The sequence below is a fragment of the Tachypleus tridentatus genome, chromosome 3 (assembly GCF_004210375.1).
Source record: "Tachypleus tridentatus isolate NWPU-2018 chromosome 3, ASM421037v1, whole genome shotgun sequence".
NCBI classification, from domain to species: Eukaryota; Metazoa; Arthropoda; class Merostomata; order Xiphosura; family Limulidae; genus Tachypleus; species Tachypleus tridentatus.
The window spans coordinates 103,126,624-103,198,712 of NC_134827.1; the positions used below are offsets into that span (position 1 = coordinate 103,126,624).

General features: G+C 35.1%; 1 protein-coding gene and 1 long non-coding RNA gene across 2 annotated transcripts; one reads left to right on the forward strand and one right to left on the reverse strand.

Moving 5' to 3' along the window:
• Window positions 1-12,545: 12,545 nt before the first annotated feature.
• On the forward strand, window positions 12,546-28,131 carry LOC143245937 (uncharacterized). The gene is made up of 7 exons (XM_076492189.1): window positions 12,546-12,956; window positions 16,359-16,499; window positions 17,818-18,021; window positions 20,127-20,345; window positions 26,064-26,229; window positions 27,464-27,593; window positions 28,018-28,131. Exons 1-7 carry the CDS (start codon window positions 12,770-12,772, stop codon window positions 28,129-28,131), a joined length of 1,161 nt encoding a protein of 386 aa, XP_076348304.1. The 5' UTR covers window positions 12,546-12,769.
• A 2,639-nt stretch (window positions 28,132-30,770) lies between these two features.
• LOC143247640 (uncharacterized) lies at window positions 30,771-33,933 on the reverse strand. Its single transcript, XR_013026627.1, has 2 exons — window positions 31,990-33,933; window positions 30,771-31,201 (listed from the first exon to the last, which is right to left on the reverse strand). It is a non-coding gene; the product is annotated as an uncharacterized LOC143247640 (long non-coding RNA).
• Window positions 33,934-72,089: the final 38,156 nt, after the last annotated feature.

Below are 72,089 nucleotides of genomic sequence, written 5' to 3' on the forward strand. Positions count from 1 at the left end.
AGAATATATATGTAAAAACGAAAAACCTTTATATTGTATTTATTTAACAGATTGGACATGGATCAAAATCAAACAATGACTAAGGCCTTTTGTTTCGAAATGATGAGGAAATCACTTTTTTTAATTAATGATAATTATAAATAATTATTTTTACTGCATATTTGTTTTCACTCTGACTTAACAATTCTCACTTTAATGTTCACAAATTCACACTCTGATTTAACAAAAATGAAAAGTTTCTCAAATCTCTTTTATTTAAAAAAATCCCACTTTGATGTTAAGAATTTCTCACTTTGAACTTAAAACCCTGTAAGCAAATTATTTACTTATTCCTTAATATTTATTTACATTTAAAAAAAAAAGTAGGCCCGGCATGGCCAAGCGTGTTAAGGCGTGCGACTCATAATCTGAGGGTCGCGGGTTCGCATCCCCGTCGCGCCAAACATGCTCGCCCTTTCAGCCGTGGGGGCGTTATAATGTGACAGTCAATCCCACTATTCGTTGGTTAAAGAGTAGCCCAAGAGTTGGCGGTGGGTGGTGATGACTAGCTGCTTTCCCTCTAGTCTTACACTGCTAAGTTAGGGACGGCTAGCACAGATAGCCCTCGAGTAGCTTTGTGCGAAATTCAAAAACAACCAATATTTTAAAAAAGTTTTCTTGTAGATTTTTTAATTCCAAAGTCTTTGACCTTAAAAGTAATTTCACGTAACAAATCTGCTTCTATACTTAGCAGAGACAAGGCATCCAGATTGTCTTGTCGCATTGTTGTTCTGTTGGGATTTTTAATATGCTTGAGTTGAGAAAATGAACGCTCAGTTGCGCAATTTGTGACCATTAATGTTAAAAATATACGTAGACATTGTCTTCTGAAATTATTTTATAAAGTTCGGCATGAGAGAATCTGTTTTTCACAGTTTTTGTTGCACTGAACTTATGGCGCACATATGAGTGAAACTGCTCAAGCTCGGCAGAGAGATTAGTATCCAAGTCCTCTGGGTAAGCATCAATTAGCTTTTGGGAACACTGAGAGTACCTTTCAGTTTCAGCAGATTAAGTGATGTCATTTGACACATCACTAAGGAAAGAAAACCTGTTTGCTATTTCTTTGTACGTCTTTCCTCTTCTTCTCATTTGGGTTTCTAGTTTGTCAACAATTGTGTAGAAGGTGGTGTTAAGAAATGTATCTCTGGCATTCAGATCTACTTCTTGTACATCTCCGTCATTGAGTACCTTCTTTCTGACAGGTTTGCCAGTTTGAGCTACATTGTAATCAACATTTAGTAGTATTTCCTTGCAACTGCCTCAAATCTTTCAAAGTCATCCCTTAGGGTGCGAAGTTGGTCAGCTAATGACCCGTACAGATCTGCACGTGTTGTTAAGTTCACATCCTCATTTGGTCGAACTTGACTTGCTTTATTAAATTTTTGCAAAATCTCATCCCACGTGATCAACATAAAAACAAATTATAGCTCTTACAATTTATTTGCAATATTGTCTGTTTCTCTTCTAGTGTCTCTCTTCTGTGACTGGTCTTCAACTAGACATTCCAAAGCTTTCAAAATCTTAAAGAAAGACTTCCAAATTGCTGTTGTTGCCATAACATGTGCCTCCCATCTGGTATCTGAGAGGGATTTTAACACACTTTCATTTCCAAGACAAGCTTTAAGAATTTTCCACCGGCTGGTCGAGGCTGAAAAACGAATAGAGCAAACGTATTGTAGCGAAAAAGTTAACTGCCAATTGACAGCAGTCAACAGCACTTCGGTCCACCAGATTTAGTGAATGGGCTGCACAGGGCACATATATGATAAACTTATTTTCTACTAAAATCTTTTGCTGCATCCCTTATAACGCCCAGACATGTTAACAGTATCGTCGTAAGACTGACCCCTACATTTTGAAAACTAAGTTTGCAAACTTCACACAAGTACTGCAATATCTGGTTTGCCATTTCCTCACTGGTATGGCTTTTCTGTTCCAGAAAGGTTAAAAAGGTCTACATTTAGACAAAGATTGTCAGAAAGTTATCCTTGGACCTAGGTTCATCAGTACATAAACATGAATTCATAAATACCTTTATTGGTTTGCTGCATTCAGATTGGTTGAAAACCAGTCGAGGCCAGTCTCGAATCTATTCGAGACTGGCTTCAATCCATTTTAGGATAATTAGTTTCAGTCATTGCAAGAGTTTCATTAATGTTGCTGCTATGGTAGCTGTATGCAAGACGCAATGTCAGTGGTAATATACAAATCCACTGTGAGCCAAAAGGTATTCCGAAAGAATCTATGATCAACAACACATACAACTATATACACAGTGATCATTCTGTACTGGTACACATACATAACATATAATCAACTGTAAACTACTGCACATTGAACTACTAAATACTGAGTTAGGCCTAAGCTAGAGTACTTAATACTAATCAAATATCCGAAGAATGAGTTGTAACCTCAACTTTGAGCTCAGTTTTGACCTGGGGACTTCAGATGAGCCAACAAGCCATACATCAACAAAATAGGCATATGTCTTAAACTTTATCTGTATGCCTGGATGCGAAGGCAAATTCAAAATGACGGCCTTAAATTGGGAATATGCCACTTCATTATTCCAGGATACAGTGGCACTTCCAGTGTACTTACACTAAACTAATTACAGTATTTAGGCCTAACGTTATTGTCAGTCAGTTCTCAGATAACAACACTAACGTTAGGCCTAATGCTAGCACATTGCAACTGAGTCCACTGACGTTAAGCCTAGTACTCAATACGAACTTTGCTCACATGAACTTATTCAATTCACGCACGTTTTCAAACAATCTTAAATTGATTTGTCGGTTCTTTACAGTATCTTTGTATGACTACGGTCCCAGAGTACTGTACTACTACTAGTATAGTGTATACATAACATTAAGAATCATGTTGTCATACCTCATGTTGTCGAAGTCTTACACAATTTGACTTAGGTCGAATTATCTATCGCCTTTAAACTGCTCCGATAAGTCATTTGTTTTCCCAGCTTTTCAGAAATGTAACAGAACACATACTCATCTGAATTTATAGTCGCAAAATAGTTGAATTACACTTAAAAGATTGTCGTCGTTGTCTCTGTGTTTCTGTCTCGGACTGTTCGTTCGTCTCGTAAAAAAATATCACCAGAAGGCCGGGCCAGGTCGAGGCATTATGACGTCAGGATAGGATCAAGGAAGAAGTAACTAGAATATAATTGTGATTTCCATTTTTAAGTCTAAGAAATGGCATATTTAAAAAAAAATTGTTGACTATTTATGAATGGGGATAAAAACAAGGGTGCCCCAGCACTTTTGTATTTATCCCTTAAGTAAATCTCAGCTTCAGATCTGTTAATATAATCAGAAGGGAATACATACATGTCCAAATAGTCTTATAGGTTACATGTAATCTATGACCGGTGGCATTGCTACAGTGGAATTTCTTTCTAAATTTTTTTCTTGGTATGATAAATTTCAAAACAGTACTCACACACAAAGGAGTTTTTTTTTTTAATTATTATTATACAGCAAGTATTTTGAAGTCAAAAAAATTACGGCTCAGAAATGCTTCAGTGTGAACACCTTTATAAAAATATTAAAAAAAACACATTAATAATGCAATACTAACGCAAATAAAACTAAAACAAACGAGATAATAACACAAATATAACGTGCGAAAACAGAAGCCGGAAAAACATAAAACTAGCCATGTCTCTGTACACATCTGTCACCATTTCGTTTGACTTATGTTTGTTTCTGTTGTATTATACTCTTATTTTTCTGTAGATGTGACTAAATAAAGCAGTAAAAGATAAAACAAAACAGTTCCACTGCCTATAATTTCTTATGAATAACCACAACAGAAGGAATGATTGTGAAAATATTTCATCTTCAAGGTCAGACATCATAACATACGATCATCTTTTACCTGAAGTTTTATCAACATTTTGTACTGTTCTTTACAATTATCTTTTCACAAATCAATGACTTCTTAATTCAGATACATAGTTTAGTAGTTTCTCGAAACTTCAGTCACTCACTGATCCAAAGAAAACTTTTTTAACAGTGCAAAGTAAAGTCGAACACGGCAGACAAGGACAATTACAAAAAATCGACTGAAGTTGAGTGTAGCAATGAAAGAGTTATGGGCGTGAAAGCTAGGGGGAAAACTCTGTGGTGCCCTAAGCACGTGCTCATTTTGCTTAATGGTTAATCCAGGGCTGATTGTAACGTCTACATTAAGAGCCAGATACGAGATTTTCGTTTGTTGTATCGTATAATTTATATTAGAGTGTTGGAACTTTGCACTTGGAAAGACATCTTTAGTCAATACCGTCACCTCTTGGGCTTTTTACCAACGAATAGAGGGATTCTAGATGACGAGAAACCCACTTGAAATAAAAATGTATCTCAGAACAGCTGAAGATGACCTAGGAAGGTCGAAACGTTTTTCTCTGATTATCAATAAAAGTGTTAATACCCATAACAGCCGTTCTGAGAATAGTGGGATTGAGCGTAACTTTATGACGCCCAACAGCTGAGAGAACGAGTATGTTCAGAGATACGATTTAAACGTGCGACACAGATTGGAAGTCGAGTGTCCTAATCACTAACCCATGCCAGCTACAGTACGACGTGCCACTTTCCCCACACACAAAGCTTAAGATAATAGCGCCATCTTGTGTTAAACAATTAAGTGAAAACACATATTTGTTCTCCGTCACAAAGCAATAAATTTTGTATATGAATACACTCGCAATAACAGGTTAACATAAATCACGTAAGAAGCTAAACGTTTCCTTTGTAAACAGCTAAAATTAAACACGTACCCCTCTAACATCCGGGGCATTTCCTCACAGTAGATAGAGAACAGATAGTCCGTGTGTAGTTTATGGACGTAAAGGAAAATTCCGGAATTTCTTTACTCACGAAAGACTGGGCGAAAATAGGTTGTACAGATAATAAATCAGAAGTGCACATATAGAACAGTTACAAGAAATGTTTATCCAATCATTTGCTATTAGATTAATCTGTGTTGTATGCTATCTTATAATTAATTATGAAATAAAAAAATTCAAAATTAATAATTTAATATTGGTGATGATGAGAAACCCCCTTGAAGTAAAAATGCATCTCAAGACAGCTGGTATGGATATTAAAACTTTTATTAAAATAAAGTAAAGAACAAGGTTTCGAACTTCTTAGTTCATCTTCGGGTCGAAATGTTGTTCTGTACCTTATTTTAATTAAAGGGCTGATATCATTACCAGCCGTCTTGAGAACACATTTAAAATTCAATGTTTCTATGCACGTATATTGTTGTGGCCTTTTTTTAGTGCAAAAATACACAATGGATTGTCTGCACTTTGTCCACAGTGCGGAATTGAACCACAAATTCTTGCATTGTAAGTTTCTAAAATTTCTGCAGACGTATTAGGAAACAAAACGAAAATACATAAGTGTATGTTATAAGACTATTAACTTTATATTCATTATGTAACTGTCTTATTGTGTTAAGTGTAAGATGGTTATAGGTTAGATGTGGTTATGATGCACATTAGTGGAGTCCTTCGGTGGGTCATTGTGTGAAAATGAACCAGGGCACAGCCACGTGTGTTTATTGTGTGACCTGTTGTCATCCAACCGACTGGAAGGTGCTGTATCAGTATAAAAAGCTTATGAAACTACATATTCTTATACAGTTTAAAGTTGTGCAGCAATTTTTGTAGTTTGAATCAATTCGTGGCTCTCGGGACTTAAATATCGCATGAAACGCGTAAAGAAATGATAGTTTTGATTGGTCAAAGAACTCCAATGCGAAAACTTGTTTTAGTTCGATCGAATCTCTGTCGGTGTTTGGGTAAGAAACGTTCATACCCTGGAAGGTCAGGTTCTCTATGACCTCTTCCTCCTCCCCGTACTTATGTTCTTGACTGATTGGTATTTATAATTGTAGAACTGAATATTATTTTGATCCTTTTCAGGGCAATGTCCATGTATTGTGGATCATATATTGTGATGATTTTATTCTATCAGCAGAATGTCAAGTTTGTTGGTGGCATTTTTTTTATTGTTTAATACATATATATATATATATATTAAACAATATATATATATATATGTATATATTTTTTATCATTTTTTTTTAGTTATTTTTATATTTAAAATATAAATTAACCGAGGAGAGATATTTAGGACTAGCTTCATCATGTATGAGGTACCTATCTAGTTCGCACAGTAATTCGTTTTTCATCCAATTCTTGTTAAAGTACATTATTGTAATATGTAGGAGTCTATCTGGTACGGTTGGTATGTTCGAATATTTGTGTATGAATTGAGATGATATAGTTCTTGGAACTCTGTATGCTGTTGTAAGGAGTGTGTTTTGGATTGTTTGTAGTTTAGTTTTAATTATTTTATTGCTTACAGTTATCGATGCTGGAGCTGCATAATCTATTACAGGTCTAATATATGTTTTATAATTTTTTAGTATGTTATCTGTAGATGCTCCACTGTTTTTACCAGTTAGACTCCCTAGCATAGTTAGTTCTTCGCCAGACTTTAATTTTAATTTCGTTCACATGATTGATCCAAGTTAGTTTTGAATCATAGGTCAGACCTAAAAATTTTGCCGATGGGGCAGTCTGGAGTAGTGTGCCATTCATATATAATTCTAGCTGTTGTTTTTGTGTTTTGTCAATTTCGGAAAGACTACGAGTTGTGTTTTGCTTTTTTTGTTTAGTAGGAGCTTGTTTGTTTGTTTTGAATTTCGCGCAAAGCTACTCGAGGATTATCTGCGCTAGCCGTCCCTATTCTTGCAGTGTAAGACTAGAGAGAATACAGCTGGTCATGGGCTACTCTTTACCAACGAATAGTGAGATTAATCGTCACATTACAACGTCCCCACAGCTAAAAGGGCGAGTATGTTTCATGTGGCGGAGATTCGAACCCGCGACCCTCGGATTACCAGTCGAATGCCCTAACCACCGGGCCTAGAAAGAAGGTGATTTTCTCCTTCTTATTTTAAAACACATGCATTTTATATTTCTACGTTATTGCCCCCCCCCTAGTACAGCGGTATGTCTCCGAATTTACAACGCTAAAATCAGGGGTTCGATTCCTCTCGGTGGGTTCAGCAATAGCCTAATGTGGTTTTGCTATAAGAAAACACACATAAAGGTATTCTACGTTGTTGTTGTTTTTGAAATATAAGTTAATTCATTATCTTAACCAATAGGTAATTAATAGTTCGAAACTCGCTGTCGGTTTTATTTATTAGCTATCACGGATTACAGATATATAGATAGGTTTTATTTGTGTGTGCTTGTATGTTTTCTTATTGCAAAGCTACATCGGGCTATCTGCTGAGCCCACCGAGGGGAATCAAACCCCTAATTTTAGCATTGTAAATCCGTAAACATATCGCTGTACTAGCGGAAGGGGCGGTTTTATTTATTATCTATCACGGTTTACAGCTATATATATATATATATATCATCACAAAATGGAGATGTTGTACGGTAGATACTTCTCTCTCCAAATATGGTATTTTTTCAACGCACGCTTGTTATTACGCCATCCAGTTGGCGAGATAATCACAAAGACTATAAGAATATTGCAACAAATTGATCAAAGTTTTGAACATTGAAACAACGTCTTAGTGGAATTGACCGTCACGTTATAACGTCTCCATGGCTGATAGGATGAACATGTCCGGTGACGTGGATTCGAACTCGTAACTCTCAGATTACGAGTCGAATGCTCAACCAAAACGCCATGTTAGGCTTAAGAACGAAGTAAAATAAACATAGCGACCTACGTAGATTTTATTACTAAAAGTAAAGAAAAACCTAATTTATTTCAATAAATGAAAGGTTAAGACTAAACATATTTCTGCTTTAAGTCCGTTAAACCGAATTATCAGATATCTTTAAGTCCGTTAAACCCAATACTCAGATATATAGTCACTTACCATCAGTTAGTAAAATCAAACAAAATAAAGTTAAAACTTTGAAGTAATTTTTTTCGAGGTGGCGAATGGAAACTTGCAACTCTTTTTATAATACTTTGTGGTTCTTTGTTGTTGTTAAACGCAAAATTACATAATGGGCTATCAGTGCTGTGGCCATCAAGGGTATCGAAACCTGGCTTTCAGGGTAATAGTTCCTCGTTGACTCACCGCTGAACCACTGGGGGCGCTTTGCAGCTACTCGACTGCATTAAAAAAATTTTAACTATGATGGATCTTCTCATTTTAACAGAACGTCATTAGAATTGTCCCCCGGTGGGCCAGGAACAAACTAAGGGACTTCCGACGTTAAAATCCGATGGCAAATTCTCCGCTGTAAATACAACGCAGATAACCCATTGTGTAACTTGGCGCTAAAAAAACCACGCCACTATCATTAGGATAATTGGAGTTTGTTTTTTTTTAACGACCTTTCACACAGCAGTTAACCAAAGTTTTTAAAGCTATGACAGAACTTTCTATCTCATATCAAGTTTGAGATTCTTTCCGAACAAAGGAGTGTGTTTTCTTATAGCAAAGCCACATAATGAAGTATGCATGTAATGAAAGGTTTTGATAAAAATCCCATTTCCAACACGTAGATGTGTTATAATCGTGTACAGCAAAATAAAATATTTTTAGTTATCATCAGAAATCGTGAAAATCTTGCTCAAAAACGGCCAAGGGTAAACAAAAAACAAACGATGTCGCACCGGAAATACGGTGTGCCTAAAGACACATACGGAGATAACGCAAAACGGTGGGTAAAGATGGAACCAAACTTAAGAGTACGAATAAGAAAACAAAACCGTACTTAAAAATATAACCTTCCCAAAAAAGGTCACATTTACATAAAACACAAAACGGTACGTGAAGAAGGGAAGATATATGTAAACCGAAAAGGTTTGGTTTGTTTGGAATTTCGTGCAAAGCTACTCGAGGGCTATCTGCGCTAGCCGTCCCTAATTTAGCAGTGTAAGACTGGAGTGAAGACATCTAGTCATCACCACCTACTGCCAATTCTTGGGCTTCTCTTTTACCAACGAATGGTGGGATTGACCGTAACATTATAACACTCCCACGGCTGAAAGGATGAGCATGTTTGGTGTGACAGGGATTCGAACCCGTGACCCTCGGATTACGAATCGAGTCCCCCTAACCACCTGGCCATGCCAGGCCAAACCGAAAAGGAAACATTACATGAACGCGTGACCTGTATGAAAAAAACAACAGTAACCTGGAAACTAAAAATAAACCAAATATCTGTTTGGTTAATAGAAAAGATGCAAGAACCAGGTACTTGTTTGTTTATTTGTAATTAAGCAGAAACCTACATAATGGGCTATCTATGCTTTGCTCACCACGATTTAAAAAAAAATGAAACAAGTTGGTAGTTTTGGAGGAAAATAATTTTTGGAAACAGTTGAAAACAGTTATTTTAAAGAAAACTAAGCGTCAAACTTTCTGTTGTTCTTGTTTCTCGATAACAACAATTAAAATAAGACAGTGTGACTAATAAAATATACCATATGAGTTACAAAGTTAGAAAGAGAAACGTCTCTTATCCAGAATAGCAACCAAGTTAAGACGGACTAACTGTTAGTAACCGTAATATTATACTGGATTTAAGAATTTTAATAGAAGTTTCCTGTTATTTAATCTGTTTCTTAACAGATAATGGGATTTGTGTCAGGAAATTTCAAGAAATGAGTTCTATATTGGAAAGCATACAAAAGGTGTCAGGACAAAGTCAAAAATTAGATTGTAGGTTGTTTGGAATTTCGCGCAAAGCTACACTGTTACACAACCAAATGTTCCATTCTGGTTGAGTCTTCTCTATACTGTACATCTGGACACTGTTCTGTCATTTGGTACATGGTTGTTTATCTGATGGTTGAGATCAGTGCCAGTCTTCCTTACGTCCTGAAAGCTACATAAACAAAGATACTTAACATCAGTATCATTATGTTTAGGTGTTCTGTCTCTTCATTTTCTATTTTTAAATATACTTGTCTCAGTCTCACAATCTAGGGTGTACTTGACGGTATTTGGGGAGTGTTTCAAGTCTGTAACAACTTGTCGTAGAGTCCAACCACATCACATAAAGCTTTTATGAGAACTCTTTTCTTTAGGGGCAATTCTTTACGTTCTTTAAGTCGTGACATGACAACAAAACTTTTTATATAGTGTTAAACATTGCTTTTACCAAGGTTTATTTGTGGAATGATATTAAACTTATTTCTTCTAACATATACCAGTACCATATGCTAGCTTCTTTCTACATAGTTAAGACATTACATAGGGAACCATGACAGTTATTTCAGACCCTATATTTGGTCAGTATGCTCATTCAAGCAGAACCCTTACAACATACCCTTGGTACAAGTATATGGTAGTTATAAAGAATGACAAGTATTCTAACCCTGACTCATTCATCTGTCAACAGTGATCAGTGAATCATTACCACAATGTTTACATTTACATTCTATAATAACATATAGAATTAGCTCCATAGAAAGATGATAGAATATTCTCTTGTCCTAAATAAATTCAAATGAGGGCACGAGCTGTAGCTATAGCAGGATGCGAATAAAAAGATCCGAGCCATCAATTAGTTTCCGAGCATATTCTGACCATTCAGCTGTGTATGCGTTATAGTAATGGCAGTCATTATTGCTTTTCGGTTAAAATTAACGAGTGTTGTTGACTTGTTGAACTCACATTGAAGAGCAGTTCTCAATTAAGAACGGTCATGTTTTTATCTTATGTTCTCTGATCCAGGCCTTGTGAGGCATAATGTGTTCTTTGGTAACAATAAAAAACAATAAATGTCCTAAGTTATTGTGTGTGACAAGAAGCTATAAAACAGTGTGGTATAGTACTTATGGAAAAACAATATCATATTAAAGTTCTGTAACATACTTACTTGTGAATGAAGATTGCTTTTTGAATTTCGCGCAAAGCTACTCGAGGGCTATCTGCGGTAGCCGTCCCTAATTTAGCAGTGCAAGACTAGAGGGAAGGCAGCTAGTCATCACCCCCCACCGCCAACTCTTGGGCTACTCTTTTACCAACGAATAGTGGGATTGACCGTTACATTACAGCGCCCCCACGGGTGAAAGGGCGAGCATGTTTTGGCGCGACCGGGATTCGAACCCGCAACCCTCGGATTACGAGTCGAATGCCTTAACACGCTTGGCCATGCCGGGCCCTGTAAATGAAGAACTTTCTCAAACGGATAATATTTTTATAAAAACCGGATAAGTTTAAAATAACTTCCTATAGGTGAAAAGGTACATTAATTAAACAACAACAGCAACAAAATTCCATTTATTAAGCATCCCGCCACCACACGTGCTCGCCCCTTCAGACCTGAGGGTATTATAACGTAACGGTTAATCAAATATGTTTTGGTTAATAAATAGTTCAAGAGCTAGAGTTGGATGGTGTTGACCAGCTGCCTTTCCTCTAGTCTGTCACTGGTAAGTTAGGGACAGTTAGTGCATACAGCCCTCGAGCAACATTAATAAAGATATTCTAAGATAAAATATAAACAGCATTGTTCAATATAGTATTTCAGTGATATAATGGAATTTTTTTAAAACTATAGTACGTTGGAAAGTGTCTAAAATAGGGTTAACTAGTTTAAAGTTTATACGTGTTTTTTACAGTACGCCATTATGATTTTTAATCCTTGTATGTTAAGATATACAACCAAACTCTTTGACTTTGTTGTTATTTTTCTAAAACAAAGGCTATCTGTAAAATCTGTATTACTCTTAAACCCTGAAATTCATTATATTGATAAAACAAATTGTGTATTAATAATTTGATTGAAATATTCACTACACGCATCAGGAAACTGGACCAAGAAGAGAGATCAGAATGGATAAAACTTTCGTAATCCTTACCGATGCTCTTCGAAATTTCTGGAGATTTTCAACTATTCAACCAAAACTGATAAGATTTTACTTTTAATTTAGGTTCATGTAAGTAATATCACAAGATAAAGTAAGGATAATTGTTATATCTTTAGTGCGTAAATTATCTAATTTCAAATGATCGATAGTTCGTGAAACGAAGTTGTAACCAATCATTAAGTGTTTGTCTCTTGTAAAGTTGTTGGTGAAAACAATAACTAAATATTGTTAGCACAATACATGTTAGTTTAATCTTTCCTTCTAAACAGTTTGACATCAGTCCACTACGTGTGGTTGGTTGTGTGGTTTTCTTATAGCAAAGCCACATCGGGCTATCTGCTCAGCCCACCGAGGGGAACCGAACTCAGTCCACTACGAGGAAGGAAGTTAATGGTACAAGCAAGTCACTTTACTGATAGAGATGGCTGATTTGGAAAGATTCCCTCTTGAAGTCATTCTAACTAATTGAATACGTTATTTTTTTGATCGCCCCCTGTGAAATCAGTCATCCGTTATCGGCCAGAGTGTAAGCTCATGACGCACCTTGCGTGTGGTTACCATAATCTCTCTCCCCACCTCAGGCAGAATCGCAAACGCTGTGAACGAAGCTATCAAACAATGGTTCCTTTGGGTACTAAACTACTAGCCTTGGGGCTCAGTTCGGTCTCTACTGGCTTCTGTAGAGATTAGAGCCAGTGACTCACGATCCCTGTGTGATGAATAAGTGAAAGAGATAGCAGGTCGAGAGTATAGATACCACATTTTCAAGTGCCACTTCTTGAAAATGAAGTGGCTATTTAGCCGCTCGTGTCGATGATTTTGTTTTTTTCATGCCTAATACTTTGGTCTTAAGCCTAATTTTCCTGTCACACAGAATGTTTAAGGTTCTTTATAGTCGTCTGAAAAATAATACTCCAATAACGATGGTTAAATCGTTCTTGTATCTAATTATTATTATGGTATTTGCGCAACCGATGACATCTGCTGGTGAAAAACAGGAACTTTCTTCAAAACAAGGTAATTTTTGTCTATAAGGTACTGCTAATTTAAACAAACAGAAATAATTTAACATGGTCTTTCATTCTTATAGCTAAGACTTGTCCTAATATATATATCTACAATGTTTTAACTTGCTCTGTTTTAAAAGCATGGTTACGTTAACATACCTAGTGGATACATGCTCGTGAGGATATTTCTTTCACGACAAGCTGTTAGTGTTGCTTACTTTCCGTATTAAGTATTTTTCTACAACCTTTAATATCAATCTCCGCACCAGTTACACGGAGGTAGTCTAGAGCTCATTGTTTGTTGTTGTTTTTTTTTGTTTACATAAAATAAACATTTTGCCTCAAATGGTCGTCCACCACAAGACAAAAGACAGAACGGTTTTACATCTGCCCAGATTCCGATCGTCAAACGATTATTCTGCTAACGATCTCTGAAGAAATATTTGTTTATCTCACCATTAAAATAATGTAAAAAGATGCAGTTACTAAGCAAGGCTTTAAACACCACAGCCTTCAATCTTATACACATATCTTATGTCGAAATCATCTTTGATGTGTTTTTGTTCAAAGTAAATATTCATATGTCAGTGTGACTAGGGCATGCTTAGCGACTAACAAAGCACTAGTTTGTTGGCTATCACTGAACCAAGTCTTCGTAAGAATTACTTTCTTACTTTACTGTTGAAAGAAAGGGCCCCCCGGTGGTTCAACAGTAAGCTAGAATTCGGGATTCGATTCCCGCGACAGATAGCAAATTTGCAGATTCATATTGAATTAAATAACAAATGAACAATACAAATGATAACAGAAAAATAATCTTGTACAATACATTTCTTAGTAAACGATGAATTGTCGATTTAAACAGAAATTCAAAACTAATTCCATTTTAAGGTTAAATTTAAGCAGAAATTCAAAAGTAAGTTTCATTTCAGGGTTATTTTTAAGGAATAATTCAAAACTAGTTCTATTTCGTTTTACAATTTGAGAACTTTGGTTCACTATAAGATTACAAATCCAACTATTCAACTGGTCAAACGTAGTTCGTTAGTTGGCGGTGGGTGCTGTTCACTACTTTTCCTCTAATCTATCAGTTAAAACTTAAGGACGGCTAGTGTAGATAACCCTTATGTAGGTTTAAGAAATTAATTATAAAAAAGAAAAACAAGACCGAAAAGTCGAAATGCATAATAAAGAACGGGGAAGGGAATATTTATCAGCTTCATTTCCCCACAAATATATAGTGACGTCACACAAACCTTAGTTGCTGGTTTCGCTAGTCCGATGCGAAGATGCACAGCGCAAAGTTATTTTAAAACTGGTGGATATGTAATCTAGCGCCCCAACCACCACGACCTTATGAAAACTGATTGTAATCTTATTAGTTGTTTCAAGGGCTAGAAAAAGCCCTTTTGGCGGCGGGTGCTGCTTACTGGCTGCCTTCCCTCTACTTAGTACTTCAGCATTAGAGATGGTTATACTTTGAGATCCCTGATCTGACACTTTTAGTCCAAGTTGGAAACTGCAGTTCTTACTTGAGGAAAGGTTTCTTGTTGAACACTGTTAGTCACGTTACACCTTCAACAGGAAACCTTTATTTATTTTACAGTATCACATAGCTTTAAAAACTTCTTTATAATAAACAGTTGTAGATGTTTACACGCAAAGAAGAGTGTTAAGTGAAGAACCAACAGAAACTATAGCTTTCGCGTGAGGCACAGAAACCAATGAATAATTTACGTCATTACGCATAGTGATCGATTGTGTAGTCAATTTTACAGCGAGTGTTGTTTGTGTTTCATTTTAAATTTCGCGCAAAGCTACACGAGGTCTATCTGCGCTAGCCGTCCATAATTTAGTAGTATAAGACTAGAGGGAAAACAGCTAGTCATCACCACCCACCGCCAACTCCTGGGCTACTCTTTTACCAACGAATAATGGGATTGATCGTACATTATAACGCCCCCACGGCTGAAAAGGCGAGCATGTTTGGTGAGAGGGGGATTCGAACCCGCAACCCTCAGATTAAGAGTCGAGTTGTTTTTTTTTCTCTTTATTCATCTCACCTCAAAGAGGGGGTATAAACAAAGAGGGGTATAAAAAAGAGGGGGTAGAACAAAAATACATGAAATAAAACACTAGTTAAATAATTAACATATGGAGAGAAAACATTACAAGATACCACCTTGTTAAAAAATTACAACAAAAGGTATAAAATGTATTAGAAAATATAAAAGAAGTAATAGTTAGCGGTAAGTATCTAAATCAAATTACACGAAAAACATTAATAAAACAAAGAAAACAATGGAACACTTGTGATAAAAAGAAAACTTGTAGAAAAGAATACACTTCATCTTAACAAAGCACATAACAGGTATCTTTGTTACTACCATTATAGTGATAGAGTAAATAAAACACTAGTTAAGTAATTAGCATATGGAAAAAAAAACACGAAAAAACATTGCAAGATACCTTGCTAAAAAATTACAACAGGTGTAAAATGCGTTAAAAATATAAAAGAAGTGATAATTAGCTGTAATTTTTAAATCCAAATACACTAAAAACCTTAATAGAACAATGAAAAGAATGGAACACTGTGATAATAAAAGAAAACTCAAAAGTAGAAAAGAACACATTTTATCTTAACAAAGCACATAATAGGTATCCGTGTACTCCCTTTGTAACCAACCTACCGTTATAGTGATACAATGAATAAAAGACTTAATGAGTCATGTAACACACATCTGTGATAATGTAAGTGTATATGGTTGCGTAAACGCACTTTATAGAACGAAATTAAATGAAGCTTGCGATTGCGTGCTAACTGAACAGACCTCGCAGATTGGATAACAAGCCGTGCAAAACTAGTTAATAAGCGAAAAATATTTAAACACCGACCAGGTAAGAGAGGATGAGATCCCACTAAACATGCTCGCCCTCCCAGCCGTGGGGTGTATAATGTGACGGTCAATCCCACTATTCGTTGGTAAAAGAGTAGCCCAAGAGTTGGCGGTGGGTGGTGATGACTACCTGCCTTCCCTCTAGTCTTACACTGCTAAATTAGGGACGGCTAGCACAGATAGCCCTTGAGTAGCTTTGTGCCAAATTCAAAAACAAACAAACAAACGTTATTTATAAAGATTGAACACAGAATTAATAATCGCCTTTCTTGCATTGTTGTAATTTCTTCTTGTTAGTTGAATCGCCTATTTATTTATTTTTTGCAGCTAACTGGTTGGAGGATATAATGACAATAACAATATTATAAAAATGTTCCATTTATTATTAAAAGAGATAAAAATGTTTAATAATTATTTCGAGTAATCTTTTATTAAAATTATTTACTTGATGACTTTTAGTTTAAAAAACAATATGCAAAAAAATTAATTTTGTAATTTTTCCGTTTTTATTTCAGCGCCACAGTCCGTCAGAATTGAAAAGGTTAACCAAAGCTCTTTTACCATCGTATGGAAGAGGCCAGTATTGCCGAACAATAAAAACCACAAGCTTTTAGCATTTTCAATCTCTTGTTTTCTCTTAGAAGGGGCTAATCCAGGTAAGGAGGCTAGAATTAAACTGACTGAACTTTCAGTTTGTGCGCATGGTTGTTAATTTCGTTATTAATATGTTTTCCTGTGGTTGTTTTTGACAGTTCCTTCAATTAGCTTTATTGAAATTCTTTCCTAATTACAAATGAACTATATAGAAAGTTTAGTGTTCTATAGGCAAATCAGCAAGACACGTGACAACTACCACCAATAAAAATTCGCGGTGGAAGGATATATTACGTGACGTAAGTAGTGTGATGTCACCAAAAAATTGTTCATTTTTTGGAAGGATATTTTACAGATGCAAAATATTCATGCACTTAAATCATAAATAAATGTTCAGATCAGAAATGTATAATTTCCAAGGTTAGAATGTCCTTTGTATTTAATAGTATTAGAAAACAAAGGAAAAGGGATCAGCTTCAGGTACCAAGACTATCTAAGAAGAGACTTGAAGCAAGTTGAACTCCAACCATGGTAAGTGAAGTGTGACTTTCTTAAACAGGTGAGATATCAAGAACAAAAAAGTCACCGGCAAAAGCCATAACGTGTCCCAGCTTAATGGGTATGGGTTCATCAAGACAACACTTCAAGTCATGCCTCCCGTTCAATCATCGCATACAGGTATTCATGTTAATTCATACAAAGGCATATTGACCAAATCATCAAACGCAGGGCTTATGGACTTCTGTATATTCGAACTCTTGATATAAGCGATGGGTAGTCGTATCATTTCATATTAGATGACTTATGATAAGTTCTCTAGTTGTAGTGTTGTACTTCTGACATGTCAACTTTATAACGAAGCCTTTTTACAATTGAAAATACGCTACAGTATTATTGTCAAAAGCCACGGTCGTTAGAAACAAGATAGTGGGGTACTTAGCGAAATGTACTTCAAAAGGATGTGGTTAAGTTCCAAAATATTTTTGTAACACATTCGACCCCCTATATATGTGTATATATATTATATAAACTCAAACTTTTTATACTTACCATAGAAACGTAATAATATTTAAAACAAGAACGTTTGACAGAACAAATGGTTGTTGATAGAGGGTCAGGTTATTAGTTTTTAAACAAATGAAAGAAATAAGTTGATTAATTAGGTTCTAACAACTGATGCTAATGAAGATTATATTGGATACTTTCATCCAACATTTAATCTGTGGTGGAAAGTGACAGAGAGTAGGATAATTCGGTTAGGACAATTAACTCTTGATGGTTGTATAACTGAAGTATTCGGAGGAAACTGAAGACAAGGTTGTTTCTGAGTGCAATGAATATAGACACAAATTTAGAGTTTGTTTAAAATTTCTATGTCAGAGGAGAGACAAATTGTACTGCCTCCCATTGCGACGTCCAAACAGATTGATGGTCTACGTGAGGGAACGAACTACGAAGTCTCAGTGTGGGCCGTCTACTCAGGAAATCACCGTATAGCAGCGCCATCTATAATAATCGAAACACAGTTTTCTGTTGCCACAGAAAAGCACCTGCCTCCAGAAAACAGTCCATTTTTAGAAAAAGGTAAGTAATTAGGTATCCAGTGAAATGATAGGTGTTTTCGCCCGAATAACTTTACCATAGTTTCTTTGGTCTTACATACACACACGAGCCCTTTTCTATAACAAGTACCTAGAAACAATTTGTTTAAACCCCAACTATATTTTTAATCCAGTTCTCGGTTTTTGTTTTAGAACAAAGCCGCATTGGGCTACCCATTGAGTCCATCGCGGAGAATCTAACCCCGAATCTTAGCACTGTAAGTTCAAAACTTAGTTGTCCCAGAAGGGAACTTCCATTTATCTGGAACGGAATAATTATTTTATTACAGGTACTTTTCTTTATCATAAAACAGATTCTTCCCCTAAATTATTGACTCATTTTTCTACATATTGCATTATGGGTAATTTTAATTGTTACCCCTTAAAACAATTAATATAAATGGTAAAACAACCAAAGAATTTCACATCTAGAATACATAAAGGATCTTGGTATAATTAGCTGGGTTATCTTCGGTATTATTATATTTATTTACATTTTCTGTTTTAAGGTTCCTAAAATAGATGTATTCATAAACCCACAAGCAACTTGGTGTGTAAATACTTTAAAAAAAATCACTTCGATTCATATTAGATAATTCCAGAAGTGATATATTTTCACTAATATTTGTTTCTTGAAATCAGTTCTTTCACAGACACACGGAGTTTTCAAACAATACATGACAAGACGTTCAATATCACACGCGTAAAAACACTATGTCACAGACGACCAACTTCACATCCGTAGAAACATCGGATTTTCAGAAAGTTTATTACGCGTAAAACCAAATTCACAAACGTAGAAACACGGAAATCTGAAACACTATCACACACTCAGAGACATAATTCTTCACACTATATCATAAATAGCGAAATAAGTGAAATTTGATCCATACCTGATGACGCATATTAATGTGAATTATATACGAATGGAATTATCTATTTCAAAACGTTATATTTGTTTCCCAAACCTAGGGGTCGCGAGTGCGGCAAACAATTTTGAACGTTCCGGTTGAGATACATTTTCAAACAAATGGGGTTGGCACTGAAAAAATGTTTAAAGGTTTCAAAATTAAACGGTTACTAGCAACGAATTAAATCACCACGCAAACATTTTCGATCAGTGCTAACGCTGAAGTTTAATGGTGTTATTAGTCATTTTCTTTATATCGATCTGTTATTACTGTGTCGCAAAATTTACGGTTGCTTCAAATTATCATCATAATTAATGAAGATGCTTAGTTTCGCTGTTGTTTGGCCTAATGTGCACTGTTATTCTGTAGAATGTAACTGTACGAAACCTGGAACTGTTGCGTGTACAAGAATTCTGAGCGTAGCAAAGTGCACCTGTTTCCCAGGGTTTAATGGAGACTGGTGCGAGCACTGCGTTCGTGGATACTTCCGCGATAAAAGGGGTGCAAGAAATGTCCTTGCACCAATGCAACTTCATCAGGAGAGTGTATTACAGGTAAGTTATTTCTTTAAAAATCTAATATTAATCAAGTTTAAACAAGCATATTACGTTAAGACTATTTGTTCGAAGTAATTTTATACTTCCCACTTCCGTTTTATCGACAGAATTCGATTTAGAACATTGTTCCATGACTCGCAGCAAGCATATACATTAAACTCTTTGTTTCTACTTCCCGAATTAAAAAAAAATTGTGAAATAACATCATTTAAAAATATGTTTTACTGTATTATTTCAGCTAAGATATCATTAACAATTAAAAATAACAAGAACAATATTTTTAGCCGCGGCATAACGGCTCATACAATGGATTTGAGGTTGTTGTTGGGTTTTTCTTTTTTATTTCAAGTACACACGTTTGGCGCATAGCTCAATCTATTGACCGATTTGAGATCTAGCTACAGCCGTAACCATTGATAGTTCCTTCTTGTCTTATCAGAATAAAGCCATTTCTTGCTTTTTATAGATCAATTTCCCAAGTATTTTAAAACATTGCAATGAAAACGAATGGTTTTCTAAATCACTTCGTCTGCTAATTAATTAATCTATAAATAAAGAAGTTTTCATTTAAAAATTCAGTATATGGTTGTTAAATTTAATAATTATTACATCTTTCTCAGACGACTTCGAAGAGATCAAATGTAAGGTGTGCCTTCCCGGACATCGTGGGCACTTGTGTTCATCATGTACGGCAGGGTATCGTTGGAACAACGATAGATGTATTCCTTCCAAGTGTTTCAGTTTTCCGCTCTGTATAAAGAACAAGAACCATCCAGGGTGTAGTGATTGTGTCTATTTGATGGACATACCACCTTCATCTACAGCCCACAAAACTTCAGGTAAAATGTACATTTTATACAAGTAAAGATTGGAACGTTTCAGCTTGATACGTCCACTAATACCACACGAAAATCCTGGTAAACAGTGTGTTCACCTGACTAGTGAATAACTGAAAACAGACCCGTGTTCACCTAACTAGCCAATAACTGACAACCGACTGTGTTTACTTAACTAGTGAAATAACTGGCACGTGATTCAACTGTTTTCATTTATTAAAGAATAAATGACACGTTAAAATCCATTGACACTTGAGCAGATAAAACGGCTGAATGTTTGGTACTGTTATTTATACTTAGGGTATCTTGTTAAGTGAGGAAACAATATTTTTAAACTATACGTGTACAATATAAAGCAAACCAGAATGAGCCAAACTTGTAGCTATAATGTAAAAATGTTTATATAGGAGAAACTAGAATAAATTTAATACATCGAGAAAGAATGAACCCAGAAGAAGGACAATAAACAATATTCCTATATCAACATTAACAGAGCGTAATGAAACCAAACCCATAATTCAAATTATTCCGATTTCAACATTAACAGAGCATAATGAAACCAAACCCATAATTCAAATTATTCCAATTTCAACATTAACAGAGCATAATGAAACCAAACCCATAATTCAAATTATTCTGATTTCAACATTGACAGAGCGTAATGAAACCAAACCCATAATTCAAATTATTCTGATTTCAACATTGACAGAGCGTAATGAAACCAAACCCATAATTCAAATTATTCTGATTTCAACATTGACAGAGCATAATGAAACCAAACCCATAATTCAATGTATTCCTATTTCAACATTAACAGAGCATAATGAAACCAAACACATAATTCAATGTATTCCTATTTCAACATTAACAGAGCATAATGAAACCAAACACATAATTCAATGTATTCCTATTTCAACATTAACAGAGCATAATGAAACCAAACCCATAATTCAATGTATTCCTATTTCAACATTGACAGAGCATAATGAAACCAAACCCATAATTCAAATTATTCCGATTTCAACATTAACAGAGCATAATGAAACCAAACACATAATTCAATGTATTCCTATTTCAACATTAACAGAGCATAATGAAACCAAACACATAATTCAATGTATTCCTATTTCAACATTAACAGAGCATAATGAAACCAAACACATAATTCAATGTATTCCTATTTCAACATTAACAGAGCATAATGAAACCAAACCCATAATTCAATGTATTCCTATTTCAACATTAACAGAGCATAATGAAACCAAACCCATAATTCAATGTATTCCTATTTCAACATTAACAGAGCATAATGAAACCAAACCCATAATTCAATGTATTCCTATTTCAACATTAACAGAGCATAATGAAACCAAACCCATAATTCAAATTATTCTGATTTCAACATTGACAGAGCATAATGAAACCAAACCCATAATTCAATGTATTCCTATTTCAACATTAACAGAGCATAATGAAACCAAACACATAATTCAATGTATTCCTATTTCAACATTAACAGAGCATAATGAAACCAAACACATAATTCAATGTATTCCTATTTCAACATTAACAGAGCATAATGAAACCAAACCCATAATTCAATGTATTCCTATTTCAACATTGACAGAGCATAATGAAACCAAACCCATAATTCAAATTATTCCGATTTCAACATTAACAGAGCATAATGAAACCAAGCACATAATTCAATGTATTCCTATTTCAACATTAACAGAGCATAATGAAACCAAACACATAATTCAATGTATTCCTATTTCAACATTAACAGAGCATAATGAAACCAAACACATAATTCAATGTATTCCTATTTCAACATTAACAGAGCGTAATGAAACCAAACCCATAATTCAAATTATTCCGATTTCAACATTAACAGAGCATAATGAAACCAAACCCATAATTCAAATTATTCCAATTTCAACATTAACAGAGCATAATGAAACCAAACCCATAATTCAAATTATTCTGATTTCAACATTGACAGAGCGTAATGAAACCAAACCCATAATTCAAATTATTCTGATTTCAACATTGACAGAGCGTAATGAAACCAAACCCATAATTCAAATTATTCTGATTTCAACATTGACAGAGCATAATGAAACCAAACCCATAATTCAATGTATTCCTATTTCAACATTAACAGAGCATAATGAAACCAAACACATAATTCAATGTATTCCTATTTCAACATTAACAGAGCATAATGAAACCAAACACATAATTCAATGTATTCCTATTTCAACATTAACAGAGCATAATGAAACCAAACCCATAATTCAATGTATTCCTATTTCAACATTGACAGAGCATAATGAAACCAAACCCATAATTCAAATTATTCCGATTTCAACATTAACAGAGCATAATGAAACCAAACACATAATTCAATGTATTCCTATTTCAACATTAACAGAGCATAATGAAACCAAACACATAATTCAATGTATTCCTATTTCAACATTAACAGAGCATAATGAAACCAAACACATAATTCAATGTATTCCTATTTCAACATTAACAGAGCATAATGAAACCAAACCCATAATTCAATGTATTCCTATTTCAACATTGACAGAGCATAATGAAACCAAACACATAATTCAATGTATTCCTATTTCAACATTAACAGAGCATAATGAAACCAAACACATAATTCAAATTATTCTGATTTCAACATTGACAGAGCATAATGAAACCAAACCAATAATTCAATGTATTCCTATATCAACATTAACAGAGCATAATGAAACCAAACCCATAATTCAAATTATTCCGATTTCAACATTAACAGAGCATAATGAAACCAAACCCATAATTCAAATTATTCCGATTTCAACATTAACAGAGCATAATGAAACCAAACCCATAATTCAAATTATTCTGATTTCAACATTGACAGAGCATAATGAAACCAAACCCATAATTCAATGTATTCCGATTTCAACATTGACAGAGCATAATGAAACCAAACCCATAATTCAATGTATTCCTATTTCAACATTAACAGAGCATAATGAAACCAAACACATAATTCAATGTATTCCTATTTCAACATTAACAGAGCATAATGAAACCAAACACATAATTCAATGTATTCCTATTTCAACATTAACAGAGCATAATGAAACCAAACCCATAATTCAAATTATTCTGATTTCAACATTAACAGAGCATAATGAAACCAAACCCATAATTCAATGTATTCCTATTTCAACATTAACAGAGCATAATGAAACCAAACACATAATTCAATGTATTCCTATTTCAACATTAACAGAGCATAATGAAACCAAACCCATAATTCAAATTATTCTGATTTCAACATTGACAGAGCATAATGAAACCAAACCCATAATTCAAATTATTCTGATTTCAACATTGACAGAGCATAATGAAACCAAACCAATAATTCAACGTATTCCTATTTCAACATTAACAGAGCATAATGAAACCAAACCCATAATTCAAATTATTCTGATTTCAACATTGACAGAGCATAATGAAACCAAACCCATAATTCAACGTATTCCTATTTCAACATTAACAGAGCATAATGAAACCAAACCCATAATTCAACGTATTCCTATTTCAACATTAACAGAGCATAATGAAACCAAACCAATAATTCAATGTATTCCTATATCAACATTAACAGAGCATAATGAAACCAAACCCATAATTCAATGTATTCCTATATCAACATTGACAGAGCATAATGAAACCAAACCCATAATTCAAATTATTCTGATTTCAACATTGACAGAGCGTAATGAAACCAAACCCATAATTCAAATTATTCTGATTTCAACATTGACAGAGCATAATGAAACCAAACCCATAATTCAATGTATTCCTATTTGAACATTAACAGAGCATAATGAAACCAAACCCATAATTCAATGTATTCCTATTTGAACATTAACAGAGCATAATGAAACCAAACCCATAATTCAATGGAGAAAAAAACCCAAACAAACTGGAAGTTAATTTTCTTGATTCTTCTCAGATAATGAAATATAGAAAAATTATCTTGAAGTATTGAATAAAAATAATGGAAATGTTGTCAGCAGATGGCATGAAATTCTTTAATAATAAATTGTATTTTTTTGTAATGGTATAAATAAGTGATTTTGGCAAAACAACACACACTTGAAGACGATACAGTGAAAACCTGTGAAGTGTACGACACTGTTTCCAATCTCATTGGACTTTTTTTTTCTTTATTCTGTACACAAAGTTATTTCTTCTATTGCACTTTTGAGACTGGGACTAATGTGGTTTTTAAAATTGTTTCCACATATCATCATTTATTACTATGTGTGGTTTTTAAAACTGTCGCACAGATTGACTGTTTTTACCTACTGATGGAGAACAGATACATGACATTTTATACCTGGTAATTTTTGTTTTTGAATTTTGCGCAAAGCTACACGAGGGCCATCTGTGCTAGCCGTGCCTAATTTATGAGTGAAAGACTAAAGGGAAGGCAACTAGTCATCACTACCCAGTGCCAATTCTTAAGCTACTCTTTTATCAACAAATAGTGGGATTGACCATAACATTACAATGTCCCCATGGCTGAAAGGACGAGGATGTTTGGTGCAATGAGGATTCGACCCCATGATCGTCACACGACAAGTCGAATGCCTTAATCCACCTGGCCATGCCAGGCCACCCGGTAATGACTGACACAAACTATTTGATGAAGAGAAACCCAATTGAAATAAAAATGTATCTCAAGACAGCTGATATGGGTATTAACACTTTTATTGGTAAGGAGTGAACAACGTTTTGACCTTCCTAGGTAATCTTCAGGTTTAGACACGAGTACTGATTTCAACTGCTAGTGTGTACATAACTCATATTTTTACCATCTGAAGAACAAATGGTTACACCGATTTATTTTGAAAACAAATGTATTACTTTTCTTTAATATAACCAGTTTGTACAGTATCTTATATTATTAAGATAAATATCTAAGCATGAAAGACTGGGGTTTTAATTCTGACCAAATATACGGTCTGAACAACCTTGGAAGTCTACAACGTTTCTCTCTCTCTCTCTCTTTTAACCTTTGACTGCAGTAATAAAAGCTAGTCAGCAGCATTGACCACCACAAAGTCCTTTAACTGAATAACTACAGCTAATAGAATGATCAGTTACATTAGGTCACAAATGTTATGATCCTTGGTGTATCATTAACCATTGGGTTATGGCAACAATAAAATAAGATGGATAAAACCACTTAGAGATTTGTTAGTTGACAAACAACAACTGTTTGAGATTTGTTAGTTGACAAACAACTGTTTGAGATTTGTTAGTTGACAAACAACAACTGTTTGAGATTTGTTAGTTGACAAACAACAACTGTTTATTGAGATTTGTTAGTTGACAAACAACAACTGTTTATTGTAAACGATCAATACCAAAAACTGCTTCTCTTCACCACCAGATTTGTCTCATTTCTCTTTAACATTTTTATCAAAATTTTTGAATTAAATTATAGAACTTAAATACAAAGTTATTATTCTGTTTCATCTGAATATATTATCTACAGTAATGTAGTGTTCTTGGTCTAGAATAACAACTACACATCTGTTGTACTTGTCACATTTTTGGATTAACACTTAACTCTGTTTAATGTTACAGTGAAATGCATGGTGGATCTCTTTTTTTTTTTTAAATGACTGATTTCAGAAGGAACAGTTGCTGATGGAACATTGCCATTGGTTGGTGTCATAGTGATTCTTGGGATAATCCTATTGATTGCAGTAGGTGCCACAGGTTACCACCTATGGTCACAACCTCACCTTAATATGGGCAAGGAACATGCCAACAACAAGAAGACATTGATAACATTTTCGTAACAAATAACAAACACATAAGCAGTCAGCAAACAGTGTCAACCCACGAAATGTTCAAGAAACCAGGTCTAGTAAGTGTATAACTTTGAGGTAAGAGGAAACATGTCTTAAAGTCTGTAAACAGTAGCAGTTACATATCTGCCCCCACAAAAGCTATTTATTTATCAATAACACTAAGACTACAGTACTATAAGGTTCAACAAAGTAATGTTTTAATAATAAACTTCTTAAACCTCAGTTTCATTGTGCACACAAACATGTATTTTAGTTCCATCTCACTTTGTAGACAGAACAAACAAACAAAAATGAGCACGATTTATGGCTTTACATTAAAAAAAATACTTTTCTTTCTTAATAGTGAGGGAATGGGACATCATATTTTCTAACACTTAAACCACCAGTACAATGCTAACTTATTTTATTCCATGAGTCACCCTAAGCCTTTTGTCAAATTATATTTACGCTATTGCAAAGAAATACAGCAATCTTAAAAATTAAAATTTTCTGTTCAATACAGCCATATAAATATTAAAAAAGATCCAGTGCCACGTAAAAATTCTAATAAACGACAGAGATTTGTTATTGGACACAAAACTACACAAAAAGCCATCTGTACTCTGCCCACCATGGGTATCAAAACCCTGTTTCTTGCAGTATATGACCACAGATATACTACTGTGCCACTATACAGTGCATTGGAGAATAAAGTGGGACTATATACGTGTTCAGTCAAGTTTCTAAATAAGCTGTCATGAGCAAAAAATGAGAGAGAAAAGAAAATGGTCAAAATGGTATTGACGATGGAGAAAGGGGATATATTTTACTTATACTAATGAAATATTAGCACCTCTTCACCAAATAGACTGGTCATCAATGTATATTTCTCATTACTGGAAAATCTGAAGTGTCATTTCTGTACACCCAAACTGTCAATGTTACGTTTCCTCCACCCTTGACTGTTGTAGTTCAAGTCTTCAGAGCACAACTCTCGGCTTGCATGTGGAATCTAATTTACAAGTACGATTTCCTAAAAAAAGATATCCACATAGCTTTTTCTTCTCCCCCCAAAACAATGTGCAACAGGTAGGATCCTCAGCAAGCAGGATAAACGGTTTACGAGGTACAGTAATGAGATAAGTTAAGCAATAACTAAAAGGTATTCATAAGGATATGAAGTGTTGAATTTCTCGTTATGTTTGTAGTCTGTTAATACTATTTCCATGTTCTTTTTAGAACTTATGCAATACCCGAGCTTGGTGTTCGAGTTATAGTGACCCCTAGGGTTCAGACACAAGCATTCCAATTTAGAAATGATGCCCGTGCTAACTATCCAAAAGCATCAAGAATATATTTTAATTGGAAAGTGAGCTATCACAGTTAGCCCATACATATGGGAGTGAACAGCCAGTTAAGTGAATCAAACCTTATACCCTATGATATGCATCCTGGCCTTTAGTGCAGAAAGCTTCAGTTATATGTAAATATATGTAATTTTCTATCCTAATTAAGGAAATAAAAATGGTTATCAATATCCTTCAATCATTTATATCATACTGAAGTGTTCACAGGTTATAAAATGTTTTGCTTCTTTTCAAATATAGAAAAGAAAATATCAAACTTCAGTAAATGATACAGTTACAAAACAAATAGGTTCGAAACCATGTTCACAACTGTTCGACTAATGAAGGTTAAATATTTTAAGATATTTTAAAACTTTAGTTCAACACAACTGACTTTAAAAATACAAAATTTGATAACATCCAATATTTTTTTGTTTGTTTATAAAGCTCAAAGCAGGATATCGGGCTACCTGTGCTGTGTCAACTGTGAGTATTGAAACCAGATTTCAGCACGAGTCCACAGACACACTGACATTCAATGCTGAACAATTTTTGTCATAAGTTTGCAAATGTATGGTAACACTGCTTAAGGTACACACCTAAATATTTAAAGCAAAAACAAAAACACAATCTTACTGTTCCCATTACACATAATTTGAAGATACCATTGGATATTAAAAACGTAAATAGTTTACCTAACAACAAAACTTGCTTCTGTCGATCTAACAAATTCCAAATTATCACATAAATTTGAGAAATGTGATAAAATAAGTAATTTGTTTTGTATAATACTACTGCAGTATCGTTCACCTGTTGTTCATTTGTAAATTGCAACTTTTATACAGATACCAGTGACTAATTAATTAAACTGAATTAATGAATATTAACAAAATTCTTTGTTATTTGAACATTAAATGCAATATAGTAGGAAGAGAAATGTCTTGAAACAGTGCAAAGTTTCATTCTTATTTTAATTGGATTTTACAAGTGTACAGAGTAGGAATATTTCTGTGTTACTACACTTTGTTAAAGGCACATTGATTAGATCCCCAAATAAAATAGTTCTTTACTCATTTTAAGAACTGCACAGTTATTGTAATTTTGTAATTTGAATAAACTAAACATATTTTATGTATCAGTGATTTATAAGTTTTGTGGTTGTTACTCTAAATGCAAATTTAACTTTCCCTCTGACACCCAAAACAAAGAATTTGGTATTTTTATCTGAATGCATCTTATGTGACACAGGGCTAAAGGGTCAGGCCAGAGAATCTTAAGATTCATACCTAATTTAGTACAGTTGACCAGAGGGAGGAATACAGACCACCAGTTCTTGATCAAATTGACCAATATTAACCCCCCCCCCCAGTCTAATATAAGGAGTGTGTACACGAGTGTGACCCTTTTGATACACAGTGCAGCATGCTAGTAAAGAGGCAACAGTTCTTGATCAAATTGACCAATATTAACAACACCCAGTCTAATATAAGGAGTGTGTACACGAGTGTGACCCTTTTGATACACAGTGCAGCATGCTAGTAAAGAGGCAACAGTTCTTGATCAAATTGACCAATATTAACAACCCCAGTCTAATATAAGGAGTGTGTACAGGAGTGTGACCCTTTGATACACAGTGCAGCATGCTAGTAAAGAGGCAACAGTTCTTGATCAAATTGACCAATATTAACAACCCCCCCCAGTCTAATATAAGGAGTGTGTACACGAGTGTGACCCTTTTGATACACAGTGCAGCATGCTAGTAAAGAGGCAACAGTTCTTGATCAAATTGACCAATATTAACAACACCCAGTCTAATATAAGGAGTGTGTACACGAGTGTGACCCTTTTGATACACAGTGCAGCATGCTAGTAAAGAGGCAACAGTTCTTGATCAAATTGACCAATATTAACAACCCCAGTCTAATATAAGGAGTGTGTACAGGAGTGTGACCCTTTGATACACAGTGCAGCATGCTAGTAAAGAGGCAACAGTTCTTGATCAAATTGACCAATATTAACCCCCCCCCTAATATAAGGAGTGTGTACACGAGTGTGACCCTTTGATACACAGTGCAGCATGCTAGTAAAGAGGCAACAGTTCTTGATCAAATTGACCAATATTAACAACCCCCAGTCTAATATAAGGAGTGTGTACAGGAGTGTGACCCTTTTGATACACAGTGCAGCATGCTAGTAAAGAGGCAACAGTTCTTGATCAAATTGACCAATATTAACAACCCCCAGTCTAATATAAGGAGTGTGTACAGGAGTGTGACCCTTTTGATACACAGTGCAGCATGCTAGTAAAGAGGCAACAGTTCTTGATCAAATTGACCAATATTAACAACACCCAGTCTAATATAAGGAGTGTGTACAGGAGTGTGACCCTTTTGATACACAGTGCAGCATGCTAGTAAAGAGGCAACAGTTCTTGATCAAATTGACCAATATTAACACCCCCCAGTCTAATATAAGGAGTGTGTACAGGAGTGTGACCCTTTTGATACACAGTGCAGCATGCTAGTAAAGAGGCAACAGTTCTTGATCAAATTGACCAATATTAACAACCCCCAGTCTAATATAAGGAGTGTGTACAGGAGTGTGACCCTTTTGATACACAGTGCAGCATGCAACACTCAAGGAACAGAAATATCTCGGGACTTACTATTAATACATTGTAATTAGTTATGTAAACTTCAGAACTACACAAACGAATTAGGTTAAAAGGCATACTGTTCAGGAAAACAGCTCCTGCATCAATATTATACAAACTTAAAACAAATTGTAGAAGATAACTTGAAGCTCCTGGAAACTGATTTTTAAAAGGTTCATTAACCTCCAATCACACACTTACATAATTCTACAGAATTAAACTTTTTTTGTTTGATTGACATCTTACACCTTAAAAAGTTTTCAATGGATAAGCTCAGACTGTACATGAAGACCTGCTAGTATTACCAAACTTAAGAACAAAGTTTGTTTGTAACTTTTCCCCTTAGTTTTAACTTTCAAATAATTTCATATTTTAAATCTCAGAGAATGGACAAGTTGTTGTAAGGAAAGATGTTACAAATGGTTGGTTAAGAGTTTTAAATTCTGATGAAAATTTTAAATAATAAGTTGATTTTTTAAAAACTTATAAAACAAGAACAGTAATTGTCTTGTACCCCCAATTTACAAATGATTTAACAGTGACACCATTTAGGAGTATAGTGGTACTATATAAGCGTTGAGCCAAGTTTCTTTATTTAACTGCACACAAATAAAGAACTCTTGTCCTTGTTTAAGGAACAGCTATACAGTTTTATGTAGAAATCCAACAGATTGCATCAAAATCATAAGCAAAAATGTCAGGATAAACTTAAGAAAACCACTGAAGACTTTTGTTTAGATTCAAAGAATTTCCAATAGTAACACCACTGGTACATTAAAAAGAAAAGGTAATTTGTAAAGAACATCACTGTAATTTTTACACAAATTACAAGTTTACAAAAGACAGATATTAAAAGTTGAAGTGAATTAACTCTTTTTTACGTGATAAAATTACAAGTGAAACATTAAAACACCCAGATGTATAATGCTGATGATACAGAAAGAAACAGGGGCCTTCGGTCAGCTTATCATCCTTCAACTATGAAAGTGTTTTATTAACGTGTTTAGTATTCATAGATACCAGAAAACAGTACAAAATCATTATCACACCAAGTCTGCAGTTGAAAAAACACCAACACAAACTGTATTCAAACAGATCTTGGGCACTTTTTAAGGTACTATAATAAAACGGATCATCAACAAAGATCTCTAATTATACGATAATGATTTTGTATGTATTAAATCAGGGATGTAAATACAGATCATGTAATTGAAAAGAACAAATAAACAGACATTGATAACAGTAAACCCTCAATTTGGAAGTATTTCTAGCAGAATCTGATAAACTATTAAAACCACTTCTCTATATCTAAAACAACATAATGCTAAAAACAATTAGTATATATATATTTTTATATATATAAAGCATTTAAAATACATCTTGGCCTTACTGGAATTTATCTTCCAGATAAACATAGACTAGTTTCATGTCAACTTTAACATAACTCTACTTTATTATGATATAATAACTGTTTAAAAAGCACCAAAGTTCAAGAAGACAGCTAATTAAACTTCCAGTAATAAGATTTCTATGTCTTTACTTTCACGTGAAGTTTTGATGGGTTCTTTTACATGTCTGTTTAAGTAAAGAATATTTTCTTATAGTACACAATTACATTAAAACTTTAACTTCATCAACTTAGTTTAATAGTCTAACTAATTTGAGAAATAATCTTGAGGGAAGAGAAACAAATATTTCTGAGTTACCCATCTCGTCACATCAACCCTAATTCCTAAGACAAGATTTTATTCTAAAAGAATACTCACTATATGAAGAAACGTTGAACACGGAGATATTCACATCACATTTATCCTGTACATTATTCGATATCTTGACATCCTCTTCATCAGAAACAAAGGTAACGACCAAATCCTTCATACCAAACCTTCCCGAGCATGCAAACATTTTTTTTTTATTGAATGAAAGAAATAAAGTTTAATAATCGATGTAAACTTCAGTAGAGAATAACATCATGCATCTATAACTTATTTACTGAGTAAATAAATATGTTACAACATGTTATTCAATATTGGGTTACGAATTTGATATCAAAATCAACTTTCCAAGCTACTGTACACTGCTGATTTGCAACAGTTCCCATTAAGAGAGAGAAAATAACAGATACAGTAGTGAAAGGTTGCTGAAAAAACAACTAGATAGGAATTTAGGAGATTCTACAGGTTATTTAAATGTCAACTCTTCAACGGGAAGGAGGGGAGAATGATTTTTATTTACACCTTTGCATTCTGGTTTCTCAAAGACCAAGTCAGACTGACCCTACCGTACCACTTACATATAACATCAGTAACATAGTTTTCTTTAATAAAGCAGACCTTTACTGAAAACTGCTTCGTTTTAGGAAGGTACACTTCATGTATTTAAATTTATAGACATTATTACTTCTTTAGTATGTGGCTGGTCTCACTGGCTAACCCTGTGATCATTCGTTTACTGCATAAAACATCATCAAAATAGTAAATAAATATAAAGTTTTTGTAGAACTCCTGATTTATCTTATTTTTTAATTTATAAAAAAACGTTTTTCAAAAAAATAAAATACTCTTGTGGAGTTTTACAAAGATTAGAAGAAAGATATGTTTTAAAATGGCAAGGCCAAACACAAACATGTTTGTTTGGCTATGTGTTTGAGTTTTTCACTGAAATGTTGTAGGTATGGTAGGTAAATGGTGGTAACTTTATGATCTTTTCTTTCTGTTGTGGTCTTCTTCAAGGTGTTTCTGATGAAGAAGGAGGTGTAACCATTCTGTTTAAAACTCTCTATGATCTTTTGACATTCTGCTTCGATGGATGTCTTATTGCAAATGTTTTCCGCTCTCTTGTTTAGGCATTAGATTATACCACGTTTTGTCAAGGTTGGATGATAGGACTGGAAGTGTAGATATTTGTTCATGTGGGTGGGTTTTTTGTATACAGTTGTGGTTATTTGTCTTGCTTGTTTGCTGATGAGTACTTCAAGAAATAGTAGACTGTTTTGTTCCTCTATTGCCACAGTGGATTCTTTTGTCTATGGAATTGAGATGTTCTAAGAAGCATGGCAAGTTCTCATGACTGTGGGACCAAATAACAAAGGTGTCATCAACATAACGTCTGTAGAAACTTGGTCTACAGAAGACTTTCAAAACGTCATCCCCTATGCTGGTGTCTCCACAAGAAGCAGTTGCCGTCCATTTTGAAACGTTTCATCAGTTCATAATCTGCTCTATCCAATGGCATTTAAACTTTATCTGTAACTATTTTCAAAACTGAACTACAGTTAGTAGTGGTTCCAATCACATGCTTTAAAATCATAAAATCATAAAAACAGATTACTAATAAATTCAAAGAAAGAGAAGAAAATCTGCATGAGAAACAAAACTTCTCAAACGTTGACAGATTCTTAGTAAATATAAACCTCTGCTTTAGGATGGGCACATTTACAGGTGAGGCTCTCTCTGAAGTTGTGCAGTAAATGTAACAATTTATCTTTAAATTACACTAAATGTTCCAAAATGACAAAATGTCAATTCTATAAAAATGTTAAATCACATTTATTATTTTTACTTAAATTTTAAATACATCAAATGACTTGGAGGTGTATATCTTACACCTAATAGGTGCTCATTGATTCAGTAAAGCTTAATAACATAATATTTAATTTCACAATCAAACATATACTTGCTTGATTGTTTCCAGTCAGTTAAAACAGTAAATAGTGTACACCATTTCTTGCACTAATTCTAAAACAAGGCAAACTTTATTTACTTTCATCATATAATTATTATTATTATTATTTTTTTAATGAAGTGATGACTAAAAAACCACAATGATAATACAGTTGCTAGATGCTATTTTAGTATCACTAAACTGATAGAACAACAAATTTCTCATCAGAAAAGTCACTAACCAATAACCTTGGTTTTTTATTTTAAATTCCTAACGTACCTGAGCTGCAGTCACATTGATAAATACATTAAAAGTTCTGTTTGACTCGTACATTGAATAAAAATTACCCTCAAACATTTATATTTTCATTTCAAAATACAAAGGAGAATAAAAAAGTAAGCATACTGGTTAGCTGTACTTTGTCTGAACACTTTTAGTAATACATTTTAAATGTATAACACTTTTAGTTTATGGTCAAGAGCTGAAACTTGGTTAAGTCCTATAAAATATGCATTAGGCTTAGATCACTGAAAATACAAGTTTGCCCATAATTAAAATATTTACATACATCCAAAGTGTTGAAAGGAAACTCATTTGAGTAGCATAAAATGTTTTAAATTTCTAGAATGCATGCAACTAATTAATTTACTTTTTAGCCTATGTACTTTTCACATGTTTTATAATTCACTTTACTTGTTATAAGCACTTCTGTTAAACTTGCTAAGAATGATAAACATTTAGAGTATCCTATTTATAAACATACAAATAAAATAAAATATAAGCAAATTTGGTCAAAATCTTTCGAGAAAAATAATTCAGTGGAGTGAAAAAAATACACGTGTGACATTTTTATGTAATGAGAAAACAGCCATACATAATAATACCATTTTTTTCTTTTTTTAAACCAATTTAACCAATGTGTTAAACTAGGAAAACAAATTTACTTTTGAAACATGACACTCTAAGACAACACTTCTCAAACTGGGGGCCTACAAGTCACGTTGGAAATTTCACAAACAAATTAAAGAAAAAAAAATGTAGAATAACAATGTTTTTTCTTTAAAATTAGACTCATATGAAGTAAAACATTAAATTATGGAATACAGTTTTTCATGTACGTGAATTTTTTTAAAAAACAAAAACAATGACAGGACTAGAGGTCTGGGAACAATTTAAATTAAAACGTGTCCTCAGGACACAAAGGTTTGAGAACTACTGCTTTCAAATTTATATATCCATAATCTTCTCTTTGATTGTTTCATGAAACAGTTTTTTATTTGTATTCACTAGCTGAATTGGAAGCTTCAGTGCTAATTTTTTTTATAAACCTTTTACATATGGCAAGGTTTAACCTATTCAGTTCAGAAATAACTCGTCCAAGCCGATTGGTAACACAGTGCCATGGACGAGTTAATTCGTTTTCAGTAATACCTAACTTCAACGCTAGATGTCAGCACCATCATGCATTTGACCTACTTAAAAATTGTTTCACTTTCGATCCAAAATGGCATCACGAAAAAAGTTACAAAATGAAAAAGCATTAGAGTTGTATTTTAAACTTGGTTCAGAGTTGCCATAGCAGCTGAAACATTTGGCATTCAACAGGTTAATTAGAACATTTATATTATGCATACAATTTAATATTTGTTACACTTTAATCTACCTTAGTATTTTAATATGACTTTTAAAACAATCTACTAGCTCCTAAGTTACAAGAAATGTGAGGAAATTGAAAAAAAACTAAATTAACATAAGATTAAAACTGTAGAGGCCTGAGACAAGAATGATATAACCCTCTAGCCAATGCTGTTCTTTTTGTTTCAAGGTAGGCTCTCATTACAATCAGATCCAGCAGGCTTACTGTTCATCAGATGTACCATGTAAGAGCTGCTTAGATTGATGTTCATGATGACCACAGTGACATCCTTCTGCACATGAGAATTTAAGAGGTAAAGAGAACATCACTAAGTGGGCCCATTTCACAAGCAATTACCTGGAATTCAGATACTAATAATGTTTTCCAGTCCTTTCATAAAAAGTCCAATACTGAAACAAGGAACGGATGTTGTTTTGTCCGCTTAACATCACATCTCCAGCAACACACTAAACATATAAAAACACTATCTGGATCCCACTCTCCGCGTTTCATCTTCAAGTGAAAGATTTTCGAAACGTCATCCTCTACACTTGTGTCTCCACAACAGACAGTTGCCGTCCATTCTACAAAGTTTCATAGTGAGATATTATTGGAAATCAGATCAATTTTGTTGTTTACCCAAAACACTTTATTTCATTTTTGTGTGCAATAAGAAATTCATGTTTACCTGTGTAGTCCACACAGACACTGATCATAACTAGCATAATGAAACATACTTTCTTCCTGTGTAGTCCACACAGACACTGATCATAACCAGTATAATGAAACATACTTTCTTCCTGTGTAGTCCACACAGACACTGATCATAACTAGCATAATGAAACATACTTTCTTCCTGTGTAGTCCACACAGACACTGATCATAACTAGCATAATGAAACATACTTTCTTCCTGTGTAGTCCACACAGACACTGATCATAACCAGTATAATGAAACATACTTTCTTCCTGTGTAGTCCACACAGACACTGATCATAACCAGTATAATGAAACATACTTTCTTCCTGTGTAGTCCACACAGACACTGATCATAACCAGTATAATGAAACATACTTTCTTCCTGTGTAGTCCACACAGACACTGATCATAACCAGTATAATGAAACATACTTTCTTCCTGTGTAGTCCACACAGACACTGATCATAACTAGCATAATGAAACATACTTTCTTCCTGTGTAGTCCACACAGACACTGATCATAACTAGTATAATGAAACATACTTTCTTCCTGTGTAGTCCACACAGACACTGATCATAACCAGTATAATGAAACATACTTTCTTCCTGTGTAGTCCACACAGACACTGATCATAACTAGTATAATGAAACATACTTTCTTCCTGTGTAGTCCACACAGACACTGATCATAACTAGTATAATGAAACATACTTTCTTCCTGTGTAGTCCACACAGACACTGATCATAACCAGTATAATGAAACATACTTTCTTCCTGTGTAGTCCACACAGACACTGATCATAACCAGTATAATGAAACATACTTTCTTCCTGTGTAGTCCACACAGACACTGATCATAACCAGTATAATGAAACATACTTTCTTCCTGTGTAGTCCACACAGACACTGATCATAACCAGTATAATGAAACATACTTTCTTCCTGTGTAGTCCACACAGACACTGATCATAACCAGTATAATGAAACATACTTTCTTCCTGTGTAGTCCACACAGACACTGATCATAACTAGTATAATGAAACATACTTTCTTCCTGTGTAGTCCACACAGACACTGATCATAACTAGTATATAATGAAACATACTTTCTTCCTGTGTAGTCCACACAGACACTGATCATAACTAGTATATATAATGAAACATACTTTCTTCCTGTGTAGTCCACACAGACACTGATCATAACTAGTATAATGAAACATACTTTCTTCCTGTGTAGTCCACACAGACACTGATCATAACCAGTATAATGAAACATACTTTCTTCCTGTGTAGTCCACACAGACACTGATCATAACTAGTATAATGAAACATACTTTCTTCCTGTGTAGTCCACACAGACACTGATCATAACCAGTATAATGAAACATACTTTCTTCCTGTGTAGTCCACACAGACACTGATCATAACTAGTATAATGAAACATACTTTCTTCCTGTGTAGTCCACACAGACACTGATCATAACTAGTATAATGAAACATACTTTCTTCCTGTGTAGTCCACACAGACACTGATCATAACCAGTATAATGAAACATACTTTCTTCCTGTGTAGTCCACACAGACACTGATCATAACCAGTATAATGAAACATACTTTCTTCCTGTGTAGTCCACACAGACACTGATCATAACTAGTATAATGAAACATACTTTCTTCCTGTGTAGTCCACACAGACACTGATCATAACCAGTATAATGAAACATACTTTCTTCCTGTGTAGTCCACACAGACACTGATCATAACTAGTATAATGAAACATACTTTCTTCCTGTGTAGTCCACACAGACACTGATCATAACTAGTATAATGAAACATACTTTCTTCCTGTGTAGTCCACACAGACACTGATCATAACTAGTATATATGAAACATACTTTCTTCCTGTGTAGTCCACACAGACACTGATCATAACTAGTATAATGAAACATACTTTCTTCCTGTGTAGTCCACACAGACACTGATCATAACTAGTATAATGAAACATACTTTCTTCCTGTGTAGTCCACACAGACACTGATCATAACCAGTATAATGAAACATACTTTCTTCCTGTGTAGTCCACACAGACACTGATCATAACTAGTATAATGAAACATACTTTCTTCCTGTGTAGTCCACACAGACACTGATCATAACTAGTATAATGAAACATACTTTCTTCCTGTGTAGTCCACACAGACACTGATCATAACTAGTATAATGAAACATACTTTCTTCCTGTGTAGTCCACACAGACACTGATCATAACTAGTATAATGAAACATACTTTCTTCCTGTGTAGTCCACACAGACACTGATCATAACTAGTATAATGAAACATACTTTCTTCCTGTGTAGTCCACACAGACACTGATCATAACTAGTATAATGAAACATACTTTCTTCCTGTGTAGTCCACACAGACACTGATCATAACTAGTATAATGAAACATACTTTCTTCCTGTGTAGTCCACACAGACACTGATCATAACTAGTATAATGAAACATACTTTCTTCCTGTGTAGTCCACACAGACACTGATCATAACTAGTATAATGAAACATACTTTCTTCCTGTGTAGTCCACACAGACACTGATCATAACTAGTATAATGAAACATACTTTCTTCCTGTGTAGTCCACACAGACACTGATCATAACTAGTATAATGAAACATACTTTCTTCCTGTGTAGTCCACACAGACACTGATCATAACTAGTATAATAAACATACTTTCTTCCTGTGTAGTCCACACAGACACTGATCATAACCAGTATAATGAAACATACTTTCTTCCTGTGTAGTCCACACAGACACTGATCATAACTAGTATAATGAAACATACTTTCTTCCTGTGTAGTCCACACAGACACTGATCATAACTAGTATAATGAAACATACTTTCTTCCTGTGTAGTCCACACAGACACTGATCATAACCAGTATAATGAAACATACTTTCTTCCTGTGTAGTCCACACAGACACTGATCATAACTAGTATAATAAACATACTTTCTTCCTGTGTAGTCCACACAGACACTGATCATAACTAGTATAATGAAACATACTTTCTTCCTGTGTAGTCCACACAGACACTGATCATAACTAGTATAATGAAACATACTTTCTTCCTGTGTAGTCCACACAGACACTGATCATAACTAGTATAATGAAACATACTTTCTTCCTGTGTAGTCCACACAGACACTGATCATAACTAGTATAATGAAACATACTTTCTTCCTGTGTAGTCCACACAGACACTGATCATAACTAGTATAATGAAACATACTTTCTTCCTGTGTAGTCCACACAGACACTGATCATAACCAGTATAATGAAACATACTTTCTTCCTGTGTAGTCCACACAGACACTGATCATAACCAGTATAATGAAACATACTTTCTTCCTGTGTAGTCCACACAGACACTGATCATAACCAGTATAATGAAACATACTTTCTTCCTGTGTAGTCCACACAGACACTGATCATAACCAGTATAATGAAACATACTTTCTTCCTGTGTAGTCCACACAGACACTGATCATAACTAGTATAATGAAACATACTTTCTTCCTGTGTAGTCCACACAGACACTGATCATAACTAGTATAATGAAACATACTTTCTTCCTGTGTAGTCCACACAGACACTGATCATAACTAGTATAATGAAACATACTTTCTTCCTGTGTAGTCCACACAGACACTGATCATAACCAGTATAATGAAACATACTTTCTTCCTGTGTAGTCCACACAGACACTGATCATAACCAGTATAATGAAACATACTTTCTTCCTGTGTAGTCCACACAGACACTGATCATAACTAGTATAATGAAACATACTTTCTTCCTGTGTAGTCCACACAGACACTGATCATAACCAGTATAATGAAACATACTTTCTTCCTGTGTAGTCCACACAGACACTGATCATAACCAGTATAATGAAACATACTTTCTTCCTGTGTAGTCCACACAGACACTGATCATAACCAGTATAATGAAACATACTTTCTTCCTGTGTAGTCCACACAGACACTGATCATAACCAGTATAATGAAACATACTTTCTTCCTGTGTAGTCCACACAGACACTGATCATAACTAGTATAATGAAACATACTTTCTTCCTGTGTAGTCCACACAGACACTGATCATAACTAGTATAATGAAACATACTTTCTTCCTGTGTAGTCCACACAGACACTGATCATAACCAGTATAATGAAACATACTTTCTTCCTGTGTAGTCCACACAGACACTGATCATAACTAGTATAATGAAACATACTTTCTTCCTGTGTAGTCCACACAGACACTGATCATAACTAGTATAATGAAACATACTTTCTTCCTGTGTAGTCCACACAGACACTGATCATAACTAGTATAATGAAACATACTTTCTTCCTGTGTAGTCCACACAGACACTGATCATAACTAGTATAATGAAACATACTTTCTTCCTGTGTAGTCCACACAGACACTGATCATAACTAGTATAATGAAACATACTTTCTTCCTGTGTAGTCCACACAGACACTGATCATAACTAGTATAATGAAACATACTTTCTTCCTGTGTAGTCCACACAGACACTGATCATAACTAGTATAATGAAACATACTTTCTTCCTGTGTAGTCCACACAGACACTGATCATAACTAGTATAATGAAACATACTTTCTTCCTGTGTAGTCCACACAGACACTGATCATAACTAGTATAATGAAACATACTTTCTTCCTGTGTAGTCCACACAGACACTGATCATAACCAGTATAATGAAACATACTTTCTTCCTGTGTAGTCCACACAGACACTGATCATAACCAGTATAATGAAACATACTTTCTTCCTGTGTAGTCCACACAGACACTGATCATAACCAGTATAATGAAACATACTTTCTTCCTGTGTAGTCCACACAGACACTGATCATAACCAGTATACTTTCTTCCTGTGTAGTAATGAAACATACTTTCTTCCTGTGTAGTCCACACAGACACTGATCATAACTAGTATAATGAAACATACTTTCTTCCTGTGTAGTCCACACAGACACTGATCATAACTAGTATAATGAAACATACTTTCTTCCTGTGTAGTCCACACAGACACTGATCATAACTAGTATAATGAAACATACTTTCTTCCTGTGTAGTCCACACAGACACTGATCATAACTAGTATAATGAAACATACTTTCTTCCTGTGTAGTCCACACAGACACTGATCATAACTAGTATAATGAAACATACTTTCTTCCTGTGTAGTCCACACAGACACTGATCATAACTAGTATAATGAAACATACTTTCTTCCTGTGTAGTCCACACAGACACTGATCATAACTAGTATAATGAAACATACTTTCTTCCTGTGTAGTCCACACAGACACTGATCATAACCAGTATAATGAAACATACTTTCTTCCTGTGTAGTCCACACAGACACTGATCATAACTAGTATAATGAAACATACTTTCTTCCTGTGTAGTCCACACAGACACTGATCATAACTAGTATAATGAAACATACTTTCTTCCTGTGTAGTCCACACAGACACTGATCATAACCAGTATAATGAAACATACTTTCTTCCTGTGTAGTCCACACAGACACTGATCATAACTAGTATAATGAAACATACTTTCTTCCTGTGTAGTCCACACAGACACTGATCATAACCAGTATAATGAAACATACTTTCTTCCTGTGTAGTCCACACAGACACTGATCATAACTAGTATAATGAAACATACTTTCTTCCTGTGTAGTCCACACAGACACTGATCATAACTAGTATAATGAAACATACTTTCTTCCTGTGTAGTCCACACAGACACTGATCATAACCAGTATAATGAAACATACTTTCTTCCTGTGTAGTCCACACAGACACTGATCATAACTAGTATAATGAAACATACTTTCTTCCTGTGTAGTCCACACAGACACTGATCATAACTAGTATAATGAAACATACTTTCTTCCTGTGTAGTCCACACAGACACTGATCATAACTAGTATAATGAAACATACTTTCTTCCTGTGTAGTCCACACAGACACTGATCATAACTAGTATAATGAAACATACTTTCTTCCTGTGTAGTCCACACAGACACTGATCATAACTAGTATAATGAAACATACTTTCTTCCTGTGTAGTCCACACAGACACTGATCATAACTAGTATAATGAAACATACTTTCTTCCTGTGTAGTCCACACAGACACTGATCATAACTAGTATAATGAAACATACTTTCTTCCTGTGTAGTCCACACAGACACTGATCATAACTAGTATAATGAAACATACTTTCTTCCTGTGTAGTCCACACAGACACTGATCATAACTAGTATAATGAAACATACTTTCTTCCTGTGTAGTCCACACAGACACTGATCATAACTAGTATAATGAAACATACTTTCTTCCTGTGTAGTCCACACAGACACTGATCATAACTAGTATAATGAAACATACTTTCTTCCTGTGTAGTCCACACAGACACTGATCATAACTAGTATAATGAAACATACTTTCTTCCTGTGTAGTCCACACAGACACTGATCATAACTAGTATAATGAAACATACTTTCTTCCTGTGTAGTCCACACAGACACTGATCATAACTAGTATAATGAAACATACTTTCTTCCTGTGTAGTCCACACAGACACTGATCATAACTAGTATAATGAAACATACTTTCTTCCTGTGTAGTCCACACAGACACTGATCATAACTAGTATAATGAAACATACTTTCTTCCTGTGTAGTCCACACAGACACTGATCATAACTAGTATAATGAAACATACTTTCTTCCTGTGTAGTCCACACAGACACTGATCATAACCAGTATAATGAAACATACTTTCTTCCTGTGTAGTCCACACAGACACTGATCATAACTAGTATAATGAAACATACTTTCTTCCTGTGTAGTCCACACAGACACTGATCATAACTAGTATAATGAAACATACTTTCTTCCTGTGTAGTCCACACAGACACTGATCATAACCAGTATAATGAAACATACTTTCTTCCTGTGTAGTCCACACAGACACTGATCATAACCAGTATAATGAAACATACTTTCTTCCTGTGTAGTCCACACAGACACTGATCATAACTAGTATAATGAAACATACTTTCTTCCTGTGTAGTCCACACAGACACTGATCATAACCAGTATAATGAAACATACTTTCTTCCTGTGTAGTCCACACAGACACTGATCATAACCAGTATAATGAAACATACTTTCTTCCTGTGTAGTCCACACAGACACTGATCATAACTAGTATAATGAAACATACTTTCTTCCTGTGTAGTCCACACAGACACTGATCATAACCAGTATAATGAAACATACTTTCTTCCTGTGTAGTCCACACAGACACTGATCATAACCAGTATAATGAAACATACTTTCTTCCTGTGTAGTCCACACAGACACTGATCATAACTAGTATAATGAAACATACTTTCTTCCTGTGTAGTCCACACAGACACTGATCATAACTAGTATAATGAAACATACTTTCTTCCTGTGTAGTCCACACAGACACTGATCATAACTAGTATAATGAAACATACTTTCTTCCTGTGTAGTCCACACAGACACTGATCATAACTAGTATAATGAAACATACTTTCTTCCTGTGTAGTCCACACAGACACTGATCATAACTAGTATAATGAAACATACTTTCTTCCTGTGTAGTCCACACAGACACTGATCATAACCAGTATAATGAAACATACTTTCTTCCTGTGTAGTCCACACAGACACTGATCATAACTAGTATAATGAAACATACTTTCTTCCTGTGTAGTCCACACAGACACTGATCATAACTAGTATAATGAAACATACTTTCTTCCTGTGTAGTCCACACAGACACTGATCATAACTAGTATAATGAAACATACTTTCTTCCTGTGTAGTCCACACAGACACTGATCATAACTAGTATAATGAAACATACTTTCTTCCTGTGTAGTCCACACAGACACTGATCATAACTAGTATAATGAAACATACTTTCTTCCTGTGTAGTCCACACAGACACTGATCATAACTAGTATAATGAAACATACTTTCTTCCTGTGTAGTCCACACAGACACTGATCATAACTAGTATAATGAAACATACTTTCTTCCTGTGTAGTCCACACAGACACTGATCATAACTAGTATAATGAAACATACTTTCTTCCTGTGTAGTCCACACAGACACTGATCATAACTAGTATAATGAAACATACTTTCTTCCTGTGTAGTCCACACAGACACTGATCATAACTAGTATAATGAAACATACTTTCTTCCTGTGTAGTCCACACAGACACTGATCATAACTAGTATAATGAAACATACTTTCTTCCTGTGTAGTCCACACAGACACTGATCATAACTAGTATAATGAAACATACTTTCTTCCTGTGTAGTCCACACAGACACTGATCATAACTAGTATAATGAAACATACTTTCTTCCTGTGTAGTCCACACAGACACTGATCATAACCAGTATAATGAAACATACTTTCTTCCTGTGTAGTCCACACAGACACTGATCATAACTAGTATAATGAAACATACTTTCTTCCTGTGTAGTCCACACAGACACTGATCATAACCAGTATAATGAAACATACTTTCTTCCTGTGTAGTCCACACAGACACTGATCATAACTAGTATAATGAAACATACTTTCTTCCTGTGTAGTCCACACAGACACTGATCATAACTAGTATAATGAAACATACTTTCTTCCTGTGTAGTCCACACAGACACTGATCATAACTAGTATAATGAAACATACTTTCTTCCTGTGTAGTCCACACAGACACTGATCATAACTAGTATAATGAAACATACTTTCTTCCTGTGTAGTCCACACAGACACTGATCATAACTAGTATAATGAAACATACTTTCTTCCTGTGTAGTCCACACAGACACTGATCATAACTAGTATAATGAAACATACTTTCTTCCTGTGTAGTCCACACAGACACTGATCATAACTAGTATAATGAAACATACTTTCTTCCTGTGTAGTCCACACAGACACTGATCATAACTAGTATAATGAAACATACTTTCTTCCTGTGTAGTCCACACAGACACTGATCATAACTAGTATAATGAAACATACTTTCTTCCTGTGTAGTCCACACAGACACTGATCATAACCAGTATAATGAAACATACTTTCTTCCTGTGTAGTCCACACAGACACTGATCATAACTAGTATAATGAAACATACTTTCTTCCTGTGTAGTCCACACAGACACTGATCATAACTAGTATAATGAAACATACTTTCTTCCTGTGTAGTCCACACAGACACTGATCATAACTAGTATAATGAAACATACTTTCTTCCTGTGTAGTCCACACAGACACTGATCATAACTAGTATAATGAAACATACTTTCTTCCTGTGTAGTCCACACAGACACTGATCATAACTAGTATAATGAAACATACTTTCTTCCTGTGTAGTCCACACAGACACTGATCATAACCAGTATAATGAAACATACTTTCTTCCTGTGTAGTCCACACAGACACTGATCATAACTAGTATAATGAAACATACTTTCTTCCTGTGTAGTCCACACAGACACTGATCATAACTAGTATAATGAAACATACTTTCTTCCTGTGTAGTCCACACAGACACTGATCATAACCAGTATAATGAAACATACTTTCTTCCTGTGTAGTCCACACAGACACTGATCATAACTAGTATAATGAAACATACTTTCTTCCTGTGTAGTCCACACAGACACTGATCATAACTAGTATAATGAAACATACTTTCTTCCTGTGTAGTCCACACAGACACTGATCATAACCAGTATAATGAAACATACTTTCTTCCTGTGTAGTCCACACAGACACTGATCATAACTAGTATAATGAAACATACTTTCTTCCTGTGTAGTCCACACAGACACTGATCATAACTAGTATAATGAAACATACTTTCTTCCTGTGTAGTCCACACAGACACTGATCATAACTAGTATAATGAAACATACTTTCTTCCTGTGTAGTCCACACAGACACTGATCATAACTAGTATAATGAAACATACTTTCTTCCTGTGTAGTCCACACAGACACTGATCATAACTAGTATAATGAAACATACTTTCTTCCTGTGTAGTCCACACAGACACTGATCATAACTAGTATAATGAAACATACTTTCTTCCTGTGTAGTCCACACAGACACTGATCATAACTAGTATAATGAAACATACTTTCTTCCTGTGTAGTCCACACAGACACTGATCATAACTAGTATAATGAAACATACTTTCTTCCTGTGTAGTCCACACAGACACTGATCATAACTAGTATAATGAAACATACTTTCTTCCTGTGTAGTCCACACAGACACTGATCATAACTAGTATAATGAAACATACTTTCTTCCTGTGTAGTCCACACAGACACTGATCATAACTAGTATAATGAAACATACTTTCTTCCTGTGTAGTCCACACAGACACTGATCATAACTAGTATAATGAAACATACTTTCTTCCTGTGTAGTCCACACAGACACTGATCATAACTAGTATAATGAAACATACTTTCTTCCTGTGTAGTCCACACAGACACTGATCATAACTAGTATAATGAAACATACTTTCTTCCTGTGTAGTCCACACAGACACTGATCATAACCAGTATAATGAAACATACTTTCTTCCTGTGTAGTCCACACAGACACTGATCATAACTAGTATAATGAAACATACTTTCTTCCTGTGTAGTCCACACAGACACTGATCATAACTAGTATAATGAAACATACTTTCTTCCTGTGTAGTCCACACAGACACTGATCATAACTAGTATAATGAAACATACTTTCTTCCTGTGTAGTCCACACAGACACTGATCATAACTAGTATAATGAAACATACTTTCTTCCTGTGTAGTCCACACAGACACTGATCATAACTAGTATAATGAAACATACTTTCTTCCTGTGTAGTCCACACAGACACTGATCATAACCAGTATAATGAAACATACTTTCTTCCTGTGTAGTCCACACAGACACTGATCATAACCAGTATAATGAAACATACTTTCTTCCTGTGTAGTCCACACAGACACTGATCATAACTAGTATAATGAAACATACTTTCTTCCTGTGTAACACAGACACTGATCATAACTTATAATGAAACATACTTTCTTCCTGTGTAGTCCACACAGACACTGATCATAACTAGTATAATGAAACATACTTTCTTCCTGTGTAGTCCACACAGACACTGATCATAACTAGTATAATGAAACATACTTTCTTCCTGTGTAGTCCACACAGACACTGATCATAACTAGTATAATGAAACATACTTTCTTCCTGTGTAGTCCACACAGACACTGATCATAACCAGTATAATGAAACATACTTTCTTCCTGTGTAGTCCACACAGACACTGATCATAACCAGTAAACAGACACTGATCAAACATACTTTCTTCCTGTGTAGTCCACACAGACACTGATCATAACTAGTATAATGAAACATACTTTCTTCCTGTGTAGTCCACACAGACACTGATCATAACTAGTATAATGAAACATACTTTCTTCCTGTGTAGTCCACACAGACACTGATCATAACTAGTATAATGAAACATACTTTCTTCCTGTGTAGTCCACACAGACACTGATCATAACTAGTATAATGAAACATACTTTCTTCCTGTGTAGTCCACACAGACACTGATCATAACTAGTATAATGAAACATACTTTCTTCCTGTGTAGTCCACACAGACACTGATCATAACTAGTATAATGAAACATACTTTCTTCCTGTGTAGTCCACACAGACACTGATCATAACTAGTATAATGAAACATACTTTCTTCCTGTGTAGTCCACACAGACACTGATCATAACCAGTATAATGAAACATACTTTCTTCCTGTGTAGTCCACACAGACACTGATCATAACCAGTATAATGAAACATACTTTCTTCCTGTGTAGTCCACACAGACACTGATCATAACTAGTATAATGAAACATACTTTCTTCCTGTGTAGTCCACACAGACACTGATCATAACTAGTATAATGAAACATACTTTCTTCCTGTGTAGTCCACACAGACACTGATCATAACCAGTATAATGAAACATACTTTCTTCCTGTGTAGTCCACACAGACACTGATCATAACTAGTATAATGAAACATACTTTCTTCCTGTGTAGTCCACACAGACACTGATCATAACTAGTATAATGAAACATACTTTCTTCCTGTGTAGTCCACACAGACACTGATCATAACTAGTATAATGAAACATACTTTCTTCCTGTGTAGTCCACACAGACACTGATCATAACCAGTATAATGAAACATACTTTCTTCCTGTGTAGTCCACACAGACACTGATCATAACTAGTATAATGAAACATACTTTCTTCCTGTGTAGTCCACACAGACACTGATCATAACTAGTATAATGAAACATACTTTCTTCCTGTGTAGTCCACACAGACACTGATCATAACTAGTATAATGAAACATACTTTCTTCCTGTGTAGTCCACACAGACACTGATCATAACTAGTATAATGAAACATACTTTCTTCCTGTGTAGTCCACACAGACACTGATCATAACTAGTATAATGAAACATACTTTCTTCCTGTGTAGTCCACACAGACACTGATCATAACTAGTATAATGAAACATACTTTCTTCCTGTGTAGTCCACACAGACACTGATCATAACTAGTATAATGAAACATACTTTCTTCCTGTGTAGTCCACACAGACACTGATCATAACCAGTATAATGAAACATACTTTCTTCCTGTGTAGTCCACACAGACACTGATCATAACTAGTATAATGAAACATACTTTCTTCCTGTGTAGTCCACACAGACACTGATCATAACTAGTATAATGAAACATACTTTCTTCCTGTGTAGTCCACACAGACACTGATCATAACCAGTATAATGAAACATACTTTCTTCCTGTGTAGTCCACACAGACACTGATCATAACTAGTATAATGAAACATACTTTCTTCCTGTGTAGTCCACACAGACACTGATCATAACTAGTATAATGAAACATACTTTCTTCCTGTGTAGTCCACACAGACACTGATCATAACTAGTATAATGAAACATACTTTCTTCCTGTGTAGTCCACACAGACACTGATCATAACTAGTATAATGAAACATACTTTCTTCCTGTGTAGTCCACACAGACACTGATCATAACTAGTATAATGAAACATACTTTCTTCCTGTGTAGTCCACACAGACACTGATCATAACTAGTATAATGAAACATACTTTCTTCCTGTGTAGTCCACACAGACACTGATCATAACTAGTATAATGAAACATACTTTCTTCCTGTGTAGTCCACACAGACACTGATCATAACTAGTATAATGAAACATACTTTCTTCCTGTGTAGTCCACACAGACACTGATCATAACTAGTATAATGAAACATACTTTCTTCCTGTGTAGTCCACACAGACACTGATCATAACCAGTATAATGAAACATACTTTCTTCCTGTGTAGTCCACACAGACACTGATCATAACTAGTATAATGAAACATACTTTCTTCCTGTGTAGTCCACACAGACACTGATCATAACTAGTATAATGAAACATACTTTCTTCCTGTGTAGTCCACACAGACACTGATCATAACTAGTATAATGAAACATACTTTCTTCCTGTGTAGTCCACACAGACACTGATCATAACTAGTATAATGAAACATACTTTCTTCCTGTGTAGTCCACACAGACACTGATCATAACTAGTATAATGAAACATACTTTCTTCCTGTGTAGTCCACACAGACACTGATCATAACTAGTATAATGAAACATACTTTCTTCCTGTGTAGTCCACACAGACACTGATCATAACTAGTATAATGAAACATACTTTCTTCCTGTGTAGTCCACACAGACACTGATCATAACTAGTATAATGAAACATACTTTCTTCCTGTGTAGTCCACACAGACACTGATCATAACTAGTATAATGAAACATACTTTCTTCCTGTGTAGTCCACACAGACACTGATCATAACTAGTATAATGAAACATACTTTCTTCCTGTGTAGTCCACACAGACACTGATCATAACCAGTATAATGAAACATACTTTCTTCCTGTGTAGTCCACACAGACACTGATCATAACTAGTATAATGAAACATACTTTCTTCCTGTGTAGTCCACACAGACACTGATCATAACTAGTATAATGAAACATACTTTCTTCCTGTGTAGTCCACACAGACACTGATCATAACTAGTATAATGAAACATACTTTCTTCCTGTGTAGTCCACACAGACACTGATCATAACCAGTATAATGAAACATACTTTCTTCCTGTGTAGTCCACACAGACACTGATCATAACTAGTATAATGAAACATACTTTCTTCCTGTGTAGTCCACACAGACACTGATCATAACTAGTATAATGAAACATACTTTCTTCCTGTGTAGTCCACACAGACACTGATCATAACTAGTATAATGAAACATACTTTCTTCCTGTGTAGTCCACACAGACACTGATCATAACTAGTATAATGAAACATACTTTCTTCCTGTGTAGTCCACACAGACACTGATCATAACCAGTATAATGAAACATACTTTCTTCCTGTGTAGTCCACACAGACACTGATCATAACTAGTATAATGAAACATACTTTCTTCCTGTGTAGTCCACACAGACACTGATCATAACTAGTATAATGAAACATACTTTCTTCCTGTGTAGTCCACACAGACACTGATCATAACTAGTATAATGAAACATACTTTCTTCCTGTGTAGTCCACACAGACACTGATCATAACCAGTATAATGAAACATACTTTCTTCCTGTGTAGTCCACACAGACACTGATCATAACTAGTATAATGAAACATACTTTCTTCCTGTGTAGTCCACACAGACACTGATCATAACTAGTATAATGAAACATACTTTCTTCCTGTGTAGTCCACACAGACACTGATCATAACTAGTATAATGAAACATACTTTCTTCCTGTGTAGTCCACACAGACACTGATCATAACTAGTATAATGAAACATACTTTCTTCCTGTGTAGTCCACACAGACACTGATCATAACTAGTATAATGAAACATACTTTCTTCCTGTGTAGTCCACACAGACACTGATCATAACTAGTATAATGAAACATACTTTCTTCCTGTGTAGTCCACACAGACACTGATCATAACTAGTATAATGAAACATACTTTCTTCCTGTGTAGTCCACACAGACACTGATCATAACTAGTATAATGAAACATACTTTCTTCCTGTGTAGTCCACACAGACACTGATCATAACTAGTATAATGAAACATACTTTCTTCCTGTGTAGTCCACACAGACACTGATCATAACTAGTATAATGAAACATACTTTCTTCCTGTGTAGTCCACACAGACACTGATCATAACTAGTATAATGAAACATACTTTCTTCCTGTGTAGTCCACACAGACACTGATCATAACTAGTATAATGAAACATACTTTCTTCCTGTGTAGTCCACACAGACACTGATCATAACTAGTATAATGAAACATACTTTCTTCCTGTGTAGTCCACACAGACACTGATCATAACCAGTATAATGAAACATACTTTCTTCCTGTGTAGTCCACACAGACACTGATCATAACTAGTATAATGAAACATACTTTCTTCCTGTGTAGTCCACACAGACACTGATCATAACTAGTATAATGAAACATACTTTCTTCCTGTGTAGTCCACACAGACACTGATCATAACTAGTATAATGAAACATACTTTCTTCCTGTGTAGTCCACACAGACACTGATCATAACTAGTATAATGAAACATACTTTCTTCCTGTGTAGTCCACACAGACACTGATCATAACTAGTATAATGAAACATACTTTCTTCCTGTGTAGTCCACACAGACACTGATCATAACTAGTATAATGAAACATACTTTCTTCCTGTGTAGTCCACACAGACACTGATCATAACTAGTATAATGAAACATACTTTCTTCCTGTGTAGTCCACACAGACACTGATCATAACCAGTATAATGAAACATACTTTCTTCCTGTGTAGTCCACACAGACACTGATCATAACTAGTATAATGAAACATACTTTCTTCCTGTGTAGTCCACACAGACACTGATCATAACTAGTATAATGAAACATACTTTCTTCCTGTGTAGTCCACACAGACACTGATCATAACTAGTATAATGAAACATACTTTCTTCCTGTGTAGTCCACACAGACACTGATCATAACTAGTATAATGAAACATACTTTCTTCCTGTGTAGTCCACACAGACACTGATCATAACTAGTATAATGAAACATACTTTCTTCCTGTGTAGTCCACACAGACACTGATCATAACTAGTATAATGAAACATACTTTCTTCCTGTGTAGTCCACACAGACACTGATCATAACTAGTATAATGAAACATACTTTCTTCCTGTGTAGTCCACACAGACACTGATCATAACTAGTATAATGAAACATACTTTCTTCCTGTGTAGTCCACACAGACACTGATCATAACTAGTATAATGAAACATACTTTCTTCCTGTGTAGTCCACACAGACACTGATCATAACTAGTATAATGAAACATACTTTCTTCCTGTGTAGTCCACACAGACACTGATCATAACTAGTATAATGAAACATACTTTCTTCCTGTGTAGTCCACACAGACACTGATCATAACTAGTATAATGAAACATACTTTCTTCCTGTGTAGTCCACACAGACACTGATCATAACCAGTATAATGAAACATACTTTCTTCCTGTGTAGTCCACACAGACACTGATCATAACCAGTATAATGAAACATACTTTCTTCCTGTGTAGTCCACACAGACACTGATCATAACTAGTATAATGAAACATACTTTCTTCCTGTGTAGTCCACACAGACACTGATCATAACTAGTATAATGAAACATACTTTCTTCCTGTGTAGTCCACACAGACACTGATCATAACTAGTATAATGAAACATACTTTCTTCCTGTGTAGTCCACACAGACACTGATCATAACTAGTATAATGAAACATACTTTCTTCCTGTGTAGTCCACACAGACACTGATCATAACTAGTATAATGAAACATACTTTCTTCCTGTGTAGTCCACACAGACACTGATCATAACTAGTATAATGAAACATACTTTCTTCCTGTGTAGTCCACACAGACACTGATCATAACTAGTATAATGAAACATACTTTCTTCCTGTGTAGTCCACACAGACACTGATCATAACTAGTATAATGAAACATACTTTCTTCCTGTGTAGTCCACACAGACACTGATCATAACCAGTATAATGAAACATACTTTCTTCCTGTGTAGTCCACACAGACACTGATCATAACTAGTATAATGAAACATACTTTCTTCCTGTGTAGTCCACACAGACACTGATCATAACCAGTATAATGAAACATACTTTCTTCCTGTGTAGTCCACACAGACACTGATCATAACTAGTATAATGAAACATACTTTCTTCCTGTGTAGTCCACACAGACACTGATCATAACTAGTATAATGAAACATACTTTCTTCCTGTGTAGTCCACACAGACACTGATCATAACTAGTATAATGAAACATACTTTCTTCCTGTGTAGTCCACACAGACACTGATCATAACTAGTATAATGAAACATACTTTCTTCCTGTGTAGTCCACACAGACACTGATCATAACTAGTATAATGAAACATACTTTCTTCCTGTGTAGTCCACACAGACACTGATCATAACTAGTATAATGAAACATACTTTCTTCCTGTGTAGTCCACACAGACACTGATCATAACCAGTATAATGAAACATACTTTCTTCCTGTGTAGTCCACACAGACACTGATCATAACTAGTATAATGAAACATACTTTCTTCCTGTGTAGTCCACACAGACACTGATCATAACTAGTATAATGAAACATACTTTCTTCCTGTGTAGTCCACACAGACACTGATCATAACTAGTATAATGAAACATACTTTCTTCCTGTGTAGTCCACACAGACACTGATCATAACTAGTATAATGAAACATACTTTCTTCCTGTGTAGTCCACACAGACACTGATCATAACTAGTATAATGAAACATACTTTCTTCCTGTGTAGTCCACACAGACACTGATCATAACTAGTATAATGAAACATACTTTCTTCCTGTGTAGTCCACACAGACACTGATCATAACTAGTATAATGAAACATACTTTCTTCCTGTGTAGTCCACACAGACACTGATCATAACCAGTATAATGAAACATACTTTCTTCCTGTGTAGTCCACACAGACACTGATCATAACCAGTATAATGAAACATACTTTCTTCCTGTGTAGTCCACACAGACACTGATCATAACTAGTATAATGAAACATACTTTCTTCCTGTGTAGTCCACACAGACACTGATCATAACTAGTATAATGAAACATACTTTCTTCCTGTGTAGTCCACACAGACACTGATCATAACTAGTATAATGAAACATACTTTCTTCCTGTGTAGTCCACACAGACACTGATCATAACTAGTATAATGAAACATACTTTCTTCCTGTGTAGTCCACACAGACACTGATCATAACTAGTATAATGAAACATACTTTCTTCCTGTGTAGTCCACACAGACACTGATCATAACTAGTATAATGAAACATACTTTCTTCCTGTGTAGTCCACACAGACACTGATCATAACTAGTATAATGAAACATACTTTCTTCCTGTGTAGTCCACACAGACACTGATCATAACCAGTATAATGAAACATACTTTCTTCCTGTGTAGTCCACACAGACACTGATCATAACTAGTATAATGAAACATACTTTCTTCCTGTGTAGTCCACACAGACACTGATCATAACCAGTATAATGAAACATACTTTCTTCCTGTGTAGTCCACACAGACACTGATCATAACTAGTATAATGAAACATACTTTCTTCCTGTGTAGTCCACACAGACACTGATCATAACCAGTATAATGAAACATACTTTCTTCCTGTGTAGTCCACACAGACACTGATCATAACTAGTATAATGAAACATACTTTCTTCCTGTGTAGTCCACACAGACACTGATCATAACTAGTATAATGAAACATACTTTCTTCCTGTGTAGTCCACACAGACACTGATCATAACTAGTATAATGAAACATACTTTCTTCCTGTGTAGTCCACACAGACACTGATCATAACTAGTATAATGAAACATACTTTCTTCCTGTGTAGTCCACACAGACACTGATCATAACTAGTATAATGAAACATACTTTCTTCCTGTGTAGTCCACACAGACACTGATCATAACTAGTATAATGAAACATACTTTCTTCCTGTGTAGTCCACACAGACACTGATCATAACTAGTATAATGAAACATACTTTCTTCCTGTGTAGTCCACACAGACACTGATCATAACTAGTATAATGAAACATACTTTCTTCCTGTGTAGTCCACACAGACACTGATCATAACTAGTATAATGAAACATACTTTCTTCCTGTGTAGTCCACACAGACACTGATCATAACTAGTATAATGAAACATACTTTCTTCCTGTGTAGTCCACACAGACACTGATCATAACTAGTATAATGAAACATACTTTCTTCCTGTGTAGTCCACACAGACACTGATCATAACTAGTATAATGAAACATACTTTCTTCCTGTGTAGTCCACACAGACACTGATCATAACTAGTATAATGAAACATACTTTCTTCCTGTGTAGTCCACACAGACACTGATCATAACTAGTATAATGAAACATACTTTCTTCCTGTGTAGTCCACACAGACACTGATCATAACTAGTATAATGAAACATACTTTCTTCCTGTGTAGTCCACACAGACACTGATCATAACTAGTATAATGAAACATACTTTCTTCCTGTGTAGTCCACACAGACACTGATCATAACTAGTATAATGAAACATACTTTCTTCCTGTGTAGTCCACACAGACACTGATCATAACTAGTATAATGAAACATACTTTCTTCCTGTGTAGTCCACACAGACACTGATCATAACTAGTATAATGAAACATACTTTCTTCCTGTGTAGTCCACACAGACACTGATCATAACTAGTATAATGAAACATACTTTCTTCCTGTGTAGTCCACACAGACACTGATCATAACTAGTATAATGAAACATACTTTCTTCCTGTGTAGTCCACACAGACACTGATCATAACTAGTATAATGAAACATACTTTCTTCCTGTGTAGTCCACACAGACACTGATCATAACTAGTATAATGAAACATACTTTCTTCCTGTGTAGTCCACACAGACACTGATCATAACCAGTATAATGAAACATACTTTCTTCCTGTGTAGTCCACACAGACACTGATCATAACTAGTATAATGAAACATACTTTCTTCCTGTGTAGTCCACACAGACACTGATCATAACTAGTATAATGAAACATACTTTCTTCCTGTGTAGTCCACACAGACACTGATCATAACCAGTATAATGAAACATACTTTCTTCCTGTGTAGTCCACACAGACACTGATCATAACTAGTATAATGAAACATACTTTCTTCCTGTGTAGTCCACACAGACACTGATCATAACTAGTATAATGAAACATACTTTCTTCCTGTGTAGTCCACACAGACACTGATCATAACCAGTATAATGAAACATACTTTCTTCCTGTGTAGTCCACACAGACACTGATCATAACTAGTATAATGAAACATACTTTCTTCCTGTGTAGTCCACACAGACACTGATCATAACTAGTATAATGAAACATACTTTCTTCCTGTGTAGTCCACACAGACACTGATCATAACTAGTATAATGAAACATACTTTCTTCCTGTGTAGTCCACACAGACACTGATCATAACTAGTATAATGAAACATACTTTCTTCCTGTGTAGTCCACACAGACACTGATCATAACTAGTATAATGAAACATACTTTCTTCCTGTGTAGTCCACACAGACACTGATCATAACTAGTATAATGAAACATACTTTCTTCCTGTGTAGTCCACACAGACACTGATCATAACTAGTATAATGAAACATACTTTCTTCCTGTGTAGTCCACACAGACACTGATCATAACTAGTATAATGAAACATACTTTCTTCCTGTGTAGTCCACACAGACACTGATCATAACTAGTATAATGAAACATACTTTCTTCCTGTGTAGTCCACACAGACACTGATCATAACTAGTATAATGAAACATACTTTCTTCCTGTGTAGTCCACACAGACACTGATCATAACTAGTATAATGAAACATACTTTCTTCCTGTGTAGTCCACACAGACACTGATCATAACTAGTATAATGAAACATACTTTCTTCCTGTGTAGTCCACACAGACACTGATCATAACTAGTATAATGAAACATACTTTCTTCCTGTGTAGTCCACACAGACACTGATCATAACCAGTATAATGAAACATACTTTCTTCCTGTGTAGTCCACACAGACACTGATCATAACTAGTATAATGAAACATACTTTCTTCCTGTGTAGTCCACACAGACACTGATCATAACTAGTATAATGAAACATACTTTCTTCCTGTGTAGTCCACACAGACACTGATCATAACTAGTATAATGAAACATACTTTCTTCCTGTGTAGTCCACACAGACACTGATCATAACTAGTATAATGAAACATACTTTCTTCCTGTGTAGTCCACACAGACACTGATCATAACCAGTATAATGAAACATACTTTCTTCCTGTGTAGTCCACACAGACACTGATCATAACCAGTATAATGAAACATACTTTCTTCCTGTGTAGTCCACACAGACACTGATCATAACTATAATGAAACATACTTTCTTCCTGTGTAGTCCACACAGACACTGATCATAACTAGTATAATGAAACATACTTTCTTCCTGTGTAGTCCACACAGACACTGATCATAACCAGTATAATGAAACATACTTTCTTCCTGTGTAGTCCACACAGACACTGATCATAACTAGTATAATGAAACATACTTTCTTCCTGTGTAGTCCACACAGACACTGATCATAACTAGTATAATGAAACATACTTTCTTCCTGTGTAGTCCACACAGACACTGATCATAACTAGTATAATGAAACATACTTTCTTCCTGTGTAGTCCACACAGACACTGATCATAACTAGTATAATGAAACATACTTTCTTCCTGTGTAGTCCACACAGACACTGATCATAACTAGTATAATGAAACATACTTTCTTCCTGTGTAGTCCACACAGACACTGATCATAACTAGTATAATGAAACATACTTTCTTCCTGTGTAGTCCACACAGACACTGATCATAACTAGTATAATGAAACATACTTTCTTCCTGTGTAGTCCACACAGACACTGATCATAACTAGTATAATGAAACATACTTTCTTCCTGTGTAGTCCACACAGACACTGATCATAACTAGTATAATGAAACATACTTTCTTCCTGTGTAGTCCACACAGACACTGATCATAACTAGTATAATGAAACATACTTTCTTCCTGTGTAGTCCACACAGACACTGATCATAACTAGTATAATGAAACATACTTTCTTCCTGTGTAGTCCACACAGACACTGATCATAACTAGTATAATGAAACATACTTTCTTCCTGTGTAGTCCACACAGACACTGATCATAACTAGTATAATGAAACATACTTTCTTCCTGTGTAGTCCACACAGACACTGATCATAACTAGTATAATGAAACATACTTTCTTCCTGTGTAGTCCACACAGACACTGATCATAACTAGTATAATGAAACATACTTTCTTCCTGTGTAGTCCACACAGACACTGATCATAACTAGTATAATGAAACATACTTTCTTCCTGTGTAGTCCACACAGACACTGATCATAACTAGTATAATGAAACATACTTTCTTCCTGTGTAGTCCACACAGACACTGATCATAACTAGTATAATGAAACATACTTTCTTCCTGTGTAGTCCACACAGACACTGATCATAACTAGTATAATGAAACATACTTTCTTCCTGTGTAGTCCACACAGACACTGATCATAACTAGTATAATGAAACATACTTTCTTCCTGTGTAGTCCACACAGACACTGATCATAACTAGTATAATGAAACATACTTTCTTCCTGTGTAGTCCACACAGACACTGATCATAACTAGTATAATGAAACATACTTTCTTCCTGTGTAGTCCACACAGACACTGATCATAACTAGTATAATGAAACATACTTTCTTCCTGTGTAGTCCACACAGACACTGATCATAACTAGTATAATGAAACATACTTTCTTCCTGTGTAGTCCACACAGACACTGATCATAACTAGTATAATGAAACATACTTTCTTCCTGTGTAGTCCACACAGACACTGATCATAACTAGTATAATGAAACATACTTTCTTCCTGTGTAGTCCACACAGACACTGATCATAACTAGTATAATGAAACATACTTTCTTCCTGTGTAGTCCACACAGACACTGATCATAACCAGTATAATGAAACATACTTTCTTCCTGTGTAGTCCACACAGACACTGATCATAACTAGTATAATGAAACATACTTTCTTCCTGTGTAGTCCACACAGACACTGATCATAACTAGTATAATGAAACATACTTTCTTCCTGTGTAGTCCACACAGACACTGATCATAACTAGTATAATGAAACATACTTTCTTCCTGTGTAGTCCACACAGACACTGATCATAACTAGTATAATGAAACATACTTTCTTCCTGTGTAGTCCACACAGACACTGATCATAACTAGTATAATGAAACATACTTTCTTCCTGTGTAGTCCACACAGACACTGATCATAACTAGTATAATGAAACATACTTTCTTCCTGTGTAGTCCACACAGACACTGATCATAACTAGTATAATGAAACATACTTTCTTCCTGTGTAGTCCACACAGACACTGATCATAACTAGTATAATGAAACATACTTTCTTCCTGTGTAGTCCACACAGACACTGATCATAACTAGTATAATGAAACATACTTTCTTCCTGTGTAGTCCACACAGACACTGATCATAACCAGTATAATGAAACATACTTTCTTCCTGTGTAGTCCACACAGACACTGATCATAACTAGTATAATGAAACATACTTTCTTCCTGTGTAGTCCACACAGACACTGATCATAACTAGTATAATGAAACATACTTTCTTCCTGTGTAGTCCACACAGACACTGATCATAACTAGTATAATGAAACATACTTTCTTCCTGTGTAGTCCACACAGACACTGATCATAACCAGTATAATGAAACATACTTTCTTCCTGTGTAGTCCACACAGACACTGATCATAACTAGTATAATGAAACATACTTTCTTCCTGTGTAGTCCACACAGACACTGATCATAACTAGTATAATGAAACATACTTTCTTCCTGTGTAGTCCACACAGACACTGATCATAACTAGTATAATGAAACATACTTTCTTCCTGTGTAGTCCACACAGACACTGATCATAACTAGTATAATGAAACATACTTTCTTCCTGTGTAGTCCACACAGACACTGATCATAACTAGTATAATGAAACATACTTTCTTCCTGTGTAGTCCACACAGACACTGATCATAACTAGTATAATGAAACATACTTTCTTCCTGTGTAGTCCACACAGACACTGATCATAACCAGTATAATGAAACATACTTTCTTCCTGTGTAGTCCACACAGACACTGATCATAACTAGTATAATGAAACATACTTTCTTCCTGTGTAGTCCACACAGACACTGATCATAACCAGTATAATGAAACATACTTTCTTCCTGTGTAGTCCACACAGACACTGATCATAACTAGTATAATGAAACATACTTTCTTCCTGTGTAGTCCACACAGACACTGATCATAATAGTATAATGAAACATACTTTCTTCCTGTGTAGTCCACACAGACACTGATCATAACTAGTATAATGAAACATACTTTCTTCCTGTGTAGTCCACACAGACACTGATCATAACCAGTATAATGAAACATACTTTCTTCCTGTGTAGTCCACACAGACACTGATCATAACCAGTATAATGAAACATACTTTCTTCCTGTGTAGTCCACACAGACACTGATCATAACTAGTATAATGAAACATACTTTCTTCCTGTGTAGTCCACACAGACACTGATCATAACTAGTATAATGAAACATACTTTCTTCCTGTGTAGTCCACACAGACACTGATCATAACTAGTATAATGAAACATACTTTCTTCCTGTGTAGTCCACACAGACACTGATCATAACTAGTATAATGAAACATACTTTCTTCCTGTGTAGTCCACACAGACACTGATCATAACTAGTATAATGAAACATACTTTCTTCCTGTGTAGTCCACACAGACACTGATCATAACTAGTATAATGAAACATACTTTCTTCCTGTGTAGTCCACACAGACACTGATCATAACTAGTATAATGAAACATACTTTCTTCCTGTGTAGTCCACACAGACACTGATCATAACTAGTATAATGAAACATACTTTCTTCCTGTGTAGTCCACACAGACACTGATCATAACTAGTATAATGAAACATACTTTCTTCCTGTGTAGTCCACACAGACACTGATCATAACTAGTATAATGAAACATACTTTCTTCCTGTGTAGTCCACACAGACACTGATCATAACCAGTATAATGAAACATACTTTCTTCCTGTGTAGTCCACACAGACACTGATCATAACTAGTATAATGAAACATACTTTCTTCCTGTGTAGTCCACACAGACACTGATCATAACCAGTATAATGAAACATACTTTCTTCCTGTGTAGTCCACACAGACACTGATCATAACTAGTATAATGAAACATACTTTCTTCCTGTGTAGTCCACACAGACACTGATCATAACTAGTATAATGAAACATACTTTCTTCCTGTGTAGTCCACACAGACACTGATCATAACCAGTATAATGAAACATACTTTCTTCCTGTGTAGTCCACACAGACACTGATCATAACTAGTATAATGAAACATACTTTCTTCCTGTGTAGTCCACACAGACACTGATCATAACTAGTATAATGAAACATACTTTCTTCCTGTGTAGTCCACACAGACACTGATCATAACCAGTATAATGAAACATACTTTCTTCCTGTGTAGTCCACACAGACACTGATCATAACTAGTATAATGAAACATACTTTCTTCCTGTGTAGTCCACACAGACACTGATCATAACCAGTATAATGAAACATACTTTCTTCCTGTGTAGTCCACACAGACACTGATCATAACCAGTATAATGAAACATACTTTCTTCCTGTGTAGTCCACACAGACACTGATCATAACTAGTATAATGAAACATACTTTCTTCCTGTGTAGTCCACACAGACACTGATCATAACTAGTATAATGAAACATACTTTCTTCCTGTGTAGTCCACACAGACACTGATCATAACCAGTATAATGAAACATACTTTCTTCCTGTGTAGTCCACACAGACACTGATCATAACTAGTATAATGAAACATACTTTCTTCCTGTGTAGTCCACACAGACACTGATCATAACCAGTATAATGAAACATACTTTCTTCCTGTGTAGTCCACACAGACACTGATCATAACCAGTATAATGAAACATACTTTCTTCCTGTGTAGTCCACACAGACACTGATCATAACTAGTATAATGAAACATACTTTCTTCCTGTGTAGTCCACACAGACACTGATCATAACCAGTATAATGAAACATACTTTCTTCCTGTGTAGTCCACACAGACACTGATCATAACTAGTATAATGAAACATACTTTCTTCCTGTGTAGTCCACACAGACACTGATCATAACTAGTATAATGAAACATACTTTCTTCCTGTGTAGTCCACACAGACACTGATCATAACTAGTATAATGAAACATACTTTCTTCCTGTGTAGTCCACACAGACACTGATCATAACTAGTATAATGAAACATACTTTCTTCCTGTGTAGTCCACACAGACACTGATCATAACTAGTATAATGAAACATACTTTCTTCCTGTGTAGTCCACACAGACACTGATCATAACTAGTATAATGAAACATACTTTCTTCCTGTGTAGTCCACACAGACACTGATCATAACCAGTATAATGAAACATACTTTCTTCCTGTGTAGTCCACACAGACACTGATCATAACTAGTATAATGAAACATACTTTCTTCCTGTGTAGTCCACACAGACACTGATCATAACTAGTATAATGAAACATACTTTCTTCCTGTGTAGTCCACACAGACACTGATCATAACTAGTATAATGAAACATACTTTCTTCCTGTGTAGTCCACACAGACACTGATCATAACCAGTATAATGAAACATACTTTCTTCCTGTGTAGTCCACACAGACACTGATCATAACTAGTATAATGAAACATACTTTCTTCCTGTGTAGTCCACACAGACACTGATCATAACTAGTATAATGAAACATACTTTCTTCCTGTGTAGTCCACACAGACACTGATCATAACTAGTATAATGAAACATACTTTCTTCCTGTGTAGTCCACACAGACACTGATCATAACTAGTATAATGAAACATACTTTCTTCCTGTGTAGTCCACACAGACACTGATCATAACTAGTATAATGAAACATACTTTCTTCCTGTGTAGTCCACACAGACACTGATCATAACTAGTATAATGAAACATACTTTCTTCCTGTGTAGTCCACACAGACACTGATCATAACTAGTATAATGAAACATACTTTCTTCCTGTGTAGTCCACACAGACACTGATCATAACTAGTATAATGAAACATACTTTCTTCCTGTGTAGTCCACACAGACACTGATCATAACTAGTATAATGAAACATACTTTCTTCCTGTGTAGTCCACACAGACACTGATCATAACCAGTATAATGAAACATACTTTCTTCCTGTGTAGTCCACACAGACACTGATCATAACTAGTATAATGAAACATACTTTCTTCCTGTGTAGTCCACACAGACACTGATCATAACTAGTATAATGAAACATACTTTCTTCCTGTGTAGTCCACACAGACACTGATCATAACCAGTATAATGAAACATACTTTCTTCCTGTGTAGTCCACACAGACACTGATCATAACTAGTATAATGAAACATACTTTCTTCCTGTGTAGTCCACACAGACACTGATCATAACTAGTATAATGAAACATACTTTCTTCCTGTGTAGTCCACACAGACACTGATCATAACCAGTATAATGAAACATACTTTCTTCCTGTGTAGTCCACACAGACACTGATCATAACTAGTATAATGAAACATACTTTCTTCCTGTGTAGTCCACACAGACACTGATCATAACTAGTATAATGAAACATACTTTCTTCCTGTGTAGTCCACACAGACACTGATCATAACCAGTATAATGAAACATACTTTCTTCCTGTGTAGTCCACACAGACACTGATCATAACTAGTATAATGAAACATACTTTCTTCCTGTGTAGTCCACACAGACACTGATCATAACTAGTATAATGAAACATACTTTCTTCCTGTGTAGTCCACACAGACACTGATCATAACCAGTATAATGAAACATACTTTCTTCCTGTGTAGTCCACACAGACACTGATCATAACTAGTATAATGAAACATACTTTCTTCCTGTGTAGTCCACACAGACACTGATCATAACTAGTATAATGAAACATACTTTCTTCCTGTGTAGTCCACACAGACACTGATCATAACTAGTATAATGAAACATACTTTCTTCCTGTGTAGTCCACACAGACACTGATCATAACTAGTATAATGAAACATACTTTCTTCCTGTGTAGTCCACACAGACACTGATCATAACTAGTATAATGAAACATACTTTCTTCCTGTGTAGTCCACACAGACACTGATCATAACTAGTATAATGAAACATACTTTCTTCCTGTGTAGTCCACACAGACACTGATCATAACTAGTATAATGAAACATACTTTCTTCCTGTGTAGTCCACACAGACACTGATCATAACTAGTATAATGAAACATACTTTCTTCCTGTGTAGTCCACACAGACACTGATCATAACTAGTATAATGAAACATACTTTCTTCCTGTGTAGTCCACACAGACACTGATCATAACTAGTATAATGAAACATACTTTCTTCCTGTGTAGTCCACACAGACACTGATCATAACTAGTATAATGAAACATACTTTCTTCCTGTGTAGTCCACACAGACACTGATCATAACTAGTATAATGAAACATACTTTCTTCCTGTGTAGTCCACACAGACACTGATCATAACTAGTATAATGAAACATACTTTCTTCCTGTGTAGTCCACACAGACACTGATCATAACTAGTATAATGAAACATACTTTCTTCCTGTGTAGTCCACACAGACACTGATCATAACTAGTATAATGAAACATACTTTCTTCCTGTGTAGTCCACACAGACACTGATCATAACTAGTATAATGAAACATACTTTCTTCCTGTGTAGTCCACACAGACACTGATCATAACTAGTATAATGAAACATACTTTCTTCCTGTGTAGTCCACACAGACACTGATCATAACTAGTATAATGAAACATACTTTCTTCCTGTGTAGTCCACACAGACACTGATCATAACTAGTATAATGAAACATACTTTCTTCCTGTGTAGTCCACACAGACACTGATCATAACCAGTATAATGAAACATACTTTCTTCCTGTGTAGTCCACACAGACACTGATCATAACTAGTATAATGAAACATACTTTCTTCCTGTGTAGTCCACACAGACACTGATCATAACTAGTATAATGAAACATACTTTCTTCCTGTGTAGTCCACACAGACACTGATCATAACTAGTATAATGAAACATACTTTCTTCCTGTGTAGTCCACACAGACACTGATCATAACCAGTATAATGAAACATACTTTCTTCCTGTGTAGTCCACACAGACACTGATCATAACTAGTATAATGAAACATACTTTCTTCCTGTGTAGTCCACACAGACACTGATCATAACCAGTATAATGAAACATACTTTCTTCCTGTGTAGTCCACACAGACACTGATCATAACTAGTATAATGAAACATACTTTCTTCCTGTGTAGTCCACACAGACACTGATCATAACTAGTATAATGAAACATACTTTCTTCCTGTGTAGTCCACACAGACACTGATCATAACCAGTATAATGAAACATACTTTCTTCCTGTGTAGTCCACACAGACACTGATCATAACTAGTATAATGAAACATACTTTCTTCCTGTGTAGTCCACACAGACACTGATCATAACCATAATGAAACATACTTTCTTCCTGTGTAGTCCACACAGACACTGATCATAACCAGTATAATGAAACATACTTTCTTCCTGTGTAGTCCACACAGACACTGATCATAACTAGTATAATGAAACATACTTTCTTCCTGTGTAGTCCACACAGACACTGATCATAACTAGTATAATGAAACATACTTTCTTCCTGTGTAGTCCACACAGACACTGATCATAACTAGTATAATGAAACATACTTTCTTCCTGTGTAGTCCACACAGACACTGATCATAACCAGTATAATGAAACATACTTTCTTCCTGTGTAGTCCACACAGACACTGATCATAACTAGTATAATGAAACATACTTTCTTCCTGTGTAGTCCACACAGACACTGATCATAACCAGTATAATGAAACATACTTTCTTCCTGTGTAGTCCACACAGACACTGATCATAACTAGTATAATGAAACATACTTTCTTCCTGTGTAGTCCACACAGACACTGATCATAACTAGTATAATGAAACATACTTTCTTCCTGTGTAGTCCACACAGACACTGATCATAACTAGTATAATGAAACATACTTTCTTCCTGTGTAGTCCACACAGACACTGATCATAACCAGTATAATGAAACATACTTTCTTCCTGTGTAGTCCACACAGACACTGATCATAACTAGTATAATGAAACATACTTTCTTCCTGTGTAGTCCACACAGACACTGATCATAACTAGTATAATGAAACATACTTTCTTCCTGTGTAGTCCACACAGACACTGATCATAACTAGTATAATGAAACATACTTTCTTCCTGTGTAGTCCACACAGACACTGATCATAACTAGTATAATGAAACATACTTTCTTCCTGTGTAGTCCACACAGACACTGATCATAACTAGTATAATGAAACATACTTTCTTCCTGTGTAGTCCACACAGACACTGATCATAACTAGTATAATGAAACATACTTTCTTCCTGTGTAGTCCACACAGACACTGATCATAACTAGTATAATGAAACATACTTTCTTCCTGTGTAGTCCACACAGACACTGATCATAACTAGTATAATGAAACATACTTTCTTCCTGTGTAGTCCACACAGACACTGATCATAACTAGTATAATGAAACATACTTTCTTCCTGTGTAGTCCACACAGACACTGATCATAACTAGTATAATGAAACATACTTTCTTCCTGTGTAGTCCACACAGACACTGATCATAACTAGTATAATGAAACATACTTTCTTCCTGTGTAGTCCACACAGACACTGATCATAACTAGTATAATGAAACATACTTTCTTCCTGTGTAGTCCACACAGACACTGATCATAACTAGTATAATGAAACATACTTTCTTCCTGTGTAGTCCACACAGACACTGATCATAACTAGTATAATGAAACATACTTTCTTCCTGTGTAGTCCACACAGACACTGATCATAACCAGTATAATGAAACATACTTTCTTCCTGTGTAGTCCACACAGACACTGATCATAACTAGTATAATGAAACATACTTTCTTCCTGTGTAGTCCACACAGACACTGATCATAACCAGTATAATGAAACATACTTTCTTCCTGTGTAGTCCACACAGACACTGATCATAACCAGTATAATGAAACATACTTTCTTCCTGTGTAGTCCACACAGACACTGATCATAACTAGTATAATGAAACATACTTTCTTCCTGTGTAGTCCACACAGACACTGATCATAACTAGTATAATGAAACATACTTTCTTCCTGTGTAGTCCACACAGACACTGATCATAACCAGTATAATGAAACATACTTTCTTCCTGTGTAGTCCACACAGACACTGATCATAACCAGTATAATGAAACATACTTTCTTCCTGTGTAGTCCACACAGACACTGATCATAACCAGTATAATGAAACATACTTTCTTCCTGTGTAGTCCACACAGACACTGATCATAACTAGTATAATGAAACATACTTTCTTCCTGTGTAGTCCACACAGACACTGATCATAACTAGTATAATGAAACATACTTTCTTCCTGTGTAGTCCACACAGACACTGATCATAACTAGTATAATGAAACATACTTTCTTCCTGTGTAGTCCACACAGACACTGATCATAACTAGTATAATGAAACATACTTTCTTCCTGTGTAGTCCACACAGACACTGATCATAACCAGTATAATGAAACATACTTTCTTCCTGTGTAGTCCACACAGACACTGATCATAACTAGTATAATGAAACATACTTTCTTCCTGTGTAGTCCACACAGACACTGATCATAACTAGTATAATGAAACATACTTTCTTCCTGTGTAGTCCACACAGACACTGATCATAACTAGTATAATGAAACATACTTTCTTCCTGTGTAGTCCACACAGACACTGATCATAACTAGTATAATGAAACATACTTTCTTCCTGTGTAGTCCACACAGACACTGATCATAACTAGTATAATGAAACATACTTTCTTCCTGTGTAGTCCACACAGACACTGATCATAACTAGTATAATGAAACATACTTTCTTCCTGTGTAGTCCACACAGACACTGATCATAACTAGTATAATGAAACATACTTTCTTCCTGTGTAGTCCACACAGACACTGATCATAACCAGTATAATGAAACATACTTTCTTCCTGTGTAGTCCACACAGACACTGATCATAACTAGTATAATGAAACATACTTTCTTCCTGTGTAGTCCACACAGACACTGATCATAACTAGTATAATGAAACATACTTTCTTCCTGTGTAGTCCACACAGACACTGATCATAACTAGTATAATGAAACATACTTTCTTCCTGTGTAGTCCACACAGACACTGATCATAACTAGTATAATGAAACATACTTTCTTCCTGTGTAGTCCACACAGACACTGATCATAACTAGTATAATGAAACATACTTTCTTCCTGTGTAGTCCACACAGACACTGATCATAACTAGTATAATGAAACATACTTTCTTCCTGTGTAGTCCACACAGACACTGATCATAACCAGTATAATGAAACATACTTTCTTCCTGTGTAGTCCACACAGACACTGATCATAACTAGTATAATAATGAAACATACTTTCTTCCTGTGTAGTCCACACAGACACTGATCATAACTAGTATAATGAAACATACTTTCTTCCTGTGTAGTCCACACAGACACTGATCATAACTAGTATAATGAAACATACTTTCTTCCTGTGTAGTCCACACAGACACTGATCATAACTAGTATAATGAAACATACTTTCTTCCTGTGTAGTCCACACAGACACTGATCATAACCAGTATAATGAAACATACTTTCTTCCTGTGTAGTCCACACAGACACTGATCATAACTAGTATAATGAAACATACTTTCTTCCTGTGTAGTCCACACAGACACTGATCATAACTAGTATAATGAAACATACTTTCTTCCTGTGTAGTCCACACAGACACTGATCATAACTAGTATAATGAAACATACTTTCTTCCTGTGTAGTCCACACAGACACTGATCATAACCAGTATAATGAAACATACTTTCTTCCTGTGTAGTCCACACAGACACTGATCATAACTAGTATAATGAAACATACTTTCTTCCTGTGTAGTCCACACAGACACTGATCATAACCAGTATAATGAAACATACTTTCTTCCTGTGTAGTCCACACAGACACTGATCATAACCAGTATAATGAAACATACTTTCTTCCTGTGTAGTCCACACAGACACTGATCATAACCAGTATAATGAAACATACTTTCTTCCTGTGTAGTCCACACAGACACTGATCATAACTAGTATAATGAAACATACTTTCTTCCTGTGTAGTCCACACAGACACTGATCATAACTAGTATAATGAAACATACTTTCTTCCTGTGTAGTCCACACAGACACTGATCATAACTAGTATAATGAAACATACTTTCTTCCTGTGTAGTCCACACAGACACTGATCATAACTAGTATAATGAAACATACTTTCTTCCTGTGTAGTCCACACAGACACTGATCATAACTAGTATAATGAAACATACTTTCTTCCTGTGTAGTCCACACAGACACTGATCATAACCAGTATAATGAAACATACTTTCTTCCTGTGTAGTCCACACAGACACTGATCATAACTAGTATAATGAAACATACTTTCTTCCTGTGTAGTCCACACAGACACTGATCATAACCAGTATAATGAAACATACTTTCTTCCTGTGTAGTCCACACAGACACTGATCATAACTAGTATAATGAAACATACTTTCTTCCTGTGTAGTCCACAGACACTGATCATAACTAGCATAATGAAACATACTTTCTTCCTGTGTAGTCCACACAGACACTGATCATAACTAGTATAATGAAACATACTTTCTTCCTGTGTAGTCCACACAGACACTGATCATAACTAGTATAATAAACATACTTTCTTCCTGTGTAGTCCACACAGACACTGATCATACTTATAATGAAACTTCCCTGTGTAGTCCACACAGACACTGATCATAACTAGTATAATGAAACATACTTTCTTCCTGTGTAGTCCACACAGACACTGATCATAACCAGTATAATGAAACATACTTTCTTCCTGTGTAGTCCACACAGACACTGATCATAACTAGTATAATGAAACATACTTTCTTCCTGTGTAGTCCACACAGACACTGATCATAACTAGTATAATGAAACATACTTTCTTCCTGTGTAGTCCACACAGACACTGATCATAACTAGTATAATGAAACATACTTTCTTCCTGTGTAGTCCACACAGACACTGATCATAACTAGTATAATGAAACATACTTTCTTCCTGTGTAGTCCACACAGACACTGATCATAACTAGTATAATGAAACATACTTTCTTCCTGTGTAGTCCACACAGACACTGATCATAACCAGTATAATGAAACATACTTTCTTCCTGTGTAGTCCACACAGACACTGATCATAACTAGTATAATGAAACATACTTTCTTCCTGTGTAGTCCACACAGACACTGATCATAACTAGTATAATGAAACATACTTTCTTCCTGTGTAGTCCACACAGACACTGATCATAACTAGTATAATGAAACATACTTTCTTCCTGTGTAGTCCACACAGACACTGATCATAACTAGTATAATGAAACATACTTTCTTCCTGTGTAGTCCACACAGACACTGATCATAACTAGTATAATGAAACATACTTTCTTCCTGTGTAGTCCACACAGACACTGATCATAACTAGTATAATGAAACATACTTTCTTCCTGTGTAGTCCACACAGACACTGATCATAACCAGTATAATGAAACATACTTTCTTCCTGTGTAGTCCACACAGACACTGATCATAA

Bases quoted from the DNA above. Each gene is read 5' to 3' on its own strand.
- LOC143245937 (XM_076492189.1), top strand. From the start codon at position 12,770: ATGCCTAATACTTTGGTCTTAAGCCTAATTTTCCTGTCACACAGAATG. The intron at 18,022-20,126 runs GTAAGTAATTAG...CATCTTTCTCAG, and splicing joins CAGTCCATTTTTAGAAAAAG to ACGACTTCGAAGAGATCAAA. The intron at 20,346-26,063 runs GTAAAATGTACA...GACTGATTTCAG, and splicing joins TACAGCCCACAAAACTTCAG to AAGGAACAGTTGCTGATGGA.